The sequence below is a fragment of the Strongylocentrotus purpuratus genome, unplaced genomic scaffold (genome assembly GCF_000002235.5).
Source record: "Strongylocentrotus purpuratus isolate Spur 01 unplaced genomic scaffold, Spur_5.0 spur5_scaffold_19, whole genome shotgun sequence".
Classification (NCBI taxonomy): Eukaryota; Metazoa; Echinodermata; class Echinoidea; order Camarodonta; family Strongylocentrotidae; genus Strongylocentrotus; species Strongylocentrotus purpuratus.
In genome coordinates this window covers 10889374-10951792 of record NW_022145604.1, presented here as the reverse complement: position 1 = coordinate 10951792, position 62419 = coordinate 10889374, and the positions used below count along the sequence as shown (strand labels likewise).

Sequence of the window (62419 nt, the reverse complement as noted above, 5' to 3'; positions counted from 1 at the left end):
TCAGATTTTATTGAATAATAATTTGCCAGTGTTTGCTAAAGCATGTGTATGCTACTAGGCGTTTAAACTAGGGGACCTACGCCCTTAAGTCATAAATGACAGTAATGAAGATTAAGGCCCCACACAAGGGCACTAATATAGCACATCGACACGGTTTTGATCCTGGGGCCTCACAGTTACGAGGCCATTGCTTTGCCACTGAACCATGACTGTACGCAGCGGGGGCTAGGGTAGGGGCAGTTCCCACAAATAAAACAAATTTTAAAAAATGCAATAAATTATCAATAATTCATTGCATTTTACCCCGGTCCCCAACATAAAAAAATCCTTTGTACGGCCATGCATTATGGCTCAGGGCATTGGCACACAGAAGATTTTTTTCGTTGACGCTCAGCCATGCATGAAGTCTTTCGTCTTTGTTGTTGCAGGGAGGTGAAAGAGAAGGAGCGGAAACTCTTGAAATTTATTCAAACGCATGCTTATAACATTCCACTTGGCCTTGAAGTTACATGCTCTGAGCCGCTCTTCCATTGTTGGGAATTTCAGAGGCTAGGCACCAGTTTCATATTTTATACAAAATATTAAATTACCGGCAAAATGTCAGTGTTATACCCCCTTCACATACACAGATTTTTCTTACGAGTCCTTACAGATTGCACAAACTCACGGATCTTTCACGGATCCTTACGATTTGACCACTTTTACGATCGATTTAAGAGTTGTTCATATCTTCCTTTAGAAAACAATATAGCATTTTATTACTAAATAATTATTAATCAACACAATTGTTCATTTTTTTTTCTATTTTTATATCTGAACCCTCTTTCGTTATTTTTTTGCTTTCCGAGTTATTACGAACTGTTTACGGCTTATTACGGATTATTACGAGTTTTTACGATGTATTTATGGCAGAATTCCACAATTTTGTTACGATTTGTCACTGATAACTCTGTTAGTTACGACCTGTTTATGTGCTGTTACGAATAGTTAGGAGTTAGTTACGAGTATTTACGAGTCCTTACGATATCCAATGAGTTATCTAGGTCCTAAACAGTTGAATATAATTCCCCAAGTAATAACGAAATCACAATTCATATCTTCCTTTAGAAAACAATATAGCATTTTATTACTAAATAATTATTAATCAGCACAGTTGTTGATTTTTTTTTCTTTCTATTTTTATATCTGAACCCTCTTTCGTTATTTTTTTGCTTTCCGAGTTATTACGAACTGTTTACGGCTTATTACGGATTATTACGAGTTTTTACGATGTATTTATGGCAGAATTCCACAATTTTGTTACGATTTGTCACTGATAACTCTGTTAGTTACGACCTGTTTATGTGCTGTTACGAATAGTTACGAGTTAGTTACGAGTATTTACGAGTCCTTACGATATCCACAAAACGTAAAGAATACGTTAAGTATACATATATATATATATATATATCCGTAAAGTACTCGTAACTACACGTAAAGTGCTCGTAATAACCCGTAACAATCCGTAAAGCCATCGTAACACAACCCGAATGAAATCGTAAACAACACGTAAGCACTAGTAGTAATTCGTAAACAATACGTAAACTAACTGTAACAAATCGTTCATTTTGTTTTGTTACGAGTCATTTACGGATTCTTGCGAGGAGTTTACGGATGGTTACGTGTTGTTGCGAGCGGTTTACGATACTTACAGATTGTTACCAGCTATTTACGAGCTGTTTACAAAAAAAGCAATCCGTGGACAATCGTTTTACATAAGATCAGCAGAAATGCTGGCTTGATAAATAAGCTAAAATATAGTTTGTTACCCGAAAATTTGATAATTTTATATCATTCCATTATTTTCCCTTATTTGAAATATTGTAATATTGTATGGGCTACTTATGCAACACAAACTGAATTAGACTCACTATTTAAAGTTCAAAAGAAATGTTTAAGAATAGTTACCATTTCTCATTATCTAGCACCATCCGCACCTTAGTTTAAGAAGCTATCGTTATTAAATATATATGATATAAATAAGCAAGAGATCGCAACGTTCATGTACAAATATAAAAACAAGTTGTTACCTGCCCTCTTTTCAGACCTCTTTCAATATAATAGTCAAATTCATAATTATAATACACGACTTTCCAACAAGTCTCAGGCCAGGGTCACCCTAGGGCGTATCCCTATCTTTACATGCCGTACGGGTCACCGTGGGATTATAACGCGGACTTATAACTTATAACTTATTCGCTGTAGCGATTAGACACGCCGTATAGCCATGCCATAGAGCGGTTCCACGGCGACCGTACGTCGGACGTACGGTAGCGTTGCGTTGTATATACTCCAGAGTTGAAGCGGTAACATCAGTCTGGCCGCACGGTCGCCGTATGGTTCCCCCTTCGGCCGCCTTGCGGGCACCTTGCGGCTACCTTGCGTCTGCCTTAGTATTTGTCAAAAAGCTACGGCCGCTGCAAGGACGCCCTAAGACGACCGTGCGTCATCACTTCAAAGGCCGTGCGGCAGTCGCAGATTTTCTGTCTCCACAAATTCAAAATACGCCTTGCGGCTACCCTAACAAATGTGAACGCTACCATATGTGACCGTGGGAATACTGCGGCTCCTTTATTTGCTATTGGCCGTAGATATTTTAGACCGCTCGGCCGCCGCGGGAAATGTGACCTAGGCATAATACAATTTATGGAAATGCAAGCATTACTTAAAGGTATCTATGTCCCATTTGGAGGCCAAATAAATGAAAAGGTTAAATTCCAACGGCATTTGAAAGATATTACTAATTTAGAACTTCCCTATAAAAAAAGGGGGGCTTGAAATGTCTTTAATTGGGAAAATAACGAATATTAGTTGTCGAATTGACTTAAGACCTATAGAGCCAGTAAGTAATAGTCTGATTTTCAGACCATTGTACCGAATGGTAGTACGTTTTATGCTGCGCAAAGATTCAATCAGTTTGATTTTGACCATTACAAGAAGTGGGTTATTGATGTAGACAAATGCTCGTGTACTCTTTACAGCTCATTTTATGTATGTTATTACCAAAGAAGAAAAAAGCCATTCAGTCACTCAATAGTCTGACAGTGAAGTCTAGCAAGTAAACGGGTTTCCTTGCATAATTTGAATATTGCTAATTTGAATATTGCTAAGTTTGCTAAGTCCCTGCTGATCTCAGACCGCCACCGCCATCTTTTACCTGAAACCAGACAAACTATCTCACGACGCACTCTCCGCAACTCTCTCCAGCTCAATACCCCCAAAATGAGAACAGAACGTTACAGGCAGTCTCCCATTCCCCACTTCACACGAATCCTGAATTCAAATCTATAGATATTTTTACTCAATATTATGACCATATGTGACCAAGATGTAATTAATTAATTTTTTTCATGCCAATTAATCAGATTAAATCAGATTTCATACTACCTGTAAAATGATAGGACTATACTCTGTAAGTAAACATAAATTGTATATTTTGAGTTATCATATAATAATAATAATAATATTTAATTTTTATATAGCGCTTAATACAAATGTCTCTAAGCGCTTTACAAATATACATATACATATCTCTCGGATAATCATCTATATATAAATATATTTTTAAAGAAATGTTAACTAGGTTTAAAAAAGACTACTTATTAATTTGAAAATGTATTACAAAATTGCATATGACATTTAGAAAATGGTAACAACTTATTTTACTATTTAAACGTTTTAATTGCACAATTAGATCAAGTATTATTTCACGATTGTTTGAAATTAGTTGTTTAGTTCATTAGAATCAGTAATTAATATAAAAAAGATTGCTAAAAGTATTGATTTCTTTATTCCTGTATGTATTTATAATTTGTAAACTGAATTGTATGAGTCTCCGGACTTTTTATTCAGTATGTTTTTATTTACAATAAAACCTGAATTGAAAAAAAAATAATATTAGGACACTGCTAACGTTTAAATTTCACAGATAGGACATACATGACATAGGCCTATTCATAATTCCTGCAAAGTTCTACAAAACTTGTTGTTGGCTGCAAAAGGGACATAGCATTGGCTTATGTTTCCTGATAGAGGTGTCATATGAAAGGGCAGAAATGAACTTTCCAGAAATGTGATTTTCTCTTTGAAATTCAGATAGCGTTCGCAAAATGACTTTTTGGTACCCTTTCTTCAAAATGTTTTTAATCACCCATGCGTGAAATATGCTTCATATGAGTGGCATCAAATGAAGGAAGAGGATCTAAGCTTTACAAATATGTGTCATTTACCAATTATGATTGTGATTAAGTTATGATAAAATATCGATAATTCTCGGTTTCGTATTTTCTGGGACGCACCGTATATCTGTATGACGCTATATGCATGTGTGTATAGGCACAGAAAAGTGAAAAGTATCAATGATGTTTAAGAAATTACAATACTTGTCATTCAAAGTCCTGGTGATCAGTTCATGTATTATAATAGCTCACAAGAATATTTACGTGTAACGAGTGCCCGTATGCCCACACAATTAATCTTCCCCTTTTCGTATATTTTCCATTTACTATAGATAAGAAACCGCCATATTTCGACCAGTGTCCAGGTGACCTTGGGACGTTTACTTCACCAACACCAACAAGAACAGGGATCTCATGGAAGGAACCGATTGGTTATGATGACTTCCAAAAGAAACACAAAACTGAAGTTAGGTAAGTGACGATGCTGTAGTTTGAAGACGGTGGTTGGCTTGCCCGACTGTTGAAAAGGCATGTATGTGGTTATAAGTTAGCAACAAGGGGACCGACAGCTTTAACCCCGACCCGATTGACCTGGTTTTGAAGATTAATGCCTTATCAAATGGCACTAGCGCATCAAATCGGTTTCGAGCCTGGGACCTCCCGGATTCGAGACCACTGATCTACCACTTATCTATCGCTCCTCTTCATGTTGTTGTTAATGGTATGTTGTTTGGGGTGTATTCTTTTTGTTTTTTCATTTGCAATTGCATCGTAAAGAAAATAATGGAGTTAATTGGGAGTTTTTCTCTTTTACACAATATGTCTTTACAAAACATTTTCAGAAAGGTTTTATCTGAGTTTCCTTCCCAAAAAGCAAAGACTTTTTTACAGCTAGAATTAATGAATTATCACCATAAAATGACAACAGTAAACTTACAAGCCAATATTGGACCTTTATTGGAACGCGGGTGATGAACTGGTTTTAGATTTTTAAATTCCCCCTGGAAAATTACCCCCGAGGACAATTACCCCCGAGGACAATTACCCCCGTGGACAATGGCCCAATCTCGAGGACTGTTATAAACCCCCCTGAAAATTACCCCCCCCCTGGACAATCATTTCCCCCCCCCCCCCCCCCCCCCCCCCCCCCCCCCCCCCCCCCCCCCCCCCCCCCCCTCTGGGGGGACAATTGACTTACTTGACTTGACTTAAGTGCACAGGACGGAGTGTCCCCCTGCGCTCCTACGGATGGTCTGCCTCCATTCACTTCTGTCCTTGGCTTGGTGTTGGGCAGCCTCCAGGCTTAATCCAGAGTCTTGGCGGATTTGGTCTTTCCACCTCAGGGGAGGACGTTCTGGTGGCCGTGGCACAGTAAAGTCATTGGTGTGGACTTGTATTGGTAGGCGTTCCTGTGGCATACGTACCACATGTCCAAACCATTTCAGGCGGCGGCTGGATATTTCCTCATTATTGTCTTGGAGATTTTCAATGACTTTCTGATGTCTACGCTTCTAATTTTATCTAGAAGATGGACTCCTGCTATTGTCCGCAGACATCTCATCTCAAAGGTCTCCAATTTATCCCGGTCAGTTTTCCTTAGCGTCCACGTTTCTGACCCGTAGGTGGCTATAGGACGAATGAGGGCTTTGTAAATCCTGACCTTCAGGGCTCTTGAAATATCTTGGTTGGTCCATATATTGTTTCTCAGTCTGCCAAATGCCCAGGAAGCTAGATTTGTGCGTCTCTTGACATCTTTGGTAACCGAGGGGACTACACTTCCAAGGAAGACAAAGTCTTTTACCTTCTCTATAGGGTTGCCATCTATTGAAGTCTCCTCATCAGCGATTGTCATGATTCTGCATCTAGCTGTGTTGATTTTCATGCCCCATTTACCACAGACTTCCACCAGCTTGTTTGTTGATATTTGGAGTTTGTCATAGATGAGTTCGAGTAGAGTGGTGTCATCTGCATAGCAGATGTTGTTAATGCGTATGGCACCCATCTGAACTCCACTGTCTAGGTTTTTGACATCTGCCATCACAAACTCTAGGAAGATGTTGAACAGACTTGGTGAAAGAAGACAGCCTTGCCTGACGCCTGTCATAACTTGGAACCATTCCGTAACTTTACCATTTACGATGACAGCACATTTGGTCTGGTCATACATATACTTAATGAGGTCAATGAGGGGGGCAATTACCAGCAATAAAACCCCTTTATTATCAGGGTGGAGGGGGAATTTACCTCACGTGTAAGCACCTATCTACGATAAGTACATAAACAGCTTCAACAAGAGCGGATATATCTTGTAATGAACGAATGAAAACATGTATTTGTTTTGAACAACGAAACTCCTAGATCCTTGATATTTGATGTAAAATGAATTCATTTCAAGGTTGTTACGTGTCATTACCGCTGAGAAAGAAATCCCAAGTTTAATAATTAGCAATCCAAACCATCCGGCATCAAGCAAGTCGTAGACTAGGTCTTCTTCGCAGGACTCTCTCACCCTGTACCAGGGATGTAAAGTCCAGGGCCTACACAGCCTTAGTGCGCCCCCAATTGGAGTATGCCTCTGAGGCTTGGAACCCACACAGCGTCACAGTCACAAAAATGCTAGAGCAAGTACAAAGAACAGCGGCTCGCTTCGTGTACCGTGACTACCGATACACCACATCACCATCGGCTCTTGTGGCAGCTCTAGGGTGGGACACGCTATACACACGTCGAATCCTTGACCAATGCACCCTTCTCTACAAGATCCATTACCGTCTTGTCTCCATACCTGCACCAACTATTGTCACCCCTGCTACATACTTCGGAAGACACGACCACAACCTGAAGTATGTAATTCCTGTTGCAACTATTGACTCCTTCAAGTTCTCATACTACCCAAGAGCAATAAGGATCTGGAATCATCTGCAAGGCTCAGCAGTCAATGCAACATGAATAACCTACTTTAAGGAGGCTGCTTTACCCTCCATCAGAATGATGCAGCCCCATGTTGGTTCCCAAATCATATAAGCTTACTAGCTTGGTTTTTACTTACACTGGACTTAGCATATTTTACTGTAAATTAACGAGTGCTTTGTCCACACACCATACCTGAAATTTACGACACTCCTTGTAGTTACTCGCCTCACCTACCATCCCAGTATAGCTTCCTGAGTGAGCTGCCAAAGGGATTACCCAACCAAGTACCAAGTACCAAGTATGCATACAGAGATAAGCGTATTTCCCTCTCTACGCGTTTACGATCAGTTCTAATCAAGTATAGGCCCACACACAGTACAAGCACACTAACCTCTTCACACACTGCTGCGTATCGAGTAGGTACCAATCATTTGGTAGTACAAGGAACTATTGCACATTTGAAATGAATCACACGTGACCACGTTTAACCAATTACTTGATAAGGACCTATATAAGAGTGGGTTGTATTAAGGCTATCAAATTGCACGCTCGTGCACAAATTGTTGACAGTCACGTGATATTTTCTCAGCCAATGAAATGCTTTAAGAAATGCCCTTTGTTATATAAAGATTTATATTCACAGAGTTTGCGTAATCATGATACACTTGAATCTTTCTCTCTCTGTCTCTCTCTCTCTCTCTTGTCAGCATTCATGGACCCCATCCCGGTTCTGTTTTTAGCGAAGGAGACCATTACACTACATATACTACACGTGATAGTGCTGGAAACCAAAAAGTGTGCCGTGTCCATGTGAATGTTTACGGTAATAATGCTTTACAACTAGTAAACTTGCAGCAGCTGACACTTCAGGAAAGTTATTGGGCGGCGATTTTTTTAGAGAATGTTGCCCTTTAATTTTCCCAACCGTTTTTCCATGAAAAAAAGACACAGGCTATTAAAAATCTGTCAACACTTAAATGTCTGGAATGGTATGTAGAGCCAATTTATTGCTTTGTGAACATGTACATTCACCTAAATCGAATTAAATTGTGATAATATAGTTGGGAGAATTAAGGAATCGATCAGATCAGTTTTTCCAAATTTGTATCATTAATAATGGTCCGTTTTCACTCAAATTTTCAGATTTTCTTTTATTGTACATCTAGCATTGAAATCACTACCTTATCACCACTATCTCTCATCTGAGCAATGTTACCAAGTCTCTTTAACAGATTTTGACATTCATTTAGGGCATGACTAACATATATGGTAACCATTCATTTAAATCCAAGTAGAATTTATATTTCCTGTTGACACTATGTAGAGTAATATCATGATAATCATCTTCTTGAACTGTATACATATATAAAATGTTTATTTTAATGATGAGGATTAGAAATATAATCGTAACAGCTTAAATAATGAGAATGAATGTCACATCAAGTCGTCATTCTTGAAGAAAAAATGTTCATATTTCATTGTTCATTTTAAACAGTCCTGAGATGTAGTGCTCTCTTAGATCCGAACAACGGTTATGTAATATGCAATAATGGTAAAGCCGTTGGCTCTGCTTGCCGTTATTATTGTATGGATGGTTACGACTTGAGCAAAGTAGTGCTTCGTGAATGTAGGAGCAATGAACAGTGGTCTGGTGAAGAGGCTTCTTGTGAAGGTATGTCACACTCACAGGTATAATTAACTGTCTATACCTTGCATGTTGATGTTGTGGAATTGAAAAGGTAAAGCTACAGTCCCATATACGTCCCGGACCGTCCCGGACCATCCCGGACCCCATCCGGGGTGATCCGGATGGTTGACACCGTGTTGGCACCGTGTTGGCACCGGGGTGGTCCTGGGCGGTCCGGGAGTCGACCCCGGATGTTTTTGACGGTCAAAAACTGCCGGGGTGGTCCGGGACGGTCCGGGACAATAGTTTGATCCGGGGTGATCCGTGTAGCCACCGTGCTGGGTCCGGGGTCATCCGTAGTGGCGCCGGGGCGGTCTGTGTTGATCCGTGGCAGTCCGGGAGTGAGTTATTGACCTGGGAGGCATCTTTTTTATTTCTCTTCTAGCAAATTGCAGATACTTGTTGTCACTTGAAAAGTCAGAGCAGAATGATTTAATGCATGAAAATACCCAGCTTAAATATACCCACCACGGGCGGTCCGGGATGGTCCGGGGTGGTCCGTGATGATCCGGGGCTCTGCCGGGGCGATCCGTGTTGGCACCGGGGCGTTCCGGGATGATCCGTGTTGGCACCGGGATGGTCCGGTGTCATCCGTGTTGGCAACGTGTTGGCACCGGGGTGGTCCGGGACGGTCCGTGGCGGCTCCGTGCTGGGTCTGGAATGATCTGTACTGCTGCCGGGGCTATGCCCGGACGGTCCGGGGCGGTCCGTAGTGGTACCGTGTTGGGTCCGGGGAGACGGTCGGCGGTTGCGATTTTTTTAACAAAACATCCCGGACCATCCCGGATCACCCCCAGACCATGGTCCGGGATGGTCCGGAGTGGTCCGTGCTCGTCCGTGCTGGTCCGGCTTTATATGGGACTGGGGCTTTAAGGAGGAAACATTTAAACAGAGGAGATTTCAAAGTTTTCTTATATATTTTGTAAGCTATTCCGAACAATAGGATATTTAATATAGGTCCAGTTACTTTTCATTGCAGTTAGCGCGCTTCACATTTTGCTCCACATTTATTTTGCCATCCACACAAGTATATAGGACTTGGCAAAAGAAACTTTTGCATCTTTGAGGGGATCCCATTTTAATACATTTCCATGCTGTCGGTACCAAACATGTAGACCTACGGAAATGTAAACACTGTTCAGTTGTTTCCAAAGTTCAAAAGTAGTATTTTAAATTCTAGGCAATGCTGTCAGCAGATGCTTCGACTATATGCTCAATACTTGTTTCACACACTTAAATTTGATTATGAACAAATGACAATAACAGTCAGCATTACATTTCATCTAAATAAAAATAAAACTGCTCATAAACAACTTGTTTTAATTTGATAGTGTTATCATGCCCCGACATCATAAAGGCGCCACCTGACGGTGACGTCACCTGTACAAATGGTAATAACCAGCAGAGTGTGTGTACTTACTCGTGTCAAGCTGGGTACGCGATACCACCCAGTCAGAGCCGGGAGCGTGTTTGTACCTCGACAGGATGGACTGGAACTCAACCAGCGTGCGAAGGTAAGCGGGACCTTTGAACTTTGACAAGACATATGTCGGGTATATTTTCTGTCGTTGGTGCGCACCTGCGATTCTTCACGCTGCCATAAACTGTATTCAAATTGATGTCGAGGCACATTTCATCAAAGGCCTTTTTGAAGGGGTAGTTATCCAATCCAATGCGGTCTCATGCATCCAAAAGGAATATGGCGCCTTTTGCTTAGAACTACAAAGTGCAAATACACACATCACCCCAAGTGATTGTGCCACAGTTTAAAGGGTTAATATAGAAAAATGGGTTCTAGGACACCTACCCCCTGGACATCCACCCCCGGATAACCACCCTACACACAGAGAAATAAAAGGTGTTCTTGGGGAGTAAAATGAAATTGGAAAAATAGGGCGCCCCCTATTACACCTTTTAGGGAGTAAAACACGGAAATACGCAAGGTTGTATATTTGAGGGATGTAATTTTACACCCTATTTTAGTCAAACGAGCTCTGATTGATCATTGCATATGTGCATGCGCTACAACAATGGCGCATCGTGTCGATATAGGTACTGCCAAATGAAGTAAAATTAGCATAATTTACATATTTTAGTGATGTAGGGAATTATCATGTTTATCATTTGGGCATATTATTTGTGTGAAAGTTATCCGATCAAGAATAAGGGGTTGTACCGAAGGTTATATTTGATAATTTAATGAAATTAGCAGAAGTGTTGTTTTAGTAAGTAGTACATAATTGTCTTCTTATACGTGTAAGTAAAGGGAAGATATTCGGTACTACTTAGTAAAACAACACTTTTGGCGGAAATCATCGAATGACGGTGGAAACGCCTTTATTCGCAACAACAACAACGGTAAGGCAGGATTGTGTATTTAGGTAATTCCATTACATTTGAACTGATACGTCCAGCCATAAGTTAGTTCTTACAGTCTGCACTTGTGTTGAGTTCACACTAACTGTTGTTTAGGTAAGCATTAAAGCCTGTCGACATATAACTCGACATTCTGTAGCGCATGCGCATATGCACTGACCAATCAGAGCTCGTCTGACTAAAATAGGGTGTAAAATTACATCCCTTAAATATACACCCTTGCGTATTTCCGTGTTTTACTCCCTAAAAGGTGTAATAGGGGGCGCCCTATTTTTCCAATTTCGTTTTACTCCCCATTAACACCTTTTAGTTCTCTGTGTGTAGGGGTAGTTGACTGGGGGTGGTTATCCGGGGGGCTGGATGTCCAGGGGGTAGGTGTCCGGATACAAGAAAAATGGTCCTTAATCATTGTTGTGTCAATGTATTGAGAAACGGGGGGGGGGCTGATCTCTTTTTACGACGGGGGGAAGTAAGGGACCGAAATGTGTATTCGAGCCACGCTTGCCGCAGACTTCCCGCAACTTGTACTTATATGCTGGGCGTAGAAAAGGATACGTCACGTCACGGCTCCTTAAAATGCTGAATGTAGAGTTCATGATGGTCAATTAACTATCATTCACTATGTGTGAGTGTGTTTGTGGGGGTGTGGTGTGTAAAAAAAAATTGTACGTCTGTGCGACTGGTTGTGTATACAGTGTGTCCAAGAAATAAAAGAACGGGATTTTAATTTTATAGAAAATTCCTGGCACGAAATTCGGCTTCGTTTTTTTCTGGGACACACTGCATTACCACATTTCTTTCCTTTGATTTTAACTCCGCACAATCATAACTTTCTAGATTCATCGCCGCCAGTGTTCATCTCCTGCCCTCCGTCGCAGATCATTTACGCAGACGAGCTAGAGGATACAGCAGTAGTGACCTGGGTGGATCCAACCGCATCCGACAATTCTGGCGAGACTGTGATTCCTGTCCAAACACAGGGTTATCCGTCTGGTTCAAGATTCAGCCAGAACTACCACGTCATTAAGTACACGGTATCTGATAGCTCTGGCATGTCCTCTACTTGCATCTTTACCATCACCGTGCAAGGTACTTCCTAAGCTCAGTTAATTTCAATAATTCTCATTTGTCGTTTTCGCGCATTTGCTGCAAGTGTGCAAGGATGTGTATGTGCGTATGTGTGTTACAGCCTAATGTAAATCAATTGCTGATATTTGGCAGGTCTCTATCATTTAGACTTTTTTACACCTATTCTTATATGAGTCCTATGCATGGGTGTCGATCTGTAACTGATACCTATTCATCAGGGGGATGATCTATTCATTCATCCCCCCCCCCCCCCCTGATGAATAGGTATTACGTAAGGATCGACACCCATGGTCCTATGGTTCACTGTAGGTGATGAATACTATTTATTCTTACTGCAGAGTCAATGTCACACCCATTATGTTTGCTCTATGAATCGCTCCGCTGACTATAGTCTCTCAGATGTGTATAAGCTATAACACCTTTTTCCCCTATTCATTATTATCAATTTAAACTTCACAAAAGCAGGATTGCACTACTTGTAGCTCCTTGCGCCCTCTATATAGAGAACAATGCCTATATGTGCTACCCGTCGGTCCCCCATTATCCCCTTTTTCTTATGTCAATTGAGAGCTGATTTGATGAGATAACCACCTGTCAGTGACTACGCAGGGAGGTCTAAATCCTTCCTGGTCAAACTAGTGCAGATAGACTTTAAACAATAATTCTTTTCAATGAATCGTTTACATTTTACAATACGGCACGACGATTCCTTTTCCACGCAGTGATTATGTGTCGAAGCATTCCGATCTACCCGGGTCTTACAGTCAGCTGTCCAAATGGAAACATGCGAGGTTCTGTGTGTACGTTTACCTGTTCGACTGGGTATCGTCTCGGTGGGACCGACTCCATAAAATGCGCGAAAATTGGAAATGCTGGAAATTGGACAGATAGCGCACCACAGTGTCAGAGTAAGTATTACTTGGTAACGAGAGAGGGTCTGTCTGCTTCCAAATTAGCAAAATAAATGGAGGCTTTTCGCCTAGTTAGTTCATATTGGAGTCACATGATGTAGTGCAATCTGACATATGAAAAGGCACAAAGTATTGAACGTCTTCTTGCTTCGCCCTCTGCTCGTGGTCAAGTCTACATAACCAGAAGACGCCAATCTGAAGCACTTCAGGTGATACATTATTGCAGAAGAATGGTTCTCATTATATGTTCATCTGGGAACATATAGTCAAAGAACGTGATTGAGAACTTAGTTCTCTAGCTTTTCACTACATTTCAACATACAATTTTGAAGTACGACAAACTATAATCGAACTACACTTAAACCAAGTAGATATCATTGTAGATTTACCCTTTGTCATAATTCCAGTTTTGGAGTGCCCAGTGGTTAATGCCCCCGACAATGGAGATTACGTTGGCGGTCAACCATGTCAACGGAGTTACGGATCATCCTGCTACTTCATGTGTAACGCTGGGTACTTCATCGATAACAATGTCTTGAGATGCGCAGCTCAACCCGGAAGTGAAGAGGCCTTGTGGGTGGGTACTCCACCTACTTGCACAGGTAGGCTACACGGCGTTGATTTTCGAGTCGTTAACATATTACTTGCATTGTTACTGCCATATTAAATGAAATAGATTATTGAAATTAAATGCATACTTGCGTTTATCATTCAATGCCAGCGAATGAGGGTACGATGAAAAAACAAGTGCATTGCATTAGACCTGTTTATGATCCGCTATCAAAATGCAACCAAATATATTTTTCTTCCTTGAAACCTTCTATAATACATCACGATTAGGCCTATACCTAAATATTCATTTTATTGATTAAAATTGTCCAAATTTTACCAATAAACCTCTGACAACAGTTGAGATGTGCGAAGTACCTCCATTGGCCAGTGGAATGCACTACGTTATCAACACGACATGCGAAGAGCAGAATCAATTGGAGCTGGGAGAGGAGTGCGAGTTCGAATGCGGTAATGGGTTCAACCTGTATGGATCTGAAGTCTTGACTTGTGGGATAGACGGGGAGTGGCAACAGCAGGCTCCTGTTTGTGAAGGTAATTATGAATCTGTTACTTAACTATCGAGAAGAGACGAAGCCCTTGAGACCAGTTTATAGTAAATGTTTAGAATATCATGCATAAAGCCAATTAATATGAGGTAGTAAGTTTTCTCAGGGTTTCGTTCCCAATTTGTCTTTCTTCAATGTCAGTCTCTTCTATAGCTTTTTTTTTTATCTGCGTTGTAATTTTGCAATGGGGTAAGTGTCCTCATTTCTACAATAATCATACAATAATGATCATATTCAACAGAAGCAGCTTAATGAATTTGAAATCTTTAGGACCCTGGAGAACAGCTGTACGTCGAGTTTACAGCCTCATTCATTCTTGACAAACATCTAAAGTTCAGTCCCATTTTGCCGACTGGTGATAATTTGTTCTTTCTTTAATCTCTGCAATTTTTTCATCAGTTGTGACGTGTATCAACAGCGATATACCCAAACCTCTGCACGGCATAAAGAGTGGATGTCCGAATGTGTTTGAGAAATATGGAACAGTCTGTCGATTTACTTGTGATACCGGCTATCTCCCTTCTGGGTCGGTATCTCGAGCTTGCATGGATGATGGAGACGGTAATGGAGTGTGGAGTGGCGGACCGGTCTCATGTACAGGTAAAAAAAGAAAGTTCCTGGAATCAGCAATGGGGTATATTCTTGACTAATTATTCTCTCTGGAAGATTGAAAGTCCACGAGACTGACGGAAAACGAGACCGACAGCCCAGTAGACCGACAATGTCTGTCTTGTTAACCTTCCAAACAGTTGCAAGAATGTTCATGGCTTCGTAGGCCTTAAACTTTTTGAAGGTTCACACCATTAGACCAGCATTGTGGATCTACTAGGATGTTACGTCCAGCCGTGAGCATTGATTTTAAAAACTTTTATCTCTGACAGATCAATCTCATTCTTTGTCTCTCTGTACTGCTTTTCATTTCTTTAGTTCTATTTTATGTTTCAAGTAAATATATGAATTCCTACTACAGGTAAATGTATATATACTCTCAAAACTTCATCGTAAAAATATTTTTGCCATTTCATGAGGCAAATATCACTTTCATTTTGTTTTCTTCATGCTGTTAAAAGTTATCGAAAGGTTATAGAACTGACCACAGCTTACGTTTCGTTTAAGTTATCAATAAAGTAATGATACCTATCCATTCAAAATAAGAATCTCTCTAAAAGATTAAATTTAATCTAATGAAAGAACGAAATGTTTCAACGTATGATGCTATAGGATCGTGATGAAATGTATCATTCTTTATTCTTCTTCATACTGTCAATCAGTTGTTCAGTGCAATCCCCTCGAGGTAACTGTGAACGGGTATATTGAGTCCTGCCGACTTGGCGGAGAAGAGACGGGTGTTTCCACTAAGCAGGATTATGGAACCACGTGCAACGTTCTGTGTAACTCAGGCTACACAGCTCAGGGTGCAACATCGAGACGTTGTCTGGCTGACGAAAAATGGGATGGCATTGCTCAAAGCTGCATCGGTAAGGATGTACTTTATGATCCATTAACAAGAGACATTCTATCTTTGTCTCTTTAGAAATGTCATATGTAGTGAGCTGTTTAATGTTGTAGAATGTTTGCTGCATATTCTACATTTTTGGGTTGTTCCTATCCGCTGAAGGGAAGAAACTATGTGTCCAAATTTAAAACTACAATCATCAATGTATTTAAGTTTTGGCCCCATCGCATACTATTTTCAAAAAAATTTGGAGCATTCATTGAACTTGGGGTTATCTAGTGCCAGTATGAATTATGATCCTTCTTCTTCAGAAATATGTTTGATTTACCTAATTACTAAGAACGCATGTGCATGGTTGTAAGTAAACAATCGGGGGCCGACAGCTCTAAGTCCTCTCCGAATGACTTTGTAATGACATCAACTTGGTTTCGAACCCGCGGGACCTCAAAATTACGAGACCACCAATCTACCACTGGGCCATCGCGCCTCCTGTAAGAAACTGTGCATCATAAAGTGACAAATTTGAACTACAGATATAAGGAATGATTGTCCTCACAAAATTCACTTGCAAAGTTAGCTCTATTTTATGAAATATGCTGAGGACGTTACCGAACCTGTTCAATAAATACAAAAATGAAATGCTCATTAATTTTGTGGCGTTAATACGTTATTACATAACGTTGGACATATTAAAAGACAGGCATTAATAAACATTTCACAATAAAACCGACCATTTTTATATTCCGTTTGATGCTCATGTGTTTTCTTTCATTATTCTACCTTACAGACCTTACTCCTCCCATCTTAAATTGTCCACCTGACCGAGTGATATTTGCTCTGGCTGGTCAATCAAAAGCTGAACTACACTGGGAAGACTGGGAACCTGTTAAGGTAAAGATCTATCTTAGCCTATCAACCCGAACTTGTTGATTCGAAATTTTATTTAATCCCTTATTAAAAAAACATGGTAGCCATGGTAAAAGTGTAAAACCATAGTATAACCATGGTACTCGTCTATTACCACGGTACTACCATGCAAGTACCATGGTATTGCCATGGTTTTAAAAACAAGGACCATGGTATACCATGGTACTTCGAAATTATTACATGGTACCTTGCGGTACTTGGCGGTTGTATTGTTCAATACCATGTGTGTGTATGGTTCTAACCATGTTTCATTACAATGGCTGTATTGTATTAACATGATACATGATTAACCGAACCATGGTTATCATGGTTACCATGGTTCGGTGTTACCATTATTTTCAGTACCTTGGTTACTATGGTTGTTTTGTAAAAATTACCATCCATAGTACTGAAAACCATTCTAATTTTATGTTACATTTTTCATAAGAAATGAGCATGGAACGATAATCATTGCAGAATAGATGATGACAAACAACCCAAAATGAAGCTTTTTACTAAAATGACTTTAGGAGCAGTAATATATCTACTTACAGGTGAAATTCAAATGATCACTCTCATTATCGATCTCACCCAGGTCTGATCTGACCATACGACCCGCAAAATGTCTACTTCGATCGAGTACTCCATTTGAGCAGGGAGTTGATGTCCCACATTACTGAACTGCTTTGTTATTTCCGGCACTCGTACTCGGAAACTAAGATAAATCATGAGATTAACTTCATTGATTATAATGCATGTGTTTTCAATAATACCAGGCAACTGATGGCAGTATCCAAATAACGGCGACTCTAGCCTCAATAGACTCTGTCCCAGTCTCTGGAAACAACAGGCCCGCTTTTTTCGATGAGGGATCTCACACTATTGTCTATCGTGCGACTGACACGGCTGGCTTCACGGCTACATGTTCATTTGAAGTAGAGGTCAAAGGTAAAACTCTTTGTGGTACTAGCATTACTTTTATATTGCAATCGTCAATGCAAATTTTAAAATTCAACACAAATGTAAGCTCTATCTTAACTCATAGCCTGCCATAAGGCTGCATGCACGCTTTTGTTATAGTGCTTTGTACACGCGAGCAAGCTACTGTTACTCTGATTCTTGCATGATTGCATGTATTTGTAATAGCAGTTATTGTTTATGCCCATTGGATCGTGCCTAGTGTTTTGCACGCGCTATTGATAGTACCATCGCGTTAATCCGATTATCTCGTTATAAATTTGGCACTGGGGGATTTGTGGCTTGGCACAATGGGGATTAGTCCTGTGGCAGGATAAGAGTTAAAAGATGCTATACTTGTATACAATTATTCATAAGTTATTTTTTAAACATATTTACATATCGAAAATGTATAAAGATAAGTAACATTTGATATTTTATGCTGTCATTCGCCTGAAAAAAGAGTATTGATGATTGCGGGAAATTGGAAGGGCAATCAAATCCATGTAATGAATTCATTTGTATGATTTCAGAAATATACGATAAACAAAATGGCAACATTTTGAAATAAAATAGTTGTACCAATAATGGCCTGTAAAGCCTGTTGTAACTCCACCAGTTTTTTGTATGCTATCTTCTTTTCTTTTAAAAGTTACTCGCTGTGCCCCGCTTTACCCACCCTCAAATGGTGACATCACACTCTACTTGGGTCAAGGGTCATGTGAGGGTGGCGCAGTCTATGGAGCTGGCTGTCTGATCAAGTGTGACACTGGGTTTATAATATCAGACGGCAATGTTACAACTGAGCGATATTGCTTACGAATGTCTGACACAACCACAGTAGGATACTGGAACGGAACGCAGCCAGAATGCGATGGTAAGTACTATGAGTAACGAATGAAATCATCAAAAAAGTCTAAAAAGCATAAAATGGTAATCAACATTACTAAAAGGAGATTATTGTCCTTTGATTTGGTCTGCACATGATTACACAATTGTTGATAACACGTTACATATATTTTGTTGAAAACATTGTGATGTTGCTTTATGATATTAACGGTATCCAAGTAAAGCAAATAAAATTAAAAGTACCTATTTGTTAATAATTTTCCTATCTAAAATCTATACAATATCAGGAACAGAAGTATAAACGTATCAATTAGTATCAACACAGGAGAATACCGTCTTCCAGCTATATATCTTGCGTATCTGCTATTAGGTTGGCGCTAATATAAGAAGGCATTACTCCTTTCTGTTCTGTTCTGTTCAAGATGTGACATGCGCAGTACCCGATATCACGAATGGTCACGTGACAGGCTGTCCACCAATAAAAGCACAGTATCAAGACCAGTGCGAATTTGGATGTGATGACGGCTATCGATCAAGTACCACTGATAAGGTCGTCATGAGGACATGCCAAGCCAATGCAACCTGGAGCAACTTCGAACTACTTTGTGACAGTAAGTATTACAAATTTGGCTCTTGTTGTCCTCCATAGGTGGGGGGCGTTGCCAAACAAGAACATTTTCAAATAATAATTGGATAGTTATAGGCCTATCTATATTTCTTGAGACCCCAATGACAATGCCTGGTCTCGACAAACATGACAAAGATGTTAGAAAAGTATATTTTTGTAATACCCGAAACTACTCTACGTACTTACCATACATGCTCTATAGCATACCTTGATATTATTTACGCATATAATATGTCAATCGTTTAAACATGTAAGTCATTCGGGTATATAGCGCATAATTTGAAGCATTCTACAATTTGTATTCATTTGTTGATTAGTCTTGGGATACATTTTTTCTTTTGCACAGTCATCGTGAGTTGTCCCGCCAATATCAGCCTGAAGTACGGAAGTGTAACCCCTGACATCTGCACCAAGCCTGACCCCGTGCCCTTTGACACTGAATGTAACTTCCAGTGTGAGAGTGGATTCCGTATGTATGGTCCTTATTCCAAGTTATGCACTTCAGACGGAAGTTGGAACGATCAAAGAAGTGTCGGATGCGAGGGTAAATATGAGGTTTATGAATAGATTGCTGATTGTAAGGTCTGTAAATTAATCAAATCTGTGGAGAGAAAAAATAACAAATGGAGAATGCATTAGAAAACTGGCTTGATTAGAAAAAAGAAGGAATTTTTCATTTTTTTTAAACTATTAGATGATAACATTTATAAATTTGAAAAAAGGTTAATTCATCCTTGGTTGGTTAATCCTATTACTCTTGTACTACAACAATTATAATTTAATCAGATATGCCTGAGTTTATGTTTCATTTTTGTTCAACACAACAGTGTATTTTGTTTGGATGAAAACATATAGTTGGATTCTAAGATGGCTACGCTTCGGATTTCCGGAAAGTCAACGTCGAAGGAAAATTAGAACGCACTTGTAGATATTTTTTCGAAAGTAACTGCTTGAGGCCATACATGTACTAAGACACAAATTCATACTTTTCACCATTGCAGACGTGCAGTCTCCTGTGTTTGATAATACATGTCCGATGTATGTTTACGAAAACGCTGAGAAGAAAACAACTCACACAACAGTGTGGTATGATGACATTACAGCCACCGATAACTCTGGATTCGTTACTGTTATAAAGTAAGATTGCTGTTTAATTTCATACATTACTACAGTAATTACTCTAGAAATTCCAAGCAACTCCGCAATTACTCTACTCCATATATTTCTACTTGAAATCTGCTTAAATGCTACTTTCCACGGTTAAATTGCACGTGCTACTGATCACTATGAAACAGTTCCATTGAAGAGCGTAAATGCAACACAATTTACCATGTATATATTTCACGGCGAGTAAATTTATGTTTGAAGTTCGAAAGTCATTAACAGTACATGCTGCTAATTATATTTTTCATTGTCTAGAAAATTTAGTACTAATATTAACATCTGATCATCGTGATAATGAGAGGGTAGTGAGAAATTGTCCCCAATTCCCTTGAAAATTGCTGATGGTAAATAAATATATTGTGGGTTTAAATGTCTAACATACATTTTAAATTTGGCATCTTTGATTTAATCCCACCCCGCCCATACAAAATACTGTTTTAAATTGCTGATTATAATTACAAAGTATGAAAGGAAATAATTAAACAAAAATAAACAAAAGATAATATTTAAATACTTGAAGAGTGTCTACATTTTTCTCTATCTTTTAGAGTTATTGACCATGTAGGTCCAGGGAGTAATTTCAGTGAAGGTTCCACGACAATTCCTCATATTGCGACAGACATGTCTGGAAATTCTAAGAAATGTGAAGTTATTGTGACAGTTCAAGGTAAATCTGATGTCTGTCCATACAAACGATGATGGGATATCTTCTGTTCATAATAAAGACAATGGGATATATCCTGTAAATAAGAGCTAATGAATTATTGCTGCATAGTTAGAGCTTGAATTTTGTTATATTTTGATACTTCAAATCATTATTCTTTACAAGTGTAATATTTTAATTACATAGTTAATAACATTGTATTAATTAAACAATAAGTTTTTCTCTTAACATTAATATCAATAACAACATAAGTTAGTACATAATAATTGTATACAATAAAGATTTATATCTGTATCCAACTTCAGCTGTAAAAATACGTAGGGCCAAAATGTTGAGGAAACTGTCGTTAAAGCTACTCTTGTCAGCAGATATACATTCCTAGTGTATTTATTTTCTTCAATTGCGGTTAAGCGTAAGCTCATATGAATCTTTGGCATGTATTTTTGAAAAGTTAATAATGCATTCTACGTTGATCATGTTGAGCAGTTTTCCGATGTCCCAGACTGCAAGCACCGTCGAGGGGTTCGATAGCAAAGTGCAGCGATCCAGTATACGGCACGGAGTGCACCTTCAGTTGTAATGAGGGTTATGAGTTACTTGGCTCACCATCACGTGAGTGCGTTCTCCAGAACGGTCTGGCTCCTGCTTCCTGGGATGGTACCCAACCAGTCTGCCAAGGTATATGATAATCCAAAGCTGAACATCAACCCTTGTAAATTGCAAGTTTTGCTGCAATGTATCATGCACAGTCTAAAACCTTATACGTACATAACCGTTCGATAAGAAAATTTAATTTCCCGAACGTATTGCATGGCTAGGGCTATAATGCATTTATATGCAAATATAAATGAGTGACGCACAAGGATGTTAAAATTGCCTTTGGTTGATTTCTTGGTGTGGTATTGCCAAAATATCAGTAATTTAACCCTCCCAGCCTGCAAAACTATGCTTCTACGAATGCTCAATAAATAATTGTTAAAAACTTAACACAGATTATATACTTTCTTACTACAAGTATCTCTCGCAGCAGAATATTCTATGCATATTCCTCCTAATACACACTTTACGAGTACACATCGATTAAATTACTTGCACAAGGTTTTTGGAAATAAATCTCAGAATCTTTGTTAACCACGGTCCCGCCTCTCTTCTCATTACCCGAAGAACACATTCTCATCTTTCCTTCTTTCATATTTGTTGATGTTTTAACCACCCAACACTATAACAGTGAAAACTTGCGAAGTTTTGCCTACCGCGCCCCTCGTCATAAAATCCGGCTGCAGTGCCGTGCCACCAGACACGGAACCCTATGGTACTCTCTGCTCCTTCTACTGCCCATATGGCCATGGCGGCGTGGGAGAAAGCCAGAAAAGATGTCAGGCCGACGGAACCTGGACTAGCACCAACTTTACTTGTGGAGGTAAGGAGTCGTCGATAATTGACATAAGTATCCAACATTTATTGAAAGAAAACCTATCCTGGAACACAATTTAAAAATATCACAGCCTTTTTCAATATTGGCCTAATTTTGATAAAAAGAGGAAGGGCATTGACATAATTCTATCTTTTTTAAATGTGTCATTGATAAATTAACTATATATAACTACATGTATATTTTACATGCTTCTAACGTTACTTTTTGTCAGAAAAATACATAGAGGTGTAGTTGCCGTTGATGATTGTTCTAACGGTTAAATTTACTCGGGATAACTGTCCCCCGACGTTGTTTTTTCTTCAAATGTAATTAACCTCTCAGTGGTGATACTGATATAATATATATTCAACATTAGGTTCATGTATACTGCTCATATATGTCAGGCTGTCCTGGCGCTCCCTATTCTTTATCCTGGATTTAATCTACACTGTTGGTGAAAATGGTGGATTAATTTGTTTTACCCCAATTTATGGAATAATTCACACAATGATGTATTCCTAATAGATCTAGATAATAGTATACATTCTCAGATTTTATTAAATAATAATTTTTGAGTGTTTGTTCTGCGTGACTGCTAAAGCAAGTGTGTGCTACTATGCTAATCAACTAGGGGACCTACGTCCTAAGTCATAACTGACAGTAATGAGGATTAATGCCTCACAAAAGGGCACTAATATAGCATATCGATACAGTTTTGATCCTGGGGGCTCACAGTAACGGAGCCATTGCTTAGCCAATGAATCAAGACTGTACGCAGCGGGGGCTAGGGTACGTCGCCGTCCCCACAAATACAAAAAACAAAGAAAATGCAATAAATTATCAATAATTTATTGCATATTGCCCCGACCCCAAACATAAAAATGTCCTCTATGTGGGCATGCCTTGAACCATAATGCATGGCCCTACAGAGGAAGTTTTCCTGTTGGGGACCGGGGGAAGTGCAATGAATTATTGATAATTGATGGCATTTTCTTTGTTTTTTGTATTTGTTGGGGCGGCGACGTACCCAAGCCCCCGCTGCGTTCAGCCATGATTCATTGGCTAAGCAACTGCCTCGTTACTGTGAGCCCCCAGAATCAAAACCGTGTCGATCAGCTCTATTAGTGCCCTTTTGTGAGGCATCAATCCTCATTACTGTCAGTTATGACTTAAAGACGTAGGTCCCCTAGTTGATTAGCATAGTAGCACACACATGCTTTAGCAGTCACGCAAAACAAACACTCACAAATTATTATTTAATAAAATCTGAGAATGTGTTCTATTATCTAGATCTATTAGGAATAAATCATTGTCAAAATCATTCCATAAATTGGGGTAAAAATAATTATTCCACCATTATCACCAACAGTTTAGTTGCCATTACGGCACACTAGCATTTCAAGGAATTAATTACTGCCAGGTTCCCATTTACATCACCTGGGTTAAGTGTGGCAAATGTAGATCAATGTCTTGCCAAAGGACATTTAGTGCCATTAATTGATTTCCAATCGTTCAGTTAACAGAAGACATTGACATTGCATGATAAATTTTTATAATGATGTCAGTGGAGGCCAATTGAACGTGAGTTAAAAAAAAATACGAATCAATAGATTGAAATCAGAATCTTTTTACGATATAAATTTGGAAAAATCTAATCATCTTAGAATCCCATACTTACCAAGATCAACCTAATTTTTTAATGGTGTTATAGAAATTTACTTTTTTATAATCTCTTCCAGCAACGAGATGCGAACCACTGGCTCTCTCAACTCGAATGCAAGTCACCCCTTCAGAATGCACAGACGAGCCTGCTTTCGGAGAGACATGTCTGATCAGCTGTGGTGCGGGAGGCTACGCTGTAGACCCTCAACACTTTTCTTATACCTCATGCCTCGGGAATGGCCAGTGGTCACGTGACATATCTCTTGCAACGTGCAAAGGTCTGTTCAACATCTGGAGTAAAGGGTTGTAGTTTACAGGTTTGGGGTCTTCTTAACATCTAATCCTGTTCATATTACTCAACCCTATACAAATCTGTAGCTTGATCATTTTGAGAGATTATATTGTTTAATAGGCCAATGGACTCGTGTTTCACATGCATAACAAAACAACAAGAAAAACTATATTATTATTTATGTTAAGGTAATCAATGTAAAGCATTTTCACACCATTAACGCTTGACATCTGTGTTTAACTAATGCATTTTCCTTAGTTTGATATGTTATGGTAAATAACATTGCTTTAAAACACGATAGAAAACTTTGTTTTATATACACCATCATCCCAGTATCATTTGATTAGCATTTAATGGAATTGTATGCACAGATGGTTTTGAGCGGTAATCTAATTCATCTTTTGGATTTCTTTCTCGCGTTTACCTCTGACTTCAGACTTCCAGCCGCCTACATTTACGTATTGCCCATTTGACTTCATAGTCTACGCATCACGAGGAGGATTTGAAGCTGATGTCACCTGGAATGTTACGGCGACTGATAACGAAGGACTATCGCCATCAATCAGCTGCAATGTACAGCAAGGCATGATGGTAGAAGGTGACTACTCAGTCACGTGTGTCGCAATGGATACATCTAGGAATTCTGCTAGATGCTCATTCGATGTATCCGTCAAAAGTAAGGAAGTGATGGTATAGTCAAACCTGCTTTAGTGACCACCTGTCTACAAAGACCACTTTTTTGTTTCCCCTCGAAAATGGGTTCCCATGGAAACATGCACTGAAGGAACCTGTACATAAAAACCACCTGCCTGTACGGATCACTTTTCTTGTCTCCCTTTGGCGGTCTTTATAAACATGTTTCACTATATAATATTCACCTACCATGTTTGAACTCATTGTTTCTGGGCCCTGTACTGGTAATATTAAAATTTGTAAAAGATCTGAAAATGAATTATAAACTCACAACAACACACTTCCACGCACAGTAAATGTTTTACTTGTTCTACATGTACAATGATTTCATGTTTGATAAGAGGAGTCCACAGCAAATATCCAAACAAAGCTCAAGCACATTGCAAAGGATAACACTACATGTCTATGCGAAATAGGCATACTTATATTTGTCATTACTGTTCCCTGTAGTCCGACGCTGCACTCCTCTGTCGCCTCCCATTTTCGGGAAGTTTAAAGGGTCTACTCCTTGTAACAACGCTTGGGGCAGTATCTGTTCTGTGACCTGCTCTGTAGGACACACCCTTGTCGGTCCATCTGAAACTACTTGCGAGTATGATGACATCAGGATGAAATGGGATCGCCAATCGATACCATACTGTGACGGTAACTTTCTTCAGTTGGTAAAAATCGGAAACCAATGCACATCCACTTTGAAACATTATTATGAAATGGCTATAAGTTCGTTACAGTTCCTTCCTTAAATTCCATATCTTGCTGTTTCAATTGAATCCAATAGCTATGAAACACAAAATAAGTATGTTATATAATTTCTTGTAAATAAATATTATCAGTGATGAATAACTTTATCTTCCATTTTATCCCTTCCTTCCATTCAGCATTGAAATGATGAAATTAATGTCCCTCACAATAATCGCCTCACACTTTCTCCCCTTCTTTCCTTTTATTATTATATTATCTTATCCTCTTTTCTTTTCTGGTTTCCTTTTATGTCAACCTTCCCACAGTTCACTCTTTGCCATTCGCTCTTCACCACTTTCACCAATTCTCCGTAAATTTCATATAAAATCTTTTTATGAATGTTGAGCTCTATTGCTACTTCCTTACCTCCTCGGCTATGCACTGTTTGTCCATCATGGATGAAAAGGTTATTACCAGTGTAAAAATGGTGGAATCCTGGTAGTGCCATATCCTCCACTTCTTTCTCTCATTTTTGTCGTCACTCTGTTATCGTATGTTTCAGTCCAAGACTGCAAGGATTCCAAGGAAGATGTCTTTAATTGTCAGTTGCTTTGTAAGTTTAATATGATTTTGTTAGACTTTATTTTCCGTCATCCACTATAACATCTCTTTTTTGTTTTGTTTTAGAAACGCAATGTTCAGCTCTAACCATTCCTGATAACGTATACGTCTACCCCACGATGTGCACCGGTACGGGAAAGCTATACTATGGTACAACCTGTTCCTTCTTCTGCAGCGATGGGTTAACCTTAGAGGGCGCTGATACACCTGTTAGTTGCCTCAGTAACGGTACCTGGGATAGGACAGTGAATGAAAACACAAAGATGGCGTGCGTCGGTAAGAACAAACGGAGCTTTGGCAAAGTTGGATCACTTCGTCACACCATGACTTATATATTTGTTTTTGTGTGTTTGGCCAATAAAGGAGTATGCGCACAATTGTGCCCAACTAAATCGGGTTAGCCACACCCTTCTAATTAAAGGCTCTGAGGACGAGCAGACTAGAGGATGAGAATATACGGACGTCAGTCAGTATTTAAAATAAATAATCTCTAAATACCTCTTCCAGGACATTTATCTGCAAAGAACACGTTATCGTAAAAATATGTCGCGCTTTTACATGTTTCCTATAACATTTTTACTTTCGATCAGTAAAAAAACATTTAAAAATGTAATTCTGAATGTCATGTTTTATAAATCATGCATGTCAAAAATTCAAAATAAATGTTTTGCTTCGTATTTTTGTTGTGTGGAAAGATCGAATTTCTCCAACCGTCCTCTCCTGTCCTGGGCCGATATCAGCAATGCGCACTGAGAATTGGGGAGTGGAAGTCCCCTTCGATGTCCCTGTGGCAACCGACAACTATGACGGCAATCTGGAGATCGTTAAAACTCCTAAGAATCTGTCTTCGCCATTCAACTTTACTATCGACACGTTGTGTATTTACGAGTTCTACGACGACAACAACAATAGCGTGTCCTGTGCTTTTCAAATCTACGTTGAAGGTATTTTAATTTTTACCCCTTTATTTGGATAATGCGCTCAGTTATGTAACTCAATAATTGGCGTGCAAATTCTTTAACCTAATCGATGCATTTCAACTATTATTTTGTTTCCTCCTTATTAATAATTTGATTTCGCATATACCGTGTTTTTTCTTTAAGATGAATATGAACGCTAAATAGCGCAGTGAATATAATGGCTCTGCTAAAATATGAAATCATGGTAAATTGCTTTCATTCTAAATGGATCGATCAGACTAATGCACTTAGTCTTAAGAAAACCTTAAAGGCCTCTCAAAATGCACCTGCCGGAATTTTACGTCATTTGTTCTAAATATCTCTTAATTTGCCTATATTAATGTAGATTCCTTGGTACCTATCGTTGAATTTTGTCCTGTTGACATGAACGTCACTGCGACTCAACGCCTGACGGAAGTAAACTGGGAAGAGCCCGTGTTCTATGAGGTGACTGGTGACCCTCTAAAAATCACCAGTAACTATGACAACCCCTCTGAGCTACCTTGGGGCACTGCAGTTGTTGTCTATACGGCTATCAATACCGATAACGGAAAGGTTGCCATCTGCCAGTTTAGCGTTGATGTCAAACGTGAGTGGAAACTCGGTTTCAGGTGGAATTTTGATTTAAAAACTTACGCATGGCGTAAGATAATCCCCTCAAATTTGAGGCAAATGTTTTATTGTTTTCAGACCCCCGTTTGTTTTTCTTTTCCTATGTTTTTTTCTAATCCTATGTGAAAATTCACCTATTAAAATGTCGTGGTTGTAGGATCTCCATGTAGTTTAAACAAAACATTCAGATTCAGGGCTAGTATAAGTGAACACTGTGCGACGCAGCCGATTATGATTTTGAGATCATACCTTTTAATGATCCTCCGTGGACCAGACAAGATCTTTCAGGGGTTCAGTCTGACTAGCGAGTATATCAAGTAAAAAATAACATTGATTCAACCTATTCATATGCTTACCTATATCTTTGACGAAAAAATCTTGGAACAAAAATTATTTTGATTCCCTCAACGTTACCCGTTGGTCTAATTTGCGTTTGTTCCTTTGTCATATCTTATTCAATCAGCTGTACCCTGTAGAAGCTTGGACCCACCAGTGAACGGAGCGCTAGTCTGCGACGCGTGGGTATACGGCCGGTTTTGTACTATGTTTTGCAACCAGAACTACGACATACCCCGTCAAAGTGCAGCTAATGAACCACCCGATCTCTATGTATGCGGAACGTCGGGACTGTGGTCTCCCCATGCCAATGTACCAGATTGCTCAGGTAAAAAATAAGATCAAACGCTGCAACTTAAAGTTATGAACATTTCAATCAAACTTCACTGTTTCTAATAAATCTCCTTTGACAGCCATACATAGAATATACACTGTCGCTCATAAAGTTGGAATATTTTTGTTTTACCCCAATTTATGGAATTATTTTAAAAATTATTTAAAAATAATAGATCTAGATAATAGTACACATTCTCAGATTGTATTTGATAATAATTTGCCAATGTGTGTTTTGCGTGACTGCCAAAGCATGTGTATGCTACTATGCTTATCAAGTAGGGGACCTACACCCTTAAGTCATAAATGACAGTAATGAGGATTAATGACCCACAAAAGGGCACTATTATAGCACATCGACACGGTTTTTGATCCTTAGGCCTCGCAGTTACGAGGTCATTGCTTTGTCACTGAACCATGACTGTGGGCAGCGGGGGCTAGGGTAGAGGGCAGTTTCCATAAATAAAATAAAAAACTGAAAATCCAATAATTTTTCAATAATTTATTCCATTTTACCCCGGTCCCTAAAATAAAAATATCCTGTGGACGGCCATGCATTATGGCTCAACTTATGAATGTGAGTGCGTTTGTTGGTGTTTGTGTGTGCGTTTGTAGGTGGCTGCGTGCGTATGTATAAGTGTGTTACGGCGGATTTAGTCATAGATCGTATTGTCTCCTAACTTAAACTTTACAGTGAAGGTTCTATGATGATGAATTCCAGACCCAAAACACTTTTTAGAATGCCAAAAGTAGAACAGTGTATCTGTTGGCCCAACTAGAATAACCCTAACCTTTTTTGTGTCCATATCACATTCAATGCTTACTGAGGAATACTGATTATTGATAGTGATTGTGGCAGATCAGCTAGATGTACCATACCAATTTTGCATGATTATCAAATCAATCATCTTGAATTACCCTGTGCTTTATCTTTAAAAAAAATCAAACTTGATGATTCCTGGTCAGATAGGAACACTCTTTTTCATGTGGATACCAATTTTCTTTTTGCAGAGGTCAGACGTGCAGGTCGAAGCAATTTACCAAGTGAGCTGCTGTACTACGCAGGAACCTGCGGAGACGCAACAACCAACAAGGAGATTGCCGAAAACTTTATAATCATCATTAAAAACTCCCAGTACAAGGATATTTGCAAAGATGCGCAGGAGTGTTCCATTCAAAACGTAGAGGTTACATGCGGTCCAACCATTTTGTCCACATCCCGCAGCGAAATCCGCTCGCGGAGACGCAGGCGGAGTCAACAAAAGCACGTCGAAGACACGATCTCACGAAGAGGTGTTAAAGAAACACCCAGCGTCGATATTCAGCAGCAGCAGTATGAATATGCGATCTACTGGGAATTTGCCATTAATGTGGACCAGGATCCTTCCCTCAGCAACTTAGACGCCGCCCTCAACGCCGAAATTGTCACGATCCAGATGGTTGATGCCATAAAAGCGGATATCGATAACGGCACCTTCCCGCCACCATCAGTACCGGGTTTCGATCTTGAAGTACAAAATGATTCTTTGGAATATGGGTATACACAGGTTGAGTGCCCCAGTGGTTACATCTCTGACAACAGCGATCTGCATTGTTGTGAGTATACCGCCAAATATTAATTGATCATTTTGGTTTAAAAAACGCGTATAAGTTTCACTTGATTACATGCAAGGAGTCTATCAGTTACCCAGTTACACTTGGTTTTGGCGTTACACCTTTTACCCTCTTGGAATCGTATTACAATGTAGATGGCCCATGAGCGAAGAACTAGAGAAAAGGGATATCGCAAAAGATTAATAATGAGATGACAATGACAAAAGGAATGCAAATCCTTTGTCTCTTATAAACCTAAGATGTGAATTCAAATAGATAATGCTTTAATTTGGGGTCCATGTTACTATGTTTTATGTTTATACAGGCGGACAAAAAAAATTGCAAAGCCTGTAAACAGTGTATGAAGAAGAAAACAAATATCCGTAGGTCTAGTTAAACTTAAGTCTCGTCCACACATGACGCGACACAATAGCTGTCTTTTATTTTGTTTTGATGACGTTCACAGGTCACTGTACTAACACAGCGCTTAAAAAAAACTTTAAAACACTTTAAAAAACAGCGGCGGATTTTCTTTTAACGCGCTGTAACTGGACAAACCTTAATATAACATATTAACAACTTTGGCCACTGTTGGACGTCTGTGGTCTCGCCGATTCCACAATTATTTTGCTGATCTACAACCTTTGAACCTTCTTAGTTGTACGGAAATTCGATTAATGTGTCATATGATGGGTAGTAGCGATACTGCATTCTCAGTGGTTTTCCAATCACATGGAATTTCTCCACACAGCTGCATGCACCACTGGGACCTACTATAGCAACTCAACAAAGGAATGTCTTTCATGTCCTCGAGGGACTTTCCAGGATAAGCAAGCTATGATGTCATGCAAGGCATGTCCTGAAGATAAATGGACACCCGACGAGGGCGCTACAAACGCCACTGAGTGCAAAGGTTGGTTATTGAATTATCATAAATGAAAAGAAATGAGAAAAAAAATTAATGAGAAATAAAAAGCTTCAAGGGAGTGGAAGTGAACATATCATTCCCCAGTTACTGAGGCAATGGTCAATTACAGCTTTGTTAACCTTAAGATGGTTATCACAGCAAATTCGATAATTTTCATTTCATTGATTCTGGTCAAACCTAGTTTAAGTTTAAAATGTCGCTGTGAGGTTATTCTAAATGACATAATCTTAACGTTAACGTAAAACCCCAAGTTCCTGCTATTCAGAATAGCAACGCCTTTACGTTTCATTGGGTGTTTCAATTTAACTTGTAATAAATTTCTTTTACTCCTACAGATAAATGTTTACCCGGTACATTTTCCAGCACGGGCGTTGCACCTTGTTACCGCTGTGACTTCGGATTCTATGAAAGCAAGCCATTTAGTACTAACTGTGCCATATGCCCAAATGAAACAACAACGCTCCAGAGAGGTTCAAACTCGTCTGGTCAGTGTAAAGGTAATATCACTTTTTTTTCAATCCGCACTAGCAGACAATTTGGAGTTCTGACAAAGTTCTGATAACAATGTCATATAAACATTTTTATTCAATAAATACTTTAAATATGTTACGATATTTAAGAGGCCTTGTACGTATAATTCAATGTAATTAAGTGCCTCTTTAAGAAATATTTCTTTCATCTATCCCGATAAATTTTCTTCCGATAGTCAGAATGCAAATTGCATACACTACCTTTTGTTAGGTGGGGTAAGCCGTAATGTATGTAAAATCTTGCATCAACCAATGCATGCAATTTGAAATATGACTGTTGAGATACGATTTTATATAACATTTGATTTTTTATAACATTTGAAAGCAATAGGTCGTCGCTAGGTAAACGTGTCTAAATTTGGATCAATTTGAAAATGGTATATTATATTCAAGTTAGACAACATTAGACAACCTTCGTGAATCGAAGGGATTAAGTTTTGTTTTTAAATACGTTTGTAAAATCTGAAAATACTAGATCGGGCTCATTTTCTAAATAAGATACACGGCATCTTTTTATCATTGCTATAACCATGTTGAATTCGAGAGAGACTGGCACACAGACAAAGTAGATCTTAATTGTTTATCCTACAACTCCAGTATAAAAACTGGCGAAAACCTGTGTGAAAATATGCTACGTATCATGCATGTTTGTCGACGCTACTAGCTATTATTTGTTTTAATCTTTCGCTGCTGATAAATTAGCAATCTTTTCAACCACAATGTTTAATGTAACATTTCGGGGTGTATGTTTCGGTTGGTTGTGTGATAACTATAATTTGTCATTACCAGAACTCAATATTACATCTAACGCTTCCTTTGTCAAATTCCATAGCCGCCTGTGAGCCAGGACATTATTCGGAGTCAGGTGTTGCACCCTGTGTTAGATGTCCAATGGGAAGCTACCAACCGTCCCGACAAATGACATTCTGTATAGGCTGTCCCGGAAATAAAACCACTCTTACAGATGGTGCCATTTTGAGTATACAGTGTCTAGGTGTGTATGACTGCAAAGAAGGCCATTACTCTTGTGGCAAAAAAGAAAGGAAATGAAAGCTACTGAAATCGTAGCAGTAGATTGGCTGAGAGGAAATTTAGCAATTGTTATTGATAACAAGTTTAATGAAACAGGGCCCAGATGTTGTTAGTACTTAATTTTTAAATGATAACTTTCGTCTTATTTGTAATACTAATTTCTCTTTGCCTCGGTTCTTTAAAACATGTTGGACAGCTGGAAACACCTTAAAAATACATATAACTATCAGGGCCATTTTTTACCAGTTCAGAAGGGCACAAAGCCTCCCACCCAGAGTTGGATGACAGCTTAAATTCATTCCGTAACTTTACACAGTAGAAGTTTGTTTGTTCTTTCGTTAGTTAGTCTGTTTCATTTTTGAAGAAATAACAGTATCCACACTCTGCAGATGAAATATGTCGAGCATCGAGAGAAATGGTACTGAGAAGTTTCTTACCTGTGATATTTTTGAGATATGAACCCAATTAAGAAACATGGTAATGACATATTCGCCAATATGATTCGGATTGATAAGCTGATCTTAACTTCCAACCACTCCTATTTCTCTTTCAATGTATCCCCTAATCATTCTATTTCCCCAGATCCTTTCTTTCTTTTATTATCTTTACCCGAATAAATTGCTACAAAATTTGAATATTTATTCAAATGATATTTGTATGGTTTCTTCTGTAAATCCTGGCTAAATAAATGCATTACAAACCGGACTTTCGACCCATCATTTCAATTTAAGACAAGCCAACATGTAAACTATAAAGTATAATATATGGTTTCTTCTAGATATTGACGAATGCAACAGTCAACCATGCCAGAACAACGCTACCTGTCTGGATAGATTGGAGAGTTACTCCTGTCTATGTGTTCCAGGTTTTACTGGGGAAAACTGCGAAGAAAACATCGATGAATGTGGCTCTAACCCTTGCCTTAATGGAGCAACTTGCAAGGATAATATTAACTCCTATGCATGTCAGTGTGCGCCGGGATACGAAGGTAATCAAAAATTGTCGACTTAGGGGAAGACAAGAAACAATATAAATGGAAGCAATTAGGCACTTCGCTGCCTGAAATTATAGTGTTTTAAAATGTTGTAAGGGACCGAAGCGAGCGAGAAAATAAGACACATAGTTGTCTTACAAGTGTATAAAAAAACGCCGACCTAAATTATGAAAAAACAAAGTGAAAATGCATATTATGGGGCTATGATCGAAACTTACGATAATGGTAATTCTCAAGTCAGATTTGTTATGTTTTATTTTGTAGTAGAAACTAGCTACTTATTGGGCATAACATTAATCGAGTCGGATATGAATTTAGTCACAGACTGTCGGACACATTATTGGCCGCAGAATGTAATTGAATACTAAATGACACTCTCTCTTCAGTTTCTTGTGGATCCAGTGAATAATTACCTAAGATTTTTTGCTGTTGCGAATGTCAATAAAACGGTTGATGTATTTATTGTTATTGCTTTCTACAGGGGATGGATGCGACCTAGACCTCGATGAATGTCTGTTGACACCGTGTCAGAACAACGGTACCTGTGTAAACTATGCTGGTTCCTATGAATGCCGATGTACTGATGAGTTTCACGGGCAGAACTGCGAGTATGAAATCAACGCCTGTTCTCCGAATCCCTGCCAGAATGGAGCGACTTGTGACAGTGTTCCTGGTGACGTGGTCGGTTACAAGTGCATTTGCACCCCAGGTTATTCCAACACAAACTGCTCTCGCGACATCAATGAATGCAACAGTGACCCTTGTCTCAATGGAGGGTCGTGTACTGATGAAGTGGCCAGCTACACATGCGATTGTCCGAACGGTTACAAAGGGGATAGATGCGAGATCGACAAAGATCTGTGTGAAGATGTTGCATGTAAAAACAACGCCACATGCATAGACTTCGGTACATATTGGGCCTGTTTGTGTACGTCTCATTATGCCGGCATATTCTGCGAGAAAAACAAAACTATTTGCGATGACGACCCGTGCCAGCATGGTGGCAACTGCACAAACTTAGAGGGAAACGAGTTCAGCTGCGAATGTCGTGCAGGATTTGTAGGTCAAAGTTGTGAGATTGTCATAGATGCATGCTTGTCTGGTCCATGTTCCAACGATGCATCGTGCAGTACCGATCCGAATGGGCACTCGCTATGTCTATGCACACCAGGTTACACAGGTAAACCAAAGTAAATGACAACGGGTGTACATGCATTCTTAAAATTAACGGGCATCTACGTCTTATTATTTTACAAGTGATTTATGGTAAGGTAAGTAGGGTTCGTGTCCGGTAACCAAGGATGTCATTAAAATTGGATGTACTTTGTTACACCCGTCTCCAAATTCATATCAACGAGTTCCATATCTTGTTTGTTTGGTTTAAGACGGTTGGCTCTTGACGGGGAATAATAAATGCTCTGCTGTACCCGAGTTTCACAGTAAACGGTTAAGTCAATTATTAATTTACATCAGGTTCCTCGTGTGAAAATTACAGAAACGCATATACGACAGACACACAGAGCAAACCCAAGATGGAATATTAATGATTTAAAAACTTCGAAATTACACACAGATATTAATTCAATTTTCATACCAGGGTCTTTCTGCGAAGATGATATCAACGAATGCTTGTCAGAGCCTTGCGGTGCCAACGGAACATGCATCGACAAGATCGCCTCTTATGAATGCAACTGCGCAGATGGCTGGGAAGGACCTAACTGTGCAGTGAAAACGAACTTCTGTGTGGAAAACCCCTGTGACAATGGAGGCACTTGCAGTAATGTGGAAGATAGCTATGTTTGTATTTGCCCTGCAGGCTACAAAGGTTATTATATAGTTTTATTCTGAGGAGTAGTTCCTGTGCAGTAACTGACTAACTAAGGAAAAGTGGAATACTTTCCGGATTTGAAGAAACTCAAGATATCCTTATTTTATCGTTGTGGTCCTATATGTTTAAACTTTACTCTCATACAGATAGACACAGTAAAATCACAACTATTTATTGTTCCACGTACATGCTTGTGTTTATCATGAAGATTATGAAGCGAACTAAGAGATGTAACATATATGAAGATTAGTTACATTTACCTGTCAAAAAGGTCTTGAACATGAACAAGACAGTTAAATTTGTGATTCTTTTGTCCCTGTAGATTTTGTGTCTTGGTTTATGTTTGTGTATTTTTTGAAATTGTTTGCGCTTTGGAAATTATAGAGGAAGTTAAACCTTAAATGAAACTTGGCATAGGAGCGTAGAAACAATTTCGCAGAAACAAACTTGTATACTAAGAGAATTGTACGAGATAATCGTCGTAGTCGCCGTCCTACAAGCCATGACTGACCCTATTGATGATGACGTTCCAACCACTTCTATCCTGGACATCGCGATGAGCTGTGCAGATGTTCATGCCAGTAAACTCTTTTGTTCCGTTAGCCCATCGAACTTTGGGCTTACTACGTTTTCGTTGACCCTTAACATGACCTTAGAAAATGTGTCCAAAATACTGCAACTTGTTCTCATCTTTTTTTCTGGTATAGGGTGACCTTCGCTCCAATTTTGTTCTTAACAAAATCATTTGATTTATGAACCTTCCAGGATATCCTCAGCATCCTCCTGCAACAATGATAAAGTTATGAATATCAAAAAAGGAGGAAAATCCACCATTATTTAAAGATCTTTATCTGAATATTGACACATTTTAAAATGTCTTTGTTTTTTTCTCGTTTTTCTTAGGAGTTGAATGTGGGATAGAGGTTAAGCTTTGTTCTTCTGAACCATGTTACAACGGAGGTACTTGTCAGGAGAATCTCAATGTTCTTCATTGCCAATGTCCTCCAGGGTTTATCGGTGACTACTGTGAAGTCAACATAGATGAATGCAACTCAATGTTAGTACTTTCTTCCAACAGTTTTACAGTCGTATACGATATTGACCTCGTTGTGATATTCTGTGCAAAAAATAAGGATTTTGCTCTTCAAAATCTTAACACTTTTGAGGTTTTATTGTATTGGCATATTTTATCTCTAAAAATGCCCGTTACTCATCTTTTCTGTAATAAATGATTATAAAGAACACTATCTTTGGCCTATTTTTTATTTGTGTAATCCTAACAGTGAATATACATTTGATTATGAATAAACAAAAATATGGCTGTTACAATTTATAGTTCATATACTCGAGGTTTAAAGGAAGTTTTTTATAACGACATCGCTACCACAGCTATAAAGTATTTTCAATTGCATCATCTTTTGGTGAAGGCGTACATAGGACATTTCCAGTTTCTGTACCCAAACATCGTCGTGCGCGCTTCATCTAGTTGGTGATGCATTATGGGACATGACTGTAAACTCACCAGGACATTGTGAATAGTAGATGGAAGTTTAAGTAAATCTTAAGTGGTGTCGGTACAATACTCTGCATTTCACAAGATTTTCATTCAATGCCATATACAAAATAAACGTAGGATCTATTTCATATCGCCATCAGAGTAAATGCGTTTTTGTATTTGACCTCTGTTTATATGTGGCCCTTTGTGGTAATTTGTAATTTCAATAACAATTTCAGGCCGTGTTTTAACAATGGAACATGTATTGATGAGGTGTCGTTCTACCGCTGCATGTGCCTGACGGGATACACCGGCTCCCAATGTGAACAGATCATCTATCCTTGCCTTGATTCACCATGTGACAATGGAGGAACCTGTTCACATTTAGCACCTGGCTCACACAGGTAATGTACTTTGGGCTTTGCATTAATTTGTACATACAGTTCATTTCTTGTACGAAGATAAATTTACAAATCAAAATTGTTGTTTAAAATTCATTTTAATTCGTCAGGCGTCAAATGAGACGGTATACAGATATGAATAAAACTCTGCAAAACCAATTTAGCAAGGAGTTTTTACATGTAGTTACATGTAGGAGAGACGGATACATTATGAAGTTACATTTTGTTTAATATTCTGAAATTATAACAATTACATTGTAGGCACCGGTTTTCTAACGATGTTCGGCAAATCTATGTTGTTTATGGCACGATGGCCTTCATTATTTGTAAATTTATCACTTTAAAATGTTTACATTGAACAGGGGTGGGGGCTCAAATTAACCTTCGTATGTCATGATAGAAGCATTTTATACACATTCAACTCTCTCGATCCAGGAGGCAAATGGAAACTTCTTATGATGTGGGGGCATTATTGCTTCCAAAGCATTGTATATGGATAATGGGTACTGTATATAAATGTATCTAGCTGGCGTAATAACTTCCAGTGCAGTTTGGAAGCGCCTTATAAAATCGTTGTATCATAATGTGATGTACATGTCTGCGCTTCAAAATCGGGACATTTTAACCGTTACTTCCTACCATATTTTGTCTTTTTCAAACTCTTTTTTTAGGTGTTATTGTCCTGAAGGTTTTACTGGTGACAACTGCGAAACAGACATCAATGAATGCAGCAGCTTTCCCTGTTTCAATTATGACGAGTGTGTGGATGAACGTAATGGTTATTCATGTATCTGCAAGGCTGGTTTTAGTGGCACCCACTGTGAGGTTGATATTAATGAGTGTGCATCCTCACTCTGCCAGAATAACGCGATTTGTGTCAATCTTCCCGGTGACTTCTCTTGCGAATGCTTGCTTGGATACGAAGGGGTGTTTTGCGAGGTACTTTAAGTGTATATACGGTTTGGCAGTACGATATTATATGGGGTATTATATACTCGTTCCTCAATTGAAGTGTGAGTATACAGCTACTTTAGACTTTGGTTCTCCTTCTGTGCTGTTGAGCTCGTTGATCAGCAATCTCTCACCAATGTCTTCAATCAGCAGCAGATAATTATTATCAAGTTGGAAAACATAAAATACCAACATTTCTGTAAGGATCATTATGATGTTTTATGTTGTAAAACATATTCATTTCGTAACACAGATCGAAATTATTTTATGAGCCATTTCCATATTCTTCGTCACTTTCTCTAAGACCGATATCGATGACTGCATGCAGCAGCCCTGTAAGAATGGAGCGACCTGCCTGGATATAGTGAATGCTTTCAGATGCATCTGTGCTCCAGGATTTATCGGGACTACCTGCCAGGTGATAGAGGCCCCGCAGTGCTATCCGGCGAATCCCTGTATGAACGGTGCCACGTGCTCGGGTAGAAGTGACAGTGCGGAGTACACATGTGATTGCTTGGCGGGATTCACGGGGACCCTTTGTGAAGAGAACATCGACGAGTGCATCAGTAATCAGTGCCTGAATGAAGCAACATGCATTGATAAGGTAAGTGAGGTAGAGTCCATATGAATTACAAAGGCCACAATATATTTATTACAAGTCATGCAGAGGCATATTTCACTACGAGTATTTTGACATTGTTACCACTTTGTCTGATGGGATGTATTTCACACTGCTCACTAAAAAACCTGGTAATACACTATCTAAAAATATCCGTATATGATATTTTCTATATAACGCTGCTGAATGGCAGTTGACATCAAATTGACCACTCTCCGAAAAACTTCAATATCTACTTTTGAAACGAATTAAATAAATTAGGATTCCCTCCATCGGCCAGAGAATTGTAACTTTACATGAGAACTAAAGATAAACGGAGGGCTTTTCTTGATTTAAAGATACGATGTCCCGTTTGCAACCAACATCAAATTATGAGAACTTTGCAGGAATTATGAATATGTCATGTATGTCCTATCTGTGAAATTTAAACATTAGCAGTGTCCTAGTATTCAAATTATGCAAGGACCTCACTATCAGACACTATTGAATGACTGACGGACATCTTTTTTTTTTCTTTGGTAACATAGATAAAATGAGCTGTAACAGGTACATGAGCATTTGTCTACATCAATAACCCACTACTTGTAATGGCCAAAATTAAACTGATTGAATCTCTGTGCAGCATAAAACGTACGTCCGTTCGGTAAAAGGTCTGAAAATAAAACTATTAATTAGGTGATTGCAATCACTTAAGTTTATTTCGAGTCCTACTAAAAGCCATTTTCAAGCCCTTTCGGTTTGAGGGAAGTTCTGTATTAGAATTGTCTTACGAATGCTGTTGGAATTTAACCTTTTCATATTTTGGCCTGCAAATAGGACATAGTACCTTTAAACTCCTATACCTTCACCTGCGAGTATAGTCATTCTGATACGGCAAAACTTTACAATGTTATTCCAACTGATTCTTGACATCCTACCATCTCAATTTATAAAATATTTCTACTCGATTGGCACTAACAATTCCTTTGATACTGAGCTATCAAATCTTTCATCTTACTTAGTTTGGAGACGGGGTCTCAATTCACAGTGGGGTTGGTTTTAACTATTTTCCATCAATCTCTTTCAATTATTTATATCAGAATTGATAATCATTGTGTTATAAATACCCAGGGTAGCCAAATTAGTATTAATAATAATCAGTATTAATACTGCTCTTCTTTTGGGCCCTGCAATTACCATAACCCCAGCATTGCACCTGGGGTGATAGGGAGTATATAGGCACCTTTCCCGAGGATGTAAACACCGAGCAAGGATCGAACTAGGTAACCTCGAGAGCAGGATTTTTTTCAAGGGGGGGGGGGGGGTTAACATTTTTAAATCAGGCCGAAAATTTCGCAACGACTCAGCCAGCCGCTGAATAAGCCGGGGGGGGGGTTCTTTTTTTTGGTCTCGAAATTTCAAAATTTGACATTTTGCTCCTTTTGGGGAGGGGGGGGTAAGGTCAACTTTTTTAGGTCAGCCATTGGTATAATTTTTTTTTTTTTTTAATTAAAAAAAAACAAAAACAAAAAACAAAGGGGGGTTCCTTCAAAATACACACATAAAAATACCAAAGGGGGTGGAGGTTTAACCCCCACCCCACCCCCCTCCCCTCACTGCGTCCGCGCCTGGTCAAGAGCATTCACCGCACTGCTCCAAAATTATTGTCATTACTGAATTTATTGTAGCATATTGTGATTCATTGTGTTAAACATAAAAAATCATTAAAGGGTTCCAGTGAGGACTGGATTAAGCTTTGGTCACAAATGCCATTACGAACTGCTACGAACGCCGTATGAACGATTTTCAGACAATGGAAATTCGGAAAGACAATGGAAAAACAGGGAGATTCGTACCTACGCATCGTTCGTTCGAACCTTTGTGACCGTAGCTACCCACATTAGGGCCGTTTCGCTCAATATTATTAAGCATTAGAATTCTAAAATTCTTCCCCCAGTCCATAGTTCATTCTTTTCTCCATATGCATGTATTTCATTTCTCTGTTCATCCCTTGCTTCTAAGGTGAATGGATATGTTTGTCGCTGTCCACCAGGATACGATGGTGTCCTCTGTGATGAGAATTATGACGAATGCACACCAAACCAGTGCGAGAATAATGGTGTTTGCATTGATCTTGTCGATGGCTTTATTTGTGATTGTCCAGAAGGTACTTACATATATTTTAACCTGATCAAGCTTAAAAGTCTACTAATACTCATTTACTGTTGATATATGTTTTGTAACGAAGACCCATAGACGGAGGTTGCCTCAATAACACTATAATACATTCCTTACATTATCTACAAGAGCCGGAGGGAACTTTTTTCATAACAAATTGACGTCTAATCCTCCTTTGCTCCGAATAGAAGATAACTTGAGCCTTAGTGATTATTTTAGATGCATTACATTTAAGGAAAACTACCCCCCCCCAAAAAAAGTGTATTTTTTCTGAAAACGAGATGAATTCCTGCCAATTTCAAAACAATGAAATGGAAGCTCTTATTACCAATCATGTGAAAGAATATGTTTTGACTAATACATGATGATAACAATTTTCCTGGGAAACCGCATACTAATTGATATATTTGGTAAATTAGTTTATCTATTAGTATGTTACCCCATTCACAGTGGTTTTGAAATTTGTAGCGGCGTTGTAGCGGAGCGGCGACACCGCCATAACACCGCTACAAATGCATTCACAGTAGAAAAGTTATCCCGCTGCAGCAGCGGGATAAATATCATGTACCCATTCACGCTGCAGCGGGTGATTTTTATTACCTCCGTAACAAACACGTGTATGCATGGCTCATGACCCGCGAGTGACCCCGATATGACCGGAAATACTTCAGCGCGGGGTTTTAGGGTAAACATGTCAAGTTGCTTTTTGTATCCTCGATCATATTACTTTTTAAAAAACTAGCATTTTTATTGCTTCCAGTCAGAATATTTTAATTTTTTGAAGTGTGAAATATTTTTATTTGGATAATTATAATATCTACATAATAATAAAATCAATTTGAATCCACTGGTTACTTTATTTCTATTTCACTTTATGTTCCCCATTGCTGGAGAAAAGAGGTCAGTGATAGGTAAGTAAACAAATCACACGTGTTTGTCGCGGTGTTATAGCGGAGAGCCTTCACACTGAGTAAACACCGCGACAGCAGCGGGACTGTCCCGCTGCTGTAGCTAGGCGAACCTAGCGATAGTTTGTCGCGGCGTTATCGCGAGGCGGTGTTATCCCGCGATAGTTTATAACGGGTCCGAGCCTTCACACTGAAGACAACACCGCGACAGCAGCGGGACAGTCCCGCTGCTGTCGCGGTGTTTGAGGCCACTGTGAATGGGGTATGTGAGAGATAAACGCACGTGTCGCGCACGTGTGCGTATAGTCCCATATACATCTTTCTGTGTACAGTGCTTGTAACTTTACGAAGACTGGGCCAAAATTCTTATCATTTTGATGATTCCAGAACCTTGCAGTAAACACCAATACTTGTTTGCTAGATGATTAACCTTTTCTGATCGATTCCTCAACGTTTCTTTCACAATGCAATCGCATGACCATAACTGGTCTTTATCTTTAAAGTACAAGAAATCGTACGAACATGTACAAGAGATATATAAATGAAGATTTCTTGACATGATGTAATGCTTTTTAGCATGACATGGGCGCAGCCATTTTCTTGAAAATACTTTTTAACTAAATAATGAAACCTTTACTTTTTAATGAGGAAAATCATAGCCGAGAAGGTAAAAGTTACATTTACATAATCTCTCAGAATAACTTAAGTTATAATTTGCGGTTAGTTCTCATTCAGTTCAAACTAAATGTAAAATAAACAGTTTCAACTTTCGGGCTGCATTTTTTTGTGATTAAAGCAAATAAACCAATCATTAATATCCTTCTAGAAGCTTGAAGAGGCTGTAAAGTGTATGGATACTACACAATATATAGCTTCTTTCCTTCTTTCTTGAAGGTCGGATATTTGTATTATTTAACAACTCGTGACTGGGCCCCTGCTCAATTCGAAGTTAAGTCTTTAGTGGCGTATCAAAATTATCCTACCTTGGGCACCTATGTGATAAATTTACTACACAAATAAACAAAGTAGTCAATCACTACCAGTGTGTATAAACTGTTAGCCACTCACCCCGGCATCCGCCACTCGTACCTAAGTTTAACCCATTGATAATGATTTTCAGAAATAATTTAACATGGGCAATACAAGCTTCGTCCGAATGCTGGCAACTGAAGAAATCCATTACCGTAATTAATTCTGTCTCCTTATTTTTCAGCCCACTCCTATTCTTTTCGGGAAATATGGGCCTACATAAATGATTCAGTTTCATTTCGTTTAACTGAAATAAAGCTCCATGATACGTGTTTCAATCTCTCAATATACAAACATTCCAGGGTTTGATGGAACTTTGTGTCATGTCAACATCAATGAATGCGAGTCTACACCATGCGAACACGGAGGAACGTGTACAGATCATGAAGGATTCTTTACATGTGAATGTTTACTTGGCTATAGGTAATTCTTCAGAGGAACTTGTCACTGTCTTACTCTCCGCCATTCTTGTAAATAAGACATCACCAATATCATGAAATACCTGTAATAAAGTATTTCATCATGTCAATTACTTGTTACACGCGTAATTATCTTAACTAAATACTAGTTATATCACAGATTACTGTCTATCCGGGTAAAAAATCAATTCAACCTGCGCTGGGAATCGAACCACAAAAGGATTTCGAAAGTGAAGTATACTTGAAAATGAAATGACAATTTATTTTTTGGTTAAAAGCTGTTGGGAACAGTATGTATAAATCATTTTAGCTGCGAATTATTGAGTGATTAATCGAAAACTTACAATTTGTATATACGAAAAAATAACCAATTCAACCTGCGCTAGGAATTGAACCACAAAAGGTATACAAAAATGAATTATTCTTGAAAATGAAATTGCATTTTTGGGTTAAATGCTGTTGGGAAAAGTATATATTAATCATTTAAGATGCTAATTATTGAATTATAAAATGAGAATTTGAAATTTGTCGAATAGCGGAGACATGTGTGAAACCAACATAGACGATTGTGCCAGGGATCCTTGTCACAACGGGGCTTACTGCCTGGATGGACTAAACAGCTTTACATGTACGTGTGCACCAGGATTTACTGGGAAACTTTGTGAGAATGGTAAATATCAAACATCATTGTTTTCAAACTGTTTCTTTGACATTCTTCTATTGCGCATGTCCAATAGATTTTGTATATGTATGACATTGTCAGATTTTGTAGTATTTCATGCTATTCCATGGAATTTTGATAATTTTATGGAATGGCAATACAGGACAGGAAAGTAGTCTACACCTCGACCATGTTAATGTGCCATACGGTGTTTGATTTTGGTCATCAACGGAAAAACAGATATTTATTGTTGAAGATAATTGAAGAATGTAAAAAAAAAAGATTAAACATGAATCGTTTGTTAACAATTTGTACTGTTACCAGTGATATCGTGAATAAACCGGTAAAACTAACGCCGATAATAATTCTTCCCTGATTCTCTTCTCTTTTCCGGAACAGTTCTTCCGTCCAATTATGATTTCATCTTTGTTCAGAGTCGTCCTCTTCTTGTGCGTAGTGATATATTTTCCAGTGTACAACCACAACTGCTTACATTATCACTATGGTTACGGACAAGCTCCTCGCCAGTATCTTTCAGCCTTTTTCATCTTAAGACAGCTTCAGCTATTCTGTTAATGGCGATTGAAAACCCTTGCTCATTAAGGGTAGTAATGGAAAGGTATCTTTATCCCGTACTAAGAATTGTTGGTTAAAAAAAGTATCCAATACCTACCATGTCTACTCGACACCTTCCTTGACCTAAACCACCAACCAGATATCCACAAATCTGGCGCACTTAACCCTCCACCTGCTACTTACGGATTTTCTGATATAGGGATAGGGATAGTAATTTTCTGAGGAAGTGTATTTACCAGGGGAGTTGTCCTGGTTATAATTTCCCTTGGGGTTCTTGTCCTCTGAAGTGTTTTACGGAGTATATGATCGGGAATAGTTTTCGTGTGGGGGGGGGGGGGGTTGGAGGGGATGCTTAGAGCAGCCTAGTTGTTCCTAAATGAGTTAAATATTTCTGTAAAAATGTGTCGTCTCTATTTAACTTTATCATTGAGCCAAACGTAAACCGTTCCCGAAATGAATGTGATTTATGGTGTGATGTATCATTCTGACGCAACTTTACTACTTGAGAGTTATACAGGGTCTGTTTTCCTTGCGGATTAAAAACTCCTGAAGTGAGTCCTAAATTATCCATATAATCAACAGTCATTTTCTTTCATAAATAATGTACTCAAGCATAATTACTTGCTTCATTTTTCTGTAAAAAATACCAGTGGATAAACTTATCTCCACCTATCATTTTAACAATAAGTATGATGTACGTACTTAGCTGTAATTCTTGTTTACCTCGCTTATGATACACTGCAAAAAAATGTTGTTTTTTTCCTTGTGTGTTTCATACAGCCTACTCATTGATACACATTCAAATCTCTGCGACAATGTGTGGCATCACTTATTCTTTACATGGGACTTGGAAGCCACTGGAAATGGGAGTTTCGAGTTAATGCTAGTCTTCTAGGAAGTGGAAGTCATCTAGCTTCTATAATGCGTGAGGATATATTATCAGTCGGGGCATCGCAAATGGAAACGCAGGGTATGAGGACTTTACAAGCTCATACATTTTGTTAAAGGCGTGTTTCTTAACAACCACAACTCGCACATAATACGACTCTTCCAAACTTTCTTGATTTTAACAGAACATTAAAGGCGTCCTTTAACAATGTTAAATCTGAGACGCACGGCCCCACATGTTATCAGTGTCTGTGATATGGTGTAATATTGAAGCCCTAAAAAGTGCGCTTCAAAATGATCCAGAAGTGCCTCAAAAAATTAAAAATCTTTGAGCGACCGGTTGTACCATAATCGTTTTACCTAATAGACTGTAGTGTTATGAAAACCGTTAGGAAAACATGAAATTTGGTTTCGATTTCCAATCATAGATTTCTTGATTATCAGACAGGCGATCGGCTTGTAAAAGTCATGGGTTCCTGACTGAACTAAAGGTGTATAACTATCATTGCAGCATGTGCTAAATCCAGGATTTTGTTTCAGAATCTGAGACAAAGTTACCGGATCCCTTTAATATATAAGCAAAACTATATACAACATGATATATTTATGCAAACTGTTGAGATTTATTGGATGTTTTAGGCGTTTTATGAGGCCAGGATGTTTTATTGTTATTATAAAGCGTTCAATATTACTTTCAGATTATTGTACGGTATGAGAGGAGATGAATTCTATGTATTGTGGCTTCCTTATAATTATATGCTTTCGGACCTTTTGTAATTCGACTGACTTTTCCATATCCTCACTCATTTGTGGTCATCTTCTTCTTTGACTACTACTTTTTCTCATTCTTCATCCTCTTTTCCTTCTTGTTATTTTTCCTTTCTTCTTTTTCCTTTATCCTCCTTTTTTTCTTCAGAAGTGGTGTTCGTAAGTAGCTACAATCTTTGGAGTACAGAAGTGAGTGATGACATCAAATCTGAACTGTCCACAAATTGCATAAGTGGATATTTTGGTGACCTCATATCCTGGACTGAATTCGTAGTTCAAGTCACTGAGTCCGATGAACTGCTATTAACATCTCCGTCCGTCTGTGACTGTAAGTAAAATGACAACAGTAATGGTAGTTAAAACGAAGAGAGAGTGAGAAATAATAACACTAATAGTAATAACTTAAAATAATGATAATAACGGTTTTCATGATAAAATAAACATAATCATTAAAATGACAATAACAGCAACAATACTATTAATAATACTAGTTGAATTTACTGTACACGTCCCTTTTTCCTGAAGAAACAAATAGTTGATTACTATTTTACCCTGTCCGTAGTTGAATTACCCAGAAAGACTACGTAAAATAGACCGCGAGGCATAAAGTGACATCACTCACGAACTTTGATTGACAAGACATTAATTTACCTTTGCCACACTCGACCGAGGTGTAGTAGTGGGTACCTGGTAGGATTAGTCCCTATACTGTACTTTGTGTAACGATAGCAGATGCAGATGATAATTTCCAAATCTGTTTGGAAAACCGCACAGGGACGTAATACGCTATGCAATAAAGGGAATGTTATTTTCTCAGAGTTCAAATTTTGGATCTAAAATGATCATGACCATCTTGATTAGGTCTTTACCAGAACGGGAGAACCATTACTAATGATTAGTTTTTTTTTTATATGACAGATTGTTTGCTCAACATGCAGTTTATATGATTAAATTTTCAGTAGTTTTTCTTTTATATTGAAACTATTAAACTTTACCCGTTTTTTGTACTAAAATACCAATGAACCTTTTTATTATAGGTTTAACGGTCAAATGAAAAATATCACATGAAAGGTACAAAGATAAACATATTGCTTTGTTGCTAGTCATCATTATTCTTTCATCTTCTTCTTTCTTTTTTTCTTCCTCCTTTTTATGGGCGCATCGTTCACCTTTTTCCTCCTCCTTTTGCAACGCAACTTAATTATCAAGAATGTTATCATCATCCACCTCCTATTAAAATATAGTAAATTAAGCTACTCATGACCATGCCTGTCTTGATATTAATCACATGCTATACAAGATATACATTAACTTTAAAATACCTATCAGTATAAAGTTATCAATATGATGTATTCTAATTTTGCAGCCTTTGATGAATGTGTCAGCAACCCATGTAAATACGAGGGCACGTGCACCAATCTGCCGAATGAATTCACCTGTGCGTGCAGGGATGGCTTTACCGGACCGACCTGTGAGGGGTTTGTTGATATTTGCCAGGAGAACTACTGCCAACATGGCGGGACCTGCTCAACCATCGAAGGACAATTAGTTTGTGTCTGTGAAGTAGGACTCTCCGGAGATCATTGCGAGTTCGAAATAAGTAAGAGTCGAAAAGAAAACAAAATTAAATAAAATAGCACTAAAATTATCATATCGTGGCACATTTCCTTTGCGTATCCAGCTTATAGGTATATGTCAATGTTTGACATTTGATACTAGACTTTTGTGTGGATGACCGTAGGCTAAAAAACTAGCATCCAATTTGGGCTATAAAATAAATCATGTTAAAATTTGAATGCGTTATTGGACCTTGAGGAAGATTAGCCCTGTGCTAATCAAGTTATCCAATAAAGTCTACTACTACTACTACTATTGCTTTAACTCAAAATGAAATAAAACCATCCATCAAAGTTTGAAAGGCAAATTATCTAATATGAGTAGAGGAAATTAATATTAACTTTCAATAACAATGATAACATTGTATATCATTTACGATGATTATGAATAACTGTGAAATAATAGATATACATGTTATTGGAAATGAAGAATTCGAGCTTAAAGCGAATTCCCTACCATTGTCATCGCTCATATATAATCTTGCTTTTCTTCACTGTGTGTGATATTTACAACATTTATTTTAAAGAGCATCAAGTACTTTAACTCTTCTGTGAGTACAGGGCGTCGGCTCTCTGCAAAAAAAGAACCATTCAACCATGCAAGTGATCGCGGGATAATCATTGGCAACTGCGGTGAAACATCTGCATAAAGGTGCTGTGAATAATAAGAGCGACTGTATCGATTTCTTTCCTTTAATTTCGTAATATCGTTATAGTCGATGGAGGTTGGAATGGATGGATTTCATGGACAGAGTGTCCTGTAACGTGTGGAGGTGGAGTCCATTCTAGGACTCGGAACTGTGACAACCCAGAACCACAAAATGGCGGCCAACCTTGCAAGGGAGAGGGGGAGCAGGAGGAGCCATGTAACACGGAGGAATGCCCAGGTATGTGATCGAATTTTAATTTGATATGCTTCTGAATTCAATACGTATACCAGACGTTTAACAGGTAAGCTTTATTTTCAAAGTAACACAGAATAATGTTAAGTTTATGTTATTACAGGCAAAGAAAAATCATATAGTCTGAAAATGTCATTCTTATAATTTGTAATGATACCTTGCTTAGTGTTATACTTATAATACTTGGACTTAATAGTTTTGAGTAGGGAATTTACACAATAGTGTGGCTTTCCAAGTTTCCAACACTTGATTCTTTTAAAGAAATTAATATGTTTTACCGCAAACAGCATAATGGGCATGTTACGGTTCTAGGACTCCTACCCCCTGGACATCCACCCCGGATAACCAACCCTTGCTAACTAACCCCTAGGACAACTACTCCCTAAGAAAACTACCCCCTAGGGCAACCACCCTCTAGGACGACTACCCCCGGGACAACTACCCTCCGGACAACTACCCCCTAGGACAACTACCCCGGACAACTACCCCGGACATCTATCCCCGGACAACTATCCCCGGACAACTACCCCCAGACAACTACCCCTACGACAACCATCCTCTAGGACGACTCCCCCTGGACAACTATCCAACGGGGTAGTTGTCCTGGGAGTAGTTGTCCTACGGGTAGTTGTCCGGGGGTAGTTGTCCTGGGGGGTAGCTGTCCTGGGAAGTAGTCGCCCTAGAGGTAGTTGACTGGGGTGGTAATCTGGGGGTGGATGTCCAGGGGTAGGTGTCCGGATACGACATTTTACATGTAATATAAGTATTCATTAAATTCCACTTTTTTCGCCCGTGCTATAAGGTTGTATTGATCTGAGACGCCCTTTGAATGGATATGTGTACTGCAATGAATCCACGACGCTCATCAATTGCACAGTGAAATGCCCAACTGGATACGAGTCCGAGAATTCCAAGTTCGAGCGTGACGAGTACTCCTGCGGAGAGGACACGAACTACCGATGGAACCACCAGACGTCTGCGAATCCATATGCAAGACTGCCCAGTTGTGTTGGTAGGTTAAATATACTTTAGCCGGAAATCACGAAAGTGGTTTATCTTGAGTCACAGTTTAAACCCCTACAAGCATAGTATACGCGTGTCCCGGGCGCGTAATTTTTTTCCCACTTGAGCTCCGGCCAGACCCCCAGTATGAACTCATTTGCAAACAGCCAATCAGAACTCATCTTGTCAATAACAAGCTTTACGCGTGCTAAAGATGCGAAATTGAAAACGGTGCAAAGCTCAAGGCTTCAACACACACGTACATACACAGCGCATTGCCTATACCAGCATGCTTGATGTGCGTGCATAGGCATAGGCTTGCAAATGTTTCATTTCTGCTCTAGCATCTATCTACCTTTTATTTAGCAAATTTATTATAGATCTATACCTCTGAGTCTGAGTCTTTTTAATTAGAGGTGTATATAGTCTAGATCTATAATAAATTCTCAACCGTAAAATCTTAAAAAATGAGCCCCTATAATATATAGTGGCTTCGATGACGAAAAAGGCCTATCCTTGATTGCTAGAGTAATTTTAACTTAGTGCTAAGTAACAGTTTTTCACAACAATTTCATGAGCTGATATTATTAGAGGTGTACTACTGTAGTCTATATCTGTAATAAATTTGCTAAAGGTAGATAGATACTAGAGCAGAAATGAAACATTTGCAAGCCTATGTCTATGTACGCACATCATGCATGCTGATATAGGCAAGGCGCTGTGTGTACGTGTGTGTTGAAGCCCGAAGCTTTGCACCGTTTTGAATTTCGCATCTTTAGCACGCGTAAAGCTTGTTATTGGCAAGATGAGCTCTGAGGGTTCCGGGGTCCGGAGCTCAAGTGGGAAAAAAAGAAACGAGCAATGTACGGTGGTGTGCGAATATTCAAAGTGTACCAATCACCAATTTGGCTTCACTGTATTCAAAATATGAGTTTCAAATATTGCTTCTGCAAAAATATAGCAATTTAAATACCTTATCAGTGAACAATAAAACCCGGGGGGGGGGTACTCACCAGGCCCGTAGCCACAGGGGGGCACGGGGGGCACGTGCCCCCCCCCCCCCCAAAAAAAAAAAAAAAAAAAAAAAAAAAAAAAAAATTCCAAGATTGGATGAAATTTTTTAGATCTCTCCCCAGGTCGTCGATCAATTACATGTATGTGCCCCCCCACCCCCCCCCCCAAAAAAAAAAAAAACCCCATCAAACTTTTGCTTCAGCCCTTGGGCGGTATTCTGAACCCTGTGTTTTCTCTAATATTGTTGTATCTTTGGAGATAAGATAAAGTTGGTATTCTGAACATTGTTGTAACTTTTGTGTTATCTTTTGTTGTATCTTTTCTCTCATCTTATTGGCCGCGCCTGCGCTCATACTTTGGTGCGCTTGTAATTGTGCGTATTTTTAATCAAGTGGCATTTAATCCTCACATACTAAGACATACAGGGGTGTGCCGCTCTAATTGGTCACTTTTTCACAAAAGATCCCTAAATATGGCTCCCATTTTTAACAAGAATACCATTCAAAAATGGGTCTGTTTTTTTTCTTCAAAATACCCTCAAATGTCCCTTAAAACTGGGTAGGGGTTTCGATGGTTCAGCGACACACCCCATCCAAACCAAATCTGGGTACGGGGGGACGACGGGGCGACCCCCCCCCCCCCCCCCCCCCCGGAGTAAAAAGTCTTGTCGGGAAGACCTGTAAAATGTTTTTTAAGGATGATTTCAAGCTTTCTAGCTATACATATATTATTTTTTTAGGTGACTGGTATACTTTCAGTTCAGCGGGAGTTTTATGCCATTGGTTAGACCGTAGGTCATGATATAAACCGCTGTTGCGATTTCGACTCAAAGAAAACACTGTCCTTCAATTTTCGTTAAACGGAGAAAACTGCAACACCTTTGTTTAGTTAGATAGTAAATTAATTAGTCGCTTTTGAAATAAAAATATATTACTTTATTCAGATGATAAAAAAGAGCAATTCTCGTCTTTCTCGAAGAGAAGCTTGATGTTATACAAAATTTACCGACAAGTCAGCTGAAAAGACTTTAACAAGCAAAAGTCGAGGGTTTCCTCAGACTTTCAAAGCTGCTAACGAGTGTAAAACCTAGTCGCCATGTGACGACAGATGTTTCTTCTCTAACGTTTTTTTTTTTCCAACGATTTACTGACAGCTTATAAAAATACCATTGCTTGGTTAATAATTCAACATACTTTTCCATAAAATAACACAGAGGTGCAGAAAGCTATGGAAGCGAACGGTTTCTCTAGCGTGGACTACCCCGCAGCTCTTTGCCGATCTCCGGCAGAAAAGAAAGCCATTGAAGATGAGTTTAGATATCAACTTCTTAGACATGAGGAGGAGATTGCCTGTTTGAGTCTTAGGACCTGTCAGATTGAAAGTGTAGAAGTAAGGAAAGGCGTTCTTTTCACAATGTTTACACTTTTTCTCATTTATGCACACCTGCATACTTCTTCTAAAGAACTTTTCCTAAATGGGGCCTGTCACCACGAAATGAGTCCAGTTGGTCAAAAAATTTATTCCTGTTTTTAAGTATTATATGAATCTACATTAAGTAAGCTTTAAATTAAGGGGTCACACATTAAAATTGATAAATTATATCCAGAAATATGAACAAAAACCTAATTGGACTTTATAACAATGGGATTACCCAGTTTTGAGATAATTAGGTGTAAAGTTAATGATGCGTAACATATTATAGTCTGGTCAACGACAACATAGCAACAACACACTTCCCATCATTCGATTTCAATGAAACTTTCAACAAACAAAGAAATAATAAGTCGATTTTTGGAAAAATCTTAAATGTGGTAGGTGGGTCAATTTTCAGTACATACACACTATACATCGCTATTACTACGATTGAGCCTAATGCGACACTGGACTCATTTCGTGGTGACTGGCCCCAAATACGGTTTTGTGATTACTATTTGCATTACATTTCCAGTATTATAATGCCATGACAATTTCATTTCATCATGACATTTAATTTGCACAATCATGTAAGTTGTGTATTTATAGTTCATAATGTACAAAATTCATCGGATTTCATCGGAGTTTAGCCTACCGAGCATATTTACTCTGCTGTGCTTTAATTGGCAATAATTAAAGGGGGCATGGATCGTTTAGTTTGTTCAGCGTTATTAACAATTACAACAGCAGCTCAATTTTTAGCAAGTAAATAACCTTTTACATTGGGTTTTTTGTTGGTCCCTCTCTCTAATACATCATTACCGAAAGTTCCATATACCATTCTATTTTGGGGGAAATGGGAAGGAAATCCATTTTTTTAGTTATTCTCATCACTTTAAAGTATTCCAGTGCAGAATCAAACATTTGAAATATGCCTGATTATACTTTTTCTGATCAATCTTTTTATTTTTATCGATCTATCGTATATGACCCATTTAGTTGAATACGATGAATATCAAGAACAAACCTTTAATCAAACGTTTGCTTTTGGAATTCCTCTTTACAATTTTCCCCAAAAGAATTACAGGTCTAATAGCTTCTCAACTCAAGTGTATCATGTCACTATAACTTTAGCAAATACGGTGTGGATCAAATTGCCTTTCTTCTTTATACCCTCACCTCTAGGCAGTGGGTTGTGAGTCCGTCGCTGTCAGCAGACGGTCGAAGAGGGCGGCAGACACCGGGGTTACTGTCATGGTTACCACGCAACAGAATCTAACACGTGAGCAAAATAAGTGTATAGGCACTGTTGATTCAACTTGTTTTTACATTATTACATTATTTAAAATGCAAGTCCTGTTTCAAAATAGATGTCGGTTCAAAAGCGCTCGAAATTAAGCTACGAGCCGTTTAAATTCATGTCCTTATTATCTCGGTTATAGGATGAGGCAAAATGAATTAATTTGGTGAAAGATTTCGTAACAACAAAAATATAATATCGACTTCTCCTTTGTTGGAAATAACGGTAATTCTACAATTATACAGAATTTGTCGTGAAATGGTAGCGTCATTGTCCTGCGTGAAGGCATGGTACGTGTAATTTATTCGTCAAATGATCATGGTAGCATAATTCCTTTTGTTTTATACAGGCCTACATTATACTGCGCACACGCCATAAAGCACTTTTATACCTAACATTCAAAATGGTCTATCCCTAACATTCAATATACTCTTGACAATTTTTTTATGTATTTTGATCCCTTAATCATAGTTATCTAGCGTGAGAGATTGGTTCGTGCCACACGCTGTAGGAACAACTGCTCCGCTGTCAATTTCCTTCAATAACCTAATTCATAATTTAAATTCTGAGCTAATCACCTTTCTTAACCTTAACCCAAACCAAAACCAAAAGCAAAACTGTAACCGTGGCCGTAGCCCAAGAAGAAATAAAGCCCTGAGTAATCGTCACATGAGCAAAGATCGGTGCCCGGCAGATTCTGCGCATTAATTTGTATCAGATATTCCTGGAAACAAATGTAATCAAACTTCAATTTAGGATTCCTCTTTTTTAATTTCACAGATGGGGATGATCCCGAATCGCAGCCTTTGGGTTCCTTCCTGGAAACCTTTGACAGGCTGGTCCAGCAGGATTATTTGGTCCTAACCGTTGATGATCAGGTCCTAGAACCAAACAAGAGTTCTGTCAACCTGGACGCTAATCAGAAGTGTCCTCCAGGGTCGTTTAGTGCAATTCAGTTTGGATATTGTGGTAATTAATATTTTTCCGTTCATTATCCTGCTCATTGGGAGGGAGGAATCGTATGCGAGCAGTATTTCAAGTCTTAAAACTGCGAGATTTTATTGGTCATGCTAACTTCAGTTAGAATAATATCTTCCTTTTTTGGCCATTATCTTTGTATTATCCCTACATCTTTAAAGGTGAGGGATATTTAGAAATGTGTCTAGTATAAGGGGTTAGCTAATGTCCCTCTTCCCTCTTTCAGATTATTCCGTTCTCCAAATCATTAAAATTACCACGGGTTCAAATCGGTCACTTGCTCCAAAGACGCTTGCTCCTTCGTCAATTGCTGAATTCTTCAGAACCCATCAACACTACCCCTTATTCTAAACTTAACCTAACACCCTAAATGCAATCCTCACCCCTATAACCATATCCCTTCGACAAAGGAAAGCCAAGAGCAACTCTCGCAAGAGCAAATGCCTGGTCATCTCTGTGTAGACTTTGCCAATTATAATTATGTTCCTGTATCTTTTGTTCCACGTCCCTATGTTCTCGTAGCAGGACTATTGACTATAGGGTTTTAGAATCAGATGTGAATGACGTTTTAGATGTTTTGATCAGATTTGAATGGGGAGGGGCATGCACCCGTCCGCCCCTTATGAAAAAAAATGGGCAACGAGCTGAATTAAACTTAATTGAATTGAATTGAAATGGTATTTATGAAAAAAGTCACATCGCCGCTCAAGAGCTGAATAACATGTGGCGGATCCAGGGGGGCCCGGAACCCCCCCCCCCCCCCCGGCAAAAAAAAAGAAGAAGAAAAAAAAGAAGGGGAAAAAAGGGGAAAAAAGGAAATAAAAAGATATCAAAGGTATCAACATATACTCATCTGACCGTAATTAAATGTCTAAAACCCCTTGACTTCCCGTGGCTCTGCCCCCTGGACCCCACCTAGGGCCCTAAGGCGGACGGCTGGATGCTAATCTGATGGTAATTTAATACTTAAACCCCTTGACTTCCGGTGGCTCTGCCCCCTGGACCCCACCTAGGGCCATAAGGCGGACGGCTGGATGCTAATCTGACGGTAATTTGATACTTAAAACCCCTGTGCTTCTGAGGGCTCCGCCCCTAGACCCAACACCAATTTGTGTCCTGCCAGTGTCGTAAATAAGGTATAAAAATATTCTCATCTGACCGTTATTTATTGCACAAAACCCCTGACATTTCGGGGGCTCTGCCCCCTGGGCCCCACGCCAATTCGTGACCTGCCAGTGTGACAAATAAGGTATTAAATATGCTCATCTGACGATAATTTAATGTGTAAAACCCTTAGCTTCTGGGGGTCCGCCCCCTGGACCCAACAACAATTTGTGTCCTGCCAATGTCACAAATAAGGTATAAAAATATACTCATCTGACCGTTATTTATTGCACAAAACCCCTGACATTCCGGGGGCTCTGCCCCCTAGGCCCCACGCCAATTCGTGACCTGCCAGTGTGACAAATAAAATTATGCTCATCTGACGATAATTTAATGTGTAAAACCCCTTAGCTTCAGGGGGCTCCGCCCCCTGAACCAACACCAATTTGTGTTCTGCCAGTGTCACAAATAAGGTATTAAATATGCTCATCTGACGATAATTTAATGTGTAAAACCCCTTAGCTTCTGGGGGCTCCGCCCCCTGGACCCCACGCCAATTCGTGACCTTCCAGTTTGACAAATAAGGTATAAAATATGCTCATCTGACCGTTATTCATTGCCCAAACCCCATGAGCTTGACCCCACGTCAATTCGTGACCTGCAAGAGTCACAAATAAGGTATAAAATATGCTCACCTGATGATAGTTTTATGTATAAAACCCCTGAGCTTCTGGGGGCTCCGCCCCCTGGACCCAGAACCAATTTGTGTCCTGCCAGTCTCACAAAAAAAGGTATAAAAATATGCTCATCTGACTGTTATTCATTGCCCAAAACCCATGAGCTTGACCCCACGTCAATTCGTGACCTGCAAGAGTCACAAATAAGGTATAAAATTATGCTCATCCGACGACATAAAACCCCTGAGCTTCTCCGCCCCCTGGGAAGAAAATGTGTAAAAACACGTTAGTTTTACCTTTTTTTGGAGATGCCCCCCCCCCCCTGGCGCTCAAGGGGGGGGGTGCAATTGTTCAAATTTTCGAGGGCCCAACAACAAAAAATAGTGCTCACTACCCCCCCCCCCCCCCCCCCCCCCCCCCCGACTGAGCGAAATATTGACCTGCACAATTTTCAAATTTCAGCACACTAAATTTCAAATTGATTTCAAGTTTGGGCCCCCACCCCTAAGAAATCCTGAACGTTGACATTAAAACTAAAAATCAAAGTGCACCCTGAAATGATGTGACAATATCACAAAATAGAAGTTAATACTTTCCCCCATGAGTGCATGAGTAATTGTTGATATCATCTCCAAATTATGCGAGCATGAATGATGATTTAATATTTCATTCGTGTGGCTTTCAAACCTTTGGTTGAGGGTTGGAATCCGGGGCCCGGCACTAACTTCGTTTGGCAAGACATTATTCCATATTTGCCACTCTCTTCCCAGGTGTAAATGAGTACCTGTCAACAATTAAGTGGGGCAATAATAATTGTGTCACCTTCAGGAGGAACAGCGATTTGGTAAGGCTTCCATGGGTAAACACAATTATTTTATTATTTTGTAAAAGTGCCCTGTGGACCAGGAACATATTACTCCTTTCTACCAGACGACTATGAGTACGATTGCAACCCCTGTCCGCTTAACACATATCAAGAAGACGCTGGACAGACCGAATGCATCCCTTGCCCGAACGGTAACGTAACAGCGGAGCCCTTCTCATCTAATATCTCAGATTGCTTTGGTAAGCTGTCCTACAAAATTTATACCATATCTCCTCAGTTACGCTAAAGCTGGTTTTTGCGAAGACGTGATCTCATAAAATGCTAAATTTAGGAGTTAGACTATACCCAAATTCTTGATAAAATATAACTCTCTCCCCACACTTTCTTTCTCTATTTCTCTCCCCCTCATTTTCTTTCTCTATCTGTCTCCCCCTCACTTTATTCCCCTATTACTCTCCACCTCGCCTTATTTCTCTATCACTCTCCCCTCGATTTCTTTCTCTATATCACTCTCTCCCCTCACTTTCTGTCTCGATCACTCTTTCTCTCTATACACTATCTGCTTTCTCTTACATCTTACCATTCACTTAGGGGCTACCCATACCCAATCTGCTCGTGTCAATTCCATAGGTATTTAGAATAAGTATCCTACTTTTCGGCACTTTAATAAATTTTATTTACAGATTTTGATTGAATAATAAAGCTGCTGGAATATTTCCTTTTTAGGACTAAAATTAATCTCCTCTCTTCACTTAATCAGACATTTTCTGTTTCCGTTGTACGTGTTTTTATTTAAAAATAGTTCCAGAAGCTATTCCACCAGTTACACCAGTTACACCAGAACCAGGTTTAGAGGAGAGAAACAAGCTCATAATCTCTGTGACAAGTTTCATAGCAGGACTTCTGGTGTTTGCAGTTACTATAGTATACATGTGGCACAGGTGAGATGAGATATCACATATGGAAACGGGTTAAATGTGTGTGTGTGTGTGTGCGTGTGCGTGAGTGTGTGTGTGTGTGCGTGCGTGTGTGTGTGCGTGTGCGTGGGTAAACGCCATCAACCGCGGACCACTCCATAGAAAACTAACTCAAACCGCGGACGTACCTGCAATGGGGGACCGTCCACGGTTGCGATACCGGTTCCGCCGTATCAAATTTACGACGTAGGGGCGTTTGAATATTAGATATCACAGCGTGTAGGTAACATCAAGTGGATCAGTCCTATGTGTATCGCGAAATGTCACAGCGCCCCCTTCGATGACTGCGCGGGAAAGGCGCGCTACCTGCTATCATCCCATAGCAGGTACTTCCGCGGTTTGATGTAGTTTTGATTCCATGACATTGGAGTGGTCCGCGGTTGCTGGCGATTACCCATGCACACACAAGTACTAAACTTGGTCCACGTTTGACGCCATAAACGTGTAGTGGTGTGTATGTGTATGTGTTTACTTAAATATCATGGACTTTACAACATTTACAAACAGAGAAATTTAGCAAATCTCGATTCTTAGTTTGCAATTTTCAAAATTTTAATGTAACATGTTGGCACAAAATTGATGAAATACTTTTATTTTGATGCTACGTTCAAATCTCCTCAGTTCGTTTGAATATATCCTATATACAGTTAATAGCTAGATATTCATACCCCTTGTAAATTTGATGTGTTTTGTGATTTTCACAACTCATAAATGAGAGGTGGATTGGTCGAACTAGGGCTTTATTGAATCCTTTGAGATGTAACGTGTCTTACTTCAAATTCTCAAGAAATTTAAATTGGGCCAAATCAAGTTTTTCACATACTTCAACAATTACAAATCTTGTTAGAGGTATGAATAAATTAGTTTTTTACTGTATATTTGACATTTTACGTTCTCATGACATGACTGAAAAGCAATAGGAAACCAGGAAGGAAGGGGAGGGGAATGAATCAGGCAGGGGGTGGAGAGGAGGGGGAAGGTAGAGAAATTAGAAAGTGAGAAAGGACAGAAAAATAGAGAGATGGTGGTGGTTATAGGTGAGAATATGAGGATTGTTTTCTACTCACATTGCATAAGTGAAAATGTTTCGGCAAAGCGACTTTTCAAATCTTTATGCAGGCCTCGTAATAGAATTATAGGCTTATAAAATGTGAAAAGCAGTAACATATTGGAGTGACATCCTCTTGCTTCCCAAAAGAAAACTCGTCGCTCTTGCATCATTCTCAAAACGCTATTTAATTTTTTTCAGACGAAGGACCAAAAGTGTTCGAATCTCAAGAGACAAGAATAACCCTACAGCACATGATTCGTCTGCTCTACAACTGGTTGAACTACGTTGAGAGGCTTCTGAAAACCCCATCCCTAATTCAAATCAAGGAATTGAAAAAGAAAAATGAAGATGATGGCCGTTTGCCCCCTCTGTTCTTTGACCAAAGCGTACTCCATGAGAAAGATGAATGACGTAGTTCCTGTTATACTCAGATCAGGAGGAATACATCCCTTCTCTGTTGAATTTCATAGTTCTGAATTAATTTTTCAAAATCACCGCATTCATTTTAAAAATCAAAGCTGGTACCCTTCCAATCTTCAAAACTTAATTATGTTACCTTTAAATTAGCGCTGTACATTGAATTACTGTAGGAGAATCTTTCATTATGGATACTTTATTTTCTTAACATTCTCTTTTTGAAATTATAATTAAGGCATTCTTCTATACAAAAAGTCGTTATACCCTTTTTCTTAAGTAATACAAAGTTTTGAGAAATTTGAAATTTGGGTGGATAGTGATTCTTACAACTTTGATATATTTGGATGCCCCTGTGGATGTATTATAAGCACTATATAGAAAGTTTAGCCCCTAAAACACTTCTGCTTTCGAGAAAAATTGAATACAAAAATTTACCGGTGCTCCCGGTAAATTTTGATAAATTTCAAATAGCGCCTCCGTGCAATGGTAGCTGCGACCATGAAAATCTCAGAATATGTAGTTGTGATATATGATTTTCAAACGGAAATAGCTAATCGGTCGATCTTAGTAAAAAAAAACAACATTGTTTTAAATAAATAGCTTAAATAATATTTTGACCTTGAGAGGGAGCTATGCAACATAGAGAGTTTATTATTTACAATTTCATAACTTTAGACTCGATTTCAACCGCGACAACTATCACTGAATATTGTAGGGTCGCATAAGCTTCTAATAATGTTCAATTGAACAGAATTCATGACCCCATACCAAAACCTTGTATTACCTTTAAAATAAGAATCTGCGATCGATGCAGTACTCCACCTGTGTATTACTAAAACTATTTTACTCATATCTGTGTGTAGGTATATTGCATTTATCTTTCAATGTTTATTATTCATTAAATTGTGGTGAAATAGGTTTAAAAAGGAGAAAAATTAATGAGGAATATCAAGAAGAATACGCAGATCAACAAGACTTATTATAGCATTATCAGATTCTTTATATTACACCCTTTTAGTAATGGTATTTTGTTCATCTATATATGCTTTTTGTTATGGATACGTAATTTGTTTAACTTGTTTGTATACTACAGCTTTCTTTATTATTTTCGCATAGAAATAGGTGGTCCGGATGTTGTGTGGGCAAACTAGCTGTAGAAAGTTGAATGCTTTTGTCTTCTTGTCCCTCAATAATACAACAAAAAGTGGCTGTAAAGGAACTTGGCTGTATCTTAAAGACTCGGATAACTCCATATATACTAGATACTGTATTCAAACGGAAAGCAGCTGAGAGTATGGGCCAATGATAAAGGAACAATTTCTTTAGAATATAATCAAGGTCCATGCTTATTGAAATGACACGAAATAGGTTTGAAAAGGAGAAAAATGAATAAGGACAATCGAGAAGAATACGCAGATCAACAAGAATGCTTTTAGTTATGGATACATTATTTGTTCAACTAGCTTGTATAATGAAGCTTTCTTTATCACTTTCGCATAAAAAAAAAGGTGATCCGGACGTTGTGTGGGCAAACTAGTTGTAGAAAGTTTAGAGCTCTTGTCTCATTGTCCCTCAAAATAAAATAAAAATATTGACTTTAAAGAGAAGGTTCATTGATTTTAAAAACTATCTTTATCATTATTGCAAAGGTGAAACTTGGATTGGACAAGGTTATCAAAATTCAATGCTTGGAAACATTCGAAGTAACGATTATTATCAATTACAAAATGCTTAAATACAACCCCGGCATAGCACCTGAAGAGTTCTCCGAACGCTGCTGAGTGTGACGTCACATGTTGAACATGATTTGCACTAGCAGACGATGTCCCATGACATATCACACATTTTCAGGGCCTGATTTCTCATCTTCTCTTCAGTTATTTCACTTACATCATTACCGTCGGGCTAAATGTTTAATCTATTGCCTCGTGAATATATAGTTTTGATGAAAAATGCAGCGATAAAAAAAAAGGAATCCATCACTAATTGTAAACAAAATAGACGCCATTGTGGTTTCAGCTGCATACACCGCGGTATGTTCGGCGTTTCAAGAGGGAACAAATGCCGTCCATGCTATCATTCCAGGGGGTTTTCAATTTGAAAGTGTGGTTTCTTAGATAGTTCATTAACCCCTGTCCTGTGTATTTACAAACAAAAGAATTTAGTTATCAGAATCGGTTTCATATGCCTTTTGAATGGTGTAAAAGGCCATCACTTTTCTCCAAAGGGGGGGGGGGGGGAAAGCACATAATATAATTATGTATATATATTTTTTCTCCCGGAAATTGGAAATTATGACGATCGACATTTCGTTCAGTAGGAGGAGGAGTAAGGTCACTTTTTTTGGTCACCCTGTATTTTATATTTTTGATTTAAAAAAAACTGAGAGGGGGGGGGGGTTCCTCCAAAACACACACATAACAAAAAATTGAGGGAGGGGGTCAAAAACACCTCCCCCCCCCCCCCCCCCCCATCCCCTGCGTACGCGCCTGCACTAAACTCATTATAATTTGAGAAATAATAGCATTGCAATTATGTTGGATGTCGTCTGCTTGGGCAGGATTGGTTCATAATGTGACGTCATTAAAACATCGTGTGTTTTTTTCTGGCAAATCTCTCGTATATCCGAGATGCTATGGAGGTGGTTTTATTTGTATTTTCATAAATCGCCCGATTATTGATATATAGTTGACCCAAAACTGGTACGAAGGTCATCTATTAGCGGACCAGTTTCTGGTAATACGATATTTGCCATATTTGTGATTTTCTTTGAATGGGCGCTCTAAAGGACCTTGGCTGTATCCATCACCTATATAGATACTGCATA

At 38.8% G+C, this 62419-nt stretch overlaps 4 protein-coding genes across 4 annotated transcripts; all 4 read left to right on the top strand.

Annotated features, from left to right (window-relative positions):
- Nucleotides 1-6830: 6830 nt before the first annotated feature.
- Nucleotides 6831-20248, top strand: LOC105439641 (P-selectin-like). Its single transcript, XM_030990925.1, has 14 exons — nucleotides 6831-7143; nucleotides 10149-10331; nucleotides 12031-12282; nucleotides 13005-13190; nucleotides 13601-13795; nucleotides 14103-14297; nucleotides 14711-14911; nucleotides 15583-15789; nucleotides 16555-16658; nucleotides 17450-17621; nucleotides 18283-18507; nucleotides 18902-19090; nucleotides 19454-19651; nucleotides 20109-20248. The coding sequence occupies exons 1-14, from the start codon at nucleotides 6831-6833 to the stop codon at nucleotides 20246-20248; spliced, it is 2760 nt and encodes a 919-aa protein (XP_030846785.1).
- A 644-nt stretch (nucleotides 20249-20892) lies between these two features.
- On the top strand, nucleotides 20893-24999 carry LOC115926233 (sushi repeat-containing protein SRPX-like). Its single transcript, XM_030990923.1, has 4 exons — nucleotides 20893-20938; nucleotides 21422-21613; nucleotides 22164-22355; nucleotides 24740-24999. Exons 1-4 carry the CDS (start codon nucleotides 20893-20895, stop codon nucleotides 24997-24999), a joined length of 690 nt encoding a protein of 229 aa, XP_030846783.1.
- A 453-nt stretch (nucleotides 25000-25452) lies between these two features.
- Nucleotides 25453-43430, top strand: LOC105437803 (fibropellin-1-like). Its single transcript, XM_030990922.1, has 18 exons — nucleotides 25453-25641; nucleotides 26365-26574; nucleotides 26994-27242; nucleotides 27604-27846; nucleotides 28333-28533; nucleotides 29550-30134; nucleotides 30883-31044; nucleotides 31395-31556; nucleotides 32422-32583; nucleotides 33400-33609; nucleotides 34097-34795; nucleotides 35213-35440; nucleotides 36347-36500; nucleotides 37178-37342; nucleotides 38011-38278; nucleotides 38595-38894; nucleotides 40911-41055; nucleotides 43306-43430. Exons 1-18 carry the CDS (start codon nucleotides 25605-25607, stop codon nucleotides 43428-43430), a joined length of 4305 nt encoding a protein of 1434 aa, XP_030846782.1. The 5' UTR covers nucleotides 25453-25604.
- Nucleotides 43431-44616: 1186 nt separating this feature from the next.
- LOC589650 (neurogenic locus notch homolog protein 1-like) lies at nucleotides 44617-59935 on the top strand. Its single transcript, XM_030990297.1, has 12 exons — nucleotides 44617-44702; nucleotides 45440-45629; nucleotides 46464-46643; nucleotides 47682-47915; nucleotides 48648-48818; nucleotides 49636-49845; nucleotides 52063-52238; nucleotides 53448-53544; nucleotides 54343-54531; nucleotides 57213-57386; nucleotides 57950-58088; nucleotides 59374-59935. Exons 2-12 carry the CDS (start codon nucleotides 45500-45502, stop codon nucleotides 59462-59464), a joined length of 1791 nt encoding a protein of 596 aa, XP_030846157.1. The 5' UTR covers nucleotides 44617-44702; nucleotides 45440-45499; the 3' UTR covers nucleotides 59465-59935.
- Nucleotides 59936-62419: the final 2484 nt, after the last annotated feature.

Excerpts from the sequence above, each read along its gene's own strand:
- LOC105437803 (XM_030990922.1), top strand. The coding sequence starts at position 25,605 with ATGAAATGGGATCGCCAATCGATACCATACTGTGACG. Across the intron at positions 26,575-26,993 it reads CACAAAGATGGCGTGCGTCG|ATCGAATTTCTCCAACCGTC; the intron begins GTAAGAACAAAC and ends TTGTGTGGAAAG. Across the intron at positions 38,279-38,594 it reads ACGAAGGGGTGTTTTGCGAG|ACCGATATCGATGACTGCAT; the intron begins GTACTTTAAGTG and ends ACTTTCTCTAAG.
- LOC589650 (XM_030990297.1), top strand. The coding sequence starts at position 45,500 with ATGGGACTTGGAAGCCACTGGAAATGGGAGTTTCGAGTTAATGCTAGT. Across the intron at positions 52,239-53,447 it reads GTCAGATTGAAAGTGTAGAA|GCAGTGGGTTGTGAGTCCGT; the intron begins GTAAGGAAAGGC and ends CCTCACCTCTAG. Across the intron at positions 53,545-54,342 it reads CACGCAACAGAATCTAACAC|ATGGGGATGATCCCGAATCG; the intron begins GTGAGCAAAATA and ends TTAATTTCACAG.
- LOC115926233 (XM_030990923.1), top strand. The coding sequence starts at position 20,893 with ATGTCTGGAAATTCTAAGAAATGTGAAGTTATTGTGACAGTTCAAG. Across the intron at positions 21,614-22,163 it reads TACCCAACCAGTCTGCCAAG|TGAAAACTTGCGAAGTTTTG; the intron begins GTATATGATAAT and ends ACACTATAACAG. Across the intron at positions 22,356-24,739 it reads CACCAACTTTACTTGTGGAG|ACTTCCAGCCGCCTACATTT; the intron begins GTAAGGAGTCGT and ends CTCTGACTTCAG.
- LOC105439641 (XM_030990925.1), top strand. The coding sequence starts at position 6,831 with ATGCTAGAGCAAGTACAAAGAACAGCGGCTCGCTTCGTGTACCGTGAC. Across the intron at positions 12,283-13,004 it reads CTTTACCATCACCGTGCAAG|TGATTATGTGTCGAAGCATT; the intron begins GTACTTCCTAAG and ends TTTTCCACGCAG. Across the intron at positions 19,091-19,453 it reads CTTCGAACTACTTTGTGACA|TCATCGTGAGTTGTCCCGCC; the intron begins GTAAGTATTACA and ends TCTTTTGCACAG.